The following is a 72,089-nucleotide window of genomic DNA, read 5'->3' as shown; positions in this document are numbered from 1 at the left end:
AAAAAAGTCTGTCATATAAATTTTTTTTTGTTATCATCAAGTTTGTTTTTATTAAAGAAACAGGTTTAAAGTAGTTTCACAGTATTTTTAATGTTGTTATACTAACTAACACAGTTTTTTACTTCAGACTTACATTTAAACTAATAAATAGACCCAAAAACAAGTTTATTCAAAAATTTGTAAGAAAATTAGAAAACCTGGAGAAAGTGTGCTAAAAACTGGTGGTTACCCTATTATTTTTATATTAAGAAATTAATTTTAAGTAGCTGTATGTATCTTTTCTGTGTTGTCATACTGTTTAAGTCAGTTTTTTACATTAAATTCAATTTTATACTTAGAACAAATCAAAAAACATGTCCTTTGAAAAACTTGAAAAAAATTCAGAAAACCTGAAAAAAAAAACCTTTGGCAACTTTTGGTTGAAAACTTAAACAGAACTGACTATAGTTTATTAATATTGTTGACTGAGATTTTATGTTCAATATAAAGTTCTCTAGTTTAAACTTTGTGTTTTTAAGCTAATATTTACTTACATTAAAAAAAAATCCTATTGTTTTCACATATTTTTATTAATATTGTCATGTACAGTTAATAACTGATATTTAAAAATACAACTGTATTATTAACTTGATTTTTTGAAATATGCTGAACACTTAGTATAACATCTAACTTGACTAAAAGAATGAAATTGAAAATCTTAATACTGATTATTATAAGTTATAGCATTTAAATTTTCTTATTTAAAAATTTACTAAATAAAAATGACCACTGAATCTTAGATTAGTTAGATAAGATTAAAATATACATATATATATATGTAGAAAATAAGGTGATTATTTAAACTTAATCACTTTCTACAGGGCCCACTTGAAGGGCTTTTAAATAATTTGTTAGGAAAATGTAATTTTTAAAATTCCAGAAGATATGTTTCATAAAGAGAGAACAAATTGTCTTTAACAAATTGTCTTGAATCTTCAGCTGGTTCAATTTAAAATGTATGTATATATACTATATTAGGTATTACATACATAATCACTTTAAAATATTAGCTTTTATTGAAATTTTTAATATATTTAACATCAACTTCACAGAAATAAACTTAAGTTTTTATTTAAAAAGTGCAACTTGTATTAAGCTGTAAATTGTACAATTCTTATTTTTCAGCAGAATAAAATATGTCTGATGCAGTTAAACGCAGAGCTGAGCGCAGGAGGAAAAATTTCCTTCTTGAATCTCAAAAAAAGATGCAGGAGATAGTTGGTGTCAAGGATGGCAATTCTACAACAGAAAATCTATATCTCAAGGAAAAAATTGATAAACAATTTGAAACGCCTTCTTCTGCCAATAAAAATCCAGACTTGGGATTACCAGCATCTAATCAAAGTGCTGCAAACAGCAGTTTGCCCCCACAGTTGAACAATGATCTATTTAACACAATGATGTCTCAAAACAACCCGTTTTTAAACAACACAAAACCAGTTAAATCGGCACCTAAAGCAACTGTTTCACTGACAACGTTGCTGTTTTTGGTGTTTGGCGGAGTTTTAACTGCTTTCCTTCCCTTTATTTTTGCTAATTTTTCAGCTCCAGTTCAAAATGTCAGTATAGAACTAATGTTTGCAGTAGTTGAAATTGTTGTGCTTTCAAATTTAGTTTTGCTTGAAAAGAGTAATATTTTCTATGTGCCTGAGGTGTTGAGTTTTCTCTTAAAATTCGCTGGTGTCTCAAATGAGAATGAAAAAGTGCTTGTTCAAGCTGTTAAGACTTTTGGATTAGTTCAACTTGTTTGTTCTCACTTCATTTTATTCTATTTTCCTTTTGTTCTTTGTCATTTGTTTGTTTATTAAAAACTTTTGACATAGTGTTAAGGGTATCCATAACTTCAAATAGTAAATATTGATAATAAAACACTTAAAATTTTCATTTTTTAAACCTTCTAGACAATTTTTCACAACTTAATTTTTCTATTTTAAATTGTGTAAATGTTTTCCTAGATAAGTTTATGTTCAAACTAATTTAAAAGCTTATTATATGCTACTATCAATATAATAAAATGTGTGTAGTCTCAATATTTATTTAAGTGGTTTGCAATATGTTTTTTCTTGATACTTGTAAATTTTTGCATGTTGTATTTTTTGTTTTCTTAATGCCACATAATGTTTTTTTTTTGTTAGTACAAATGTTTTTTTTAGTTAAATTGTACTAATAAATATGCCTAAAAGAAAATAAAATAGTGATTATTAATGTTTATAAATTTGTTGATAAACATATATAGTATGAGAGAAAATTAAGAAATGAAATATTTAATAGTTATGCTCATATTTACATTTTTACCATAATGTTCTTTTTAAAAATGAATACTGTTATAAAATAAAACTAAACTTTTTTTTATTTTATGGTTAATGTTGAGATTTTTTTGTAGCTTCCAAATCAAAAATAGCTATTTAAAGTTGCAGCAACTTGTATATATTGTAAAACTAAACGTTTGTCTAAAAAACCCTAATTTTGACCCACTAAGACAAATTGAACAACTTAACTTATCTTGTATTAACTTCATAAAATACGATTTCTATCAAAATTATAAAGAACTTACCCAAATTATACTGAATTTTAAAACTTTTCTCTTACCTTAAAAAAAGCAGCATTTAAACTTTAACTAGTCGCGAATGTCTTCCAAACCACAAGTGAGCGAGGACCTCGCCTCCATGCTCATGCATCTCAACCACGCCGAGCCGTCAAAATCCGGGAAAGTCCCCAACGTGTTCGCGGAACTGATGACGGTGTTCGTGCGGGAGGCGGCCACCAGGGCGGCGATGCAGGCCCACAACGAGAAGGCCGGGGTGGTCGAAGTGGAGCACGTCGAGAAGGTGCTTCCCCAGCTGCTTCTTGATTTTTGATTGGCTGTTGTTTGGTGAAGTGAGACGTTGGACAAGAGTTGAAGTAAATATTTAGATAATTTCTGAGAAATTCACATCAGTTGTATAGTTTTTGGTTTAGGCTTATTTTAAACTTTTAATATATTTGTTTCTATGTAACTGTTTGTTTAGGTTTAAAAGATGAAAAATTATTGTATTGTATGAAGTAATAAAAATTAAGCAGACGTCTTTTATATATTTATAAGTGATCTTTTTCAAGTGTATTAAAGTCTTAAGTGATTTATAATAGTTATTCAAGCTAAAAATAAGTTATGTTTAATTTTTAATTGTTGACTTGTAAAATATATAAGTAGTATATATTTTGAAAAATAATAAAAGTGTTCCTCACTATATTCACTTGATTATGAGGTTTTGTATTAAAACTTATGTAAACAGTCATGGTAGATATTTAAGAGCTGTAGTCAATACGAAAAATATATCTTCAATGTAAAAACATTCGTTTGTACTAATATTTTAGTTTATATAACTGAGTTGATTAAGTTTAAAGGTAAAAAAAAGTAGAATTTATAAAATAAAATTAGCTTTCCAATCCTCTAAACATATCTAAAAGCATTAAATAATCGCATTATAGATAACTTTTCACATAAATATCAACATGTTTGTAATTAACAAGGCATTTAATTTATACTCGGAGAAAAGCTTTTTCAGAAGAATAAATTTATTTTTATGGGTAAATGTTCAAAATCCTTTAAATGTGAAGCATAAATCAGAATCTAAAGTAGTTTAAGCGATTATTTGCTTAGAAAAACATTGTAAACTTTACTTAACAGTAAACCATGTAAGTAATTTATAAAAAAAAGCTATAGTTTTAATAACTTACAATTTGTATAATTAGCATAGAAATAACTTAAGTTTTACTTCTGACAAATTTCCATCCAAAAATCACATTTACTTAGTTTGGATGCAGTTAATATTTATTCAAGCAATTTTAATTGAAAGGTTCTTGATTTAAACAAGATTAAAAGTGGTTAGTTAACTAAATGCAGAACAAATAAGTTATGCGTATTTACTTTTAAAAGTAAACTAAATCACAGTTTTCAAATCCAGTATATTCTACTCTTTTATTTTTATTACCATTTAAGACATTTTTTACCTTAAATATACTTTAATTCTAAAAATGGGCTAACATGCTTGTATTTTAAAAAGCCTGATTATATTCAGAAAACCTTTTTGCAATCTTGTCTAGTGAACGTTTCAAATATTTTTTTAGCGGGCGGGATTCAACTTAGTTTGCTAAACATTGGCAGGCCGGTCATTTTCACTCCGCAGGCCGTACGTTGTTCACTCAAAATTTAGATCTATACTTGATTTTTTCACAACTTTTGTGTCGAGTAAAAATGTATAAGATTGCTTGATGAAATTACACAGTGGACTGAAAATGGGGTGAAGCTAAAAATATTTTTTTTTATGTTTTAGACAGTTTAACCAAGTGTAGTTCATAGTTAAGAACTGGGTTTTTGAAACAGGTTTTGTTTTATACTGCTTGAAATATTTTAAAGCTGTTGTAAGTTTACTACATCTAACCAATTTTTGCTTTTTATCAGTTCAAGTATTACTTTTAAAAAATACACAAAAATACCTGATATACTTTTTAAAACTGCTATTTTTGCTAAATATATTATACTTCCTAATGCAATAAGTAATAAAAGTTGTTTTTTTTTTTTTTGGAATATTTAAAATTTATATATTAATTTTTTCAAATGATTAGAACATAACGTTTAATATTACTTGCAAAAACTTATACAAAAGTTTTGTTCTTATAAACATAACTTTGTTAATTTTTTTTAGCCTCTTAAACATATTTACTAGTTCATAGTTAACAGGAAAATCAATTTACGCTCACCTGCCCACAGTGAATTAGAAAATTAATTTAAAGCTGTCATTATAATATTGTAAAACCCAAAAGAGCTTAACTTAGATGGTATTGAAGTTTTTTTAATAAAGTTTTTCAATTTTACCCTTCAATTTTTAATGTTTAAGACCTTCATTTATTTTTAACCATATACTTTTGCAAATTTAACACTCGTCCATTAAAAATTATTTAATTTTCTATGTGGATGTATTTTAAAAGTATATTAGTATGAGTAAGTTTTATTAGCTTGTGGTTTCTATATTTAAACTAGTGATGTACCGGACCCACAATTTCGGGTCCGGCCGGACCCGGATCCGGACTTTTTTTTCAAACTAGAATCCGGCCGGAACCAGATCCGGACTTTTTTTTTCAAATTAGAATCCGGCCGGAACCGGACCCGGACTTTTTTTTCAAATTAGAGTCCGGCCGGAACCGGATCCGGACTTTTTTTTCAAATTAGAATCCGGCCGGATCCGGATATCAGACAAAAATGGCAATATCCGGCCGGACCCGGATAGTGAGTCCGGTACATTACTAGAATAAACTAGCCTGAGTCAGAATGAGGTTTTTAAAAACTGAAAAAAAGAACTTTAATATAATAATAAATAGAACAGCTAGCCACAAGGTTTACAAATTTAGATGTTATTTACAATTAAAAATCTGAAATCAAGTTCATGAACAAATACACTAGAAAAATACAAAATATTGAAAACTGGATCAGCTCAAACTCATTCAAAATCTAAAAGAAAACTAGCCTGAGGCAGTCAAATATTTTCTAAAATTCCCAAAAATTTTCAAACTAGCAGGGTTGCCACTATTTAAGTCAATAAAACTAGCTAGAGTGAGTATAAACAAGCCTGAGTCAGAATGAGGTTTTTAAAAACTGAAAAATTACTTTAATCTAATAATCAGTAGAACAGCTAGCAAAGGTTGACAATTTAGTAGTAAAGTTGTGGACTGATTGTGGTACACTTAACTTATTAGTACTACCCATCATAATTAAATCCTACCTTATTTAATTAATATCTAACAAATACTAAATTCTAACTGAGACTACTTTCTATAATCAGACACGACAGTTTTGAGTGATGAATCTTTTATATAAAACACAACAAGAAATACTAGCATATACAAAATTATTAATTACTTTGGTAACACTTTAAAAACTGGAAGCTATTTAAATCTATATCAAAAGACTTCAAACAAAAAACTAAAAATTAAATAAAACTTTTAGTAAACAAGAAACTGTAAAATTTCAATAAACTATTAAACTATAAACCTGGCTTAAATATTTAAACAATTAAACACCTGTTGAAATATTCACTTTTAAGACAAAACACCACTTACAATAAGCATTCACAAAAACGTTTAAGATATTTTGTTGCTTCAAGCTACACACCAAACTAACTAACTGCTTACATATAAACTGCCTGTCATGTTCTGATGTTTTGTTGCATCAGTATTTAGTTTGAAACATTTCGTCATATGATTCTCATTGGCTCGTACATTCAACCGTATTAACTCTAAATATTCTCTGAGCTCGACTTTAAACAATAAATAATGCAAGTATTCATTCCAAAGTTTTCAATTTTACAACATATGTATAGAGTTGCATTTCATGAAATGTGTATTTATAGTTTAAATGTAAACAAATGTTAATTAGTCACGTGTACAAAATGAGCCAATCACGGTAGGTGTTTAATTTTAACTGACGAAAATGAATCTTATTAATTTTCACAGGGTTTGTTTTTGAAAAAATACTTTTCAGTATGCTCTTTTTTACTAACTAGATCCGGGTCCGGCCGGATCTCTGCTAGGATCCGGCCGGACCCGGATCCGGACTTTTTTTTCAAATTAGAATCCGGCCGGAACCGGACCCGGACTTTTTTTTCAAATTAGAATCCGGCCGGAACCGGATCCGGACTTTTTTTTCAAATTAGAGTCCGGCCGGATCCGGATATCAGACAAAAATGGCAATATCCGGCCGGACCCGGACCCGGATAGTGAGTCCGGTACATCACTAATTTAAACTCTTTCTACTACTAACTAAGTTTGAATAACAAGATTAAGTTAATTTTTTTTTTTTAATTCGGTAGTTAAGACTTAAGAGGTGGTTGATACTAATTAAACTTTTAACAAAAGCTAAAAAATTAAAAGTTTTAGCAGCTTAGTCAAGTTTAACAACCAAACTATTTAATACATATATAAATAGTATGTCTAAACTCTAAATTAGTTTTTCTTAAAGTATGTTTTATAAAAATTTCTTACTACTATTTAAAAAAAAAAGAAGCTTAGTTTAACTGTAAATATATTAAAAAAAATTTTTATTAAAAAAAAAACTTTTTAAAATTGTTTTTCTTAAAATCTGCATAATTATTTTGTAGAGATATACTGGGTCTCCAACTTAGAATTTGGATATTTCATTAAGTCAATATAATTTTATTAAACTTTCAAAAAACTAAATGCTAAATTATAATTCGAATATAATTTTCTTCTTGTTTGCTTATAAGTAAATATGTTATGAATTATTCAATAACTTTTAAGAAATGAGTTGCATATTTACTACAAAAAGTTTTTTGTCAAAATATCAAAAAAAGTCTTTTGGAAAAACCTTAACTTAAAAAATTATAATAAGAAAATAGAAACTGTCTCTAGAAGCAAACTTGTAGTAAAATATTATTTAAAAAGTCTAACTATTTAATCGAAAATAATGAAAAGTTCGTTTAAAAATATATATTTTAAATTTAATTGTTTTAAACATCTATTTTTAAAGCTAAAAAGTACTTTGAGGGCCACGTATTTCTATTGGCGGGACAGATTAGTCCATAGGCCGCAGTTTGCTAGATAGAAATTAAGATATGTTTTTATAGATAAAAATAAATGGTTAGACAACAAATAGCTGTTTTATTTATTTTCATTTAAATTAAGTTTGTAATAGACAACAACAAAAACTGAAAAAATGTTGGCGCAAGGACCTTTCTGACAACTTTTTTTTTAGTAACAATAACATTTTTCAAATAAGCTTTTTTTAATTGATTTAATTTTTTGTTCAAAATCCCAAACACTTGGTCAATCTCAATACCTGTATTTTGATGACTAAACATGTTTTGTAACTTAAAAGGTTAGTAAATTTTAGTGACATTTTGCTCCAGTAAGGTTTATATAAGGCTAAGTGCTTGTCATTGTACATAAGTGTCTTAAAACAGCACATTACAATATTAAAATTATGTTTGTTTATGAACTAATTTAACAAAAATTTTAATAAAAGTAAGTTAAAATTTACAAAATTTCTTCTCTGTCAAAAATAGGGAAAACTTAGAAAATATAGGTGTATAATTTTCTTTAACATAAACGTAATCTATTTTGTAAAAAAAATGTTTGAAATATGTTCGGACAACTACAACATAAAACAGTCTCATTTAAAATATTGACTTTGTACTAATAAATTTTTTTAAACAATAAAAAAGTTTGTACATGTTTGTGAAAAAAAAGAGCAACTTTAAGAGCTTTACAATAAGAAATCTTAAAGTATCTTAAGTACTTTTCTAGTTATCACTTACGTAAAGAGCCAAGAAGTGTTAGCAGGCTGCATAGCAGTTAAGCCAGTAAAAATAAATTTACACATTTTCCTGGTAACACATATGAAATAGTTGCAAGTATACATTTTTATGTAAAAAAAAAAGATAATTTTTTGATAAGTTTTAACGGTAATAAAACACAAAGATTTTGTTAGCAATGTTATATTTTATAGAGTTTCCTAAAATTCATACTATTAACTTTATTCTTAATTTTTTAAAAAGTAAGGTGATCATGTTTTTTCATTGTACTAAAACATTGGAAATTTTCGACAGTAAAATTAATATTGATTAGAAAAAGATACGGACTTTTGTTCAATATTTGTTTGTTTAAACCAAAGCAACTTTTTTTTGTTTTGTGTTGTAAATGCCAAAATTAATTATACGTTTTTTTTTTTCGACGAATACTAACTTTACACCGTTTGACGGTTAAACCTGAATGGAGAGGATGCGGGTTATTTAACAAACTTAAAAACCGCTTGTACGGATTTTCAAAAAACCGAGATTAAGTAACTGAGAAAGTTAATTTTTGTTTGGTTTTATAAATCGAGTTGGTGCCAGCAACGGCGTTGTCGAAGAAAAAAAATTACTTCACAGTTTTACACTTTTAAACTTCTTTCAATGCTTTTCGGACTAACAAGTATTACTGGGATAAACTCATTAAGACGTTAGGCGTTTTAATTTATGCTTGTATTATGAAGTATTAGTTTTCTACAATTTATTTTTTTGGAATATTAATACGCTTACTGACTTGTTAACAAATAAAGCCTTCTATCTTTGACCGAACTACTAACATTCGTTATAAAATAAACATAATTAAAACATTGGGCAAAATGAAAACAGTAATTAAGTGTTATATTAAAAGTGATTGAGATTTATTTATTATTTAATTTAAGATAGTTTATCTAAATTTAGGAATTTTCATGGACAAGATCTATTTATTTTTTTTAAGTTTAAGGGCTTAAATAATATTTTATTAGTTTAACTATAACAGTTCAAAAACTACAATAAAAACTGAAAAAATGAAGGATTATTCTAAACGTAGAGTTAATTGATAAATTAAACCCTATATATTTTTCTTTTATAACAGTTTTTATTCTGACTATTACTTACATGTATAAGACCTTAAAAAATATTTACTAAGAGTAAAAATGTAAAAACTTTAGTTACGGTAACTGCTTAGGGAATTTTATATAAATATAGATATGCTAAAAACTAAATATTTTATTTTAATGAAAAAATTTTATTTTTTATTTTTTTTTTATGGTAAAAAAACATCAGTCTCAAACTCTACCCCTTGCAACGATAAACGTTTTCTGGGGAAAAGTGAGTGTGTTACATCATATGTAATATTACCTGCCCCATTAATATTTAACTTTAACTATCCAAAAATAAAATAAACAAAAAACTATCTTTTAAACAAATAAAAAAAATCCTTGGTGACACGCCATTTGGAGAACACTCACAAGGCTAAAATCTTAACACTAAAAACCACAAAGTGTGGGAAAATCATGAAGCTTAAATCCCCAAGTAAGTGTTCACCAGCGCTACAACAAAAAAATCACACCAACAATCCAATCATGTGATCACCGCCACCATAGTGAACTCACAATCAGTTGTTGAGCAGATGCATAAAACTAGTATCATAATGAATTAAATAACTATCTTAAAGCTTGATAACTAACTAATTTACTGAAATGGTACTCAGAAAAAAATCTAAAAATTAAGCTAAATTAGTAAAAAAAAATAAAATAAATAAAAATAAAAAAATAAATAAAAACTATTAAGAAAAATGTATATTCTGAAACTTGTATTGGTGGAATTAATTTTAGTCTAATAAAAGTAAGAAGAAAAAATAAAAAAATAAAAAAACTTATATTTATGCAATAATAATTAATATATACAGCTAAAAAATAAATTTAACAAAAATATAATAAAAACTGGATAGTAGCAATTAAACAATCACGCACAACCATACAATATATTTCCCCATCAACAGACCAAAGCCAACCAATCATGATCAGAGTAGACACAAACAAAATTGACCATACATATATTAAGAGAAACAGATAGAAATAACAACCAAAAGCAATTAATCAAAATCTGCTTGGAACACAAAATACTCAACCACAGCACTCTAAACCTACTCAGTATACTGGCTCAACAAGAATTTTTTGTAACTATATTTAAACTGATCTTTTTTTAGGTTTTTAAAAATTTCTGGAACACTAGACCACAACTTAGGGCCCAAATACTTGAAGGAGTTTAGGCCAAGTTGTGTTCTAGGTCTTTCAATAACAAAATTATTATTTTTTGAATGTCTTGTATAGTGTGTATGAACCATACTTACTGGAGTAAAAGAACTGTGGTCAACTTCAAATCCTCTCAAAGTATTCAGCATAAACTTGCAAATTAAACACCTCATTAAATTTCAGAACACCAGTTTTTAAAAACAATGAATTTGTTGGAGTCAGTGCAGGTAAGCGACAAACATATCTTACAATTCTTTTTTGCATACAAACAATTGGTTTCAAATGACTACTAGCAGCACCACCCCAAACAGATATACAATACAGGATATGAGGATAAAACAAACTATAATACATCATTTTCAAAGTACTTGTATCCAAATAATATCTTAATTTTGACATCATAAAACAACTTCTTGAAAGCTTAGACTTAAGGTACTTTAAATGTGCCTTCCAATTTAAATTATTGTCTAATACCACACCTAAGTGTTTAATATTTTCACTCTGCTCAATCACAAAACCATTTACCTTAACACTGAATTCATTCTTTTTTGCAGTTCTATTAAACAGCAAAAACTTAGTCTTTAAATAATTAATAAACAATCTATTTTTACACAGCCATTCATCAATTTTCTTCAACTCCATATTTATAACAGCATTAACATGGTCAATATCACGATGTTGATAACTCAGACAAGCATCGTCTGCAAACAATCTCAATTTAATATTTGTAGCTGAAAATATGTCATTTATATATACAAGAAACAACAATGGACCAAAACAAGAACCCTGAGGTATCCCAACATTCAAAATTTCACGCTCAGAAACAACATTATTTACAACAGTAGACTGACTTCTATCTTTTAAATAACTTTCAATAAAATTTAACATTGAGCATTTTATATTATAACATTTAAGTTTTGATATTAAAATTTTATGATTAACAGTATTAAAAGCTTTAGCAAGATCCAAAAAAACAAAACAATTTACCTTTTTTTTTCAACAGCCTTAATTAGTTTCTCAACAATCTGATTTACTGCTAACTCAGTCGTACTACTTTTTCTAAACCCATATTGTTTGCAGTGCAGTAAATTATTTGACAGAAAATAACCACTCAGTCTCTCACACACCAATGACTCAAAAATTTTAGAAAAAGGAGACAAAAGAGAAATATGTCTATAATTATTTACATTGTTTTTTTTACCATTTTTATAAATCGGCATTACCTCAGCATGTTTAAGAGAATTAGGAAACACACCATACTCAACACAACTATTATACAACATAGAACGGTAGGGAGAAATTATTTTTGCACTAAGCTTCACAAAACAAATACTAGGGACATCAGAACGCACACTCTTGTTAGGGTTCATTGTTTTAATATAATTTTCAATTTTGCTCGCTGATATATTCTTAAAAACAAAACCATTTTTTAAAGAACCTATTAAAACTCATCATAATCACAAGCAACATGTGTTCTTTTTTTATTAAATCATCAGCAAATGACACAAAATTTTTATTCATAACATTACCAATTTTTTTTGGTTCAACAACAACATTACCATGCACATCAAGCACACCATTGATTTTTGAATGAGAGATAGGCTTAGTAGCAACAATATTGTTAATTATTTTCCACAACTTTTTACTGTTTGTTTTGTTTTTGTTTACAACCTGTTTAAAGTAAAGTATTTTAGATTGTTCAATAACCCGATTCAGAATATTTCTATATTTTTTGAATGTAATTGAAATTTTTTTTTGTTTTATCTTTGATGGCAGACTTAAACATTAGATTTTTCTTTTTAATTGAAACAATAATCCCCTTTGAAATCCAAGGTTTAGCTTTTAGTTTTTGATCTTTTTTATTTAAAATTTTAATTGGTGCATGACAAAACACTGTGCTACTAAACACACTCTCAAACTCATTCCAACACTCATTTATATCCTCACCTTTTGTAATACTCATTTTCAATTTACCCTAGTTCCTTCGAAGATCATTTAAAAAAACTCCAACATCAAACTTACTAAAATCTTGAACTGATTTTTGATAACACAATTCATTTTTATTCATTAGACATTTAATTTCACAAACAACAGGCATATGATCAGATATATCATAATCTACAACATTAACATTTAGCTTCTCACGCCCAAAACTAGAATAAACATGGTCAATCAAAGAACTAGAGGAGCAATCAGAAGAAAGTCTAGTTGGGGAATCAACAAATTGTTTAGCACCAGCACTAGAAACACAATTCAAATAGTCACAAGTACGCTGATCTCTATTAAATAAGTTTATATTTACATCACCACCAATTATAAAATCTTTTTTCTTTTCATTTAGTATATCTAAAACTTTAACGAAATTTTCTTTAAAAGTATTAAATGTAGAGCTTGGGTGTCTGTACACATTACCAAGTATAAGATATTTATTGTTTCCAAGTTTAATAGAGATCCACAAATCATCTACATCACACTGTCTAAATGACACACCTTCTACAACCTCATAAGAGTGACGAGCTCTTACAAAAAATGCAACACCACCAGATTGATTACTATTAGACAGTTTATTCACAAAATCATACCCATGCAGTTTACCCATAAAAGGTCTCAGACTAGTCAACCAAGTTTCACAAACACAAATTATATCAGGTAGATTTTTCACTAAATTCAAAAATTCCTCAATTTTATGTAGATTTGCATTTATGCTTCTAATATTCATGTAAACAACACTAATAGTATTTTCTTTTCCAAAATTCACACAATTTAAGTCTAAATATTGGTCAACATTTCTTCTATTAATATTCATCTTAATGGGTTTATTAAAGCAATCATAGTCAAGATCATCAACATTCTGAAATGGAAAAACAGATTCTTCACATAGATCACAATAAAATCTAAAACTATTGCTTTTAAATTGGTACAGAACATTTTTACTAGTTGTACATTCAAAATGACATTTTCTATTACATAAAAAACAAGTTTAACAATTTTCTGAGTCTTAACAAGCTAAACTACATCTATAACAAACAGACATGTTCAAATCACAATTTTTACAAAAAAAAGGTAAATCATTTTTACATATCTTATTAAGACTCTTGTTTGGTATACTGACACATTTACAATGCATCCATTTAAAACAACCTTCACAATACACACATTTATCTTTAGAAGAAAATTTTTTAAAACAATTTTTACTAAAGTCTTCACTCACAACAATGTCAAACTTAAAATTATTTGTACAATTTTTACAATAAAATAAATCAATGTTATAAGAATAGAAGTTAAAATTAAGCTTAGATAGCCCAGAACAATTGAAATGTATCCATCTTTTACGATCATCACAATATATGGATTCAAAATTTGGAGGTTTAAAATCATTTTTACAAACTCTACAAATCTCAACAAAAGCAGTTTTAACTAATTTTGTCTTATATAAGCTCATTTAAAGTACTAAGTAAAATCTCAACAAAAACTTAAATAAATAAAAAATAAATAAATACATAAAAATATTAATACTAATATTTAGAATTAAGTGATAGTTAACAATCACTTATAGAATATTTTTTTAACTCTTCTACACAATGAACTACAACAGCCTTGCTTGTTTCCTTCTCTCTCATCAAAACCACCCCACCAGACGACCAAGAGAACTTCCAGCCATTAGCCTTTTGGAACCTTCTTGTATGGTAAAGAAGGTCCCGACTAAATTGTGATAGGTTCTCATTAATGTAAATCTTCTCAATATTTTTACATATTGAGTTGAGATTAGCATTTGCCAACTTTTTCTTCTCTTTCATGATCTTAACCTTCTGCTCAAAAGATCTAAACTTAACTAAAATTGGATTAAATACTTTCTTCTTATCTTCAGCCTTTCCAGTTGGTTTCATCCTTCTAAATGAAACAACATCCTTTCTATGAATCCGTGGGTCAACTATTTTCAGTGTGTTCATCACTAAACTTTCCAGATTCTCATTTTCTGATACTGGTATCCCTCGGATTTCAGCATTTGACCTTCTAAGAAAGTTGTCCATCTGGTTAACTTTTTGGGACAACTCACCACCTTCTTTAACTTTACTAGCAATCTCAGATAATTTTACATTATCTGATTTTAGCACTTCTATCTGACTTTTCATGGCTTTGTTTTCCTTCTCCAGCTTGTCAAAACCACCACTAATAAATTTCACAGACTTTTCAAGCTCAACAACTCTATTCTTCTGGATCATTAGCTCCTGCTTCAGTTCCCTCATATCGTTTGAAAGACCCCCCATACCTTTTGCAAAGTCCGCCTTCACCTCCATGATCAACTTCTCCATCAATTTCTCCAAACTCTTCAAGGTTGTTGGTTTTTGCATTGACATTTTAATTTAATAAAATTACACCTTATTCAAATAGAATATTTTAGCCTAAATGGACAAATTTCAGGTTTTTCCAGTATTCCAGTTTTTTTTGCAACTCTGAACTTTTGAAAGTATAACAACTGTGATTTAGTTTTTTTGATTTTTAGAACTAAAAAACAACAAACTTTCGTTTTTTTCTTATAAATAGTAAGAATGAATAACCTTTTTGTATATTTATTAACTAAATTAAATTGCTACAATAAATTAAATTGCTACAATTTATCTCACAATTGTGCTATTGCATGCCATTTCTACCATTATTTAATGTTATAAAATATAGAATATTTTTTTATTGAGCACTGTTATTTGGAAATAATCTCTTATTCTAATCTACGTCACTTAAAAGTTTAATCAAGGTTAATGGCATAAGGGCCAGGATCCAAAATTTTTTAAACAAAATTAAAATTAGGCTGTATATGAAAGCTCTAATTATATAATATGAGAAACTTTTCACAGAATATTTTTTTGATATATTGTCAATTGTGTAAAAATGTTCAGATATAAATGTATGGATAAAAAAAAACTGGTGCTGATTTTTTTTGGAATTTGTTAAAATTCACTAAAAATCTATCTTCTTCGTTTTTTGATCAAATAACCTAAAATATTCAGGAAGTATTCATTAAACTGATAGAAAAGATTATATTGTAAGAATTAAAAAATAGAAGTTTAGAATTTTATTACCAACTAAAAAACTTATCCAGTATTATTTTAATAAAAAATATTTATACTCAAAATAAAAAGTTTCCTAAAACAAAAAAGTTGATTATTTATTTAAAATTAAACTGAGAAAGTTACAAAAAGGTCGCTTAAAAAATGTAGGAGAAGATAGATTTATAAAAAAATTTTGATTTTTTTTCCTTTTTACTTTTGTCCTTCTATAAATAACCTATTGAGCTTTCCAACATTGTACCTTCATATCTAAAAACTATTTTGAATTTTACAAATAGCAACTGTAAGCTATGTAAAAGATCTTTAAAATAAGATCAACTTGTAAAAAAAGTGCCTTACTTCTCTATGCCCTTAATTGTGTAAATACTATCAAATAAAGCATAAGCTCTTTTTTTGTACAGTAAAGGTGCTGTTTGGATTAAGTAACTTGAAAATTATCTGGTTATTTTTACTACTCATAATTGTTGTATAAGAACTGAAACAACATTTGTGAATGTAACTTAAAATTAATAATTCATTAGATTTTATTAAGTTACGGGAATAGGGGGGGGGGTCCACCTTGATTTTTACAAGTTGATCTTATTTAATAGAATCTTATCTGAGCTTTTAGACATTTTTAACCAAAATTTTGAAATTTTAGAAAATCTCAACTAATAATAGTAACTCAGTTTGAAACTAATATTCATCATTGAGTTTATTCATGAAAGTGAGTACTTTATGTGTTAGGCTTAAACTTTTCAGTTAAAATGTCAAAGAAATTTAAACTATTTTATATTATATATAATTAATGCTAACTAACATGATTACATAAAGTTATCCATAATTTTTTTTTATTAATCTCAACTGGTTAAAACTTTAAAGATTGAATCTTAGGAAATAGAATTTATCATAAGTGTAATGAACATCTAATCAGGGTTGCCAAAAAACCTAAAAACCTGGAAAAACCTTGAGTTTGACAATTTAGGCTAAAAAACTGAAATTTTTAACAATTTTAACATGTTCAGTAGTAAAATTTCGATTTGACAAAAAAAAACTATCATATAGATAAGATTTTTTGTCATCATCAGAATTTTTTTATAAAAAAACACATCTAAACTAGCTTTACAGCATCTTTTAAATATTTTTATAATATTTAACACAGCATTTTACCTTAAACTTTACTTAAAACTTAAAAAGTTTGTACTTTTAAAATCCTGGAGGAAATTTTGAAAACCTGGACAAAATGTTTCAAAATTATTTGGAAAGTCTATCTAAACAGAAGCATACACATACAACTTTCCTTAAGTTAATCTTGTTAAGAAGCAAAATGAACATGAGGTATAATTAGTATGCACCAGAGGCAATTATTATTTCTAAGGATTTGCAAAAAACTCAGGATGACTTGTGCAGTTTAAGACCTCACTCAGGGTAGTTTTTAGACCCAAAGAGTGGCAACTCGGTTTCTGGATAAATTGATCTCATGTTTTTATATTTTTATGTTATTTTAATTTCACTAGATAGTTTAGGGTCTGACTTACACTAAATATTCTAAGATTTAATATGAATATTAAAAAATGTCATAGGCGTAATTGATAATAGATTTAAAAAAGTATGAGTTGTAACTGTTACTGCAATGCATGAAGGTTCTATTTACAAAATTTTTAATCATTTATTTAACTACTTACCACATTTTGTGAAATATTGATAACAAATTAAGTTGATTTTTAAATTTTAAGTTGATTTTAAATATTCAAACTAGTTTTTCAGATATAGACGGTTAAAGTCAAAGAGTACAATAGATTTCTTATGGGAGGTGCAAACTGAAAAAACAAAAAAATACTATTTCACTAAAAATTTATCTTTTTATCTATGTTTTTTGAGATAAACACCTAAAATTTTTAGGAAGTGTGAAATATGTTTTAGAATCTATGGTAAAAAAAAATTATAATTAAAAATAGAAACATGAAAAAAACAATAAAAATTACCTATTTTTGTTTTGATTTTCTACAAGTGATTTTTCTTAATACTGCAAGAAACTTTTCCTGAAAATTTGAGGTGTTTCTCAAAAAGTGTAGAAAAGATAGTTTTTTAGTGAAATATTCTTTTCATTTTGCTTTTTTACTTTGCACCTCCCATAAGGAAACTGGTACTTCCCAACTCAAGGCTATTACTCAAAAATTAGTTAAAATATTAAAAACCCGTAAAAATCAACTTTTAGCTTAGTTAAAACTCTACAAAACAAGATCAATTTGTAAAATATGTTTTTCTCCCCTATGGCCCTAAACTAGGGTTTCCCAAAGTTAGCCAAGTAGCCCTCTTGGAGACCATGAGCAGTAAAGGAACCACAGGGGGCCATGGAGTTGTTGATGAAGAGCAAACAAAAACAAAAAAAGGTCTTAAGTATTTTTTATGGTAGTTTTGAAACTTACACTAAATATTCGGGAGTTGCTGATGATGAGCAAAAAAAAAAAAAGGTTTTAGGGAAACCCTGCCCTAAAGAGTTTCCGTAGTGTATGACTTGATAACAATAAACAAAATATTTTTATTTGTACACACGGTTTTTATTCCAAAATTATTGAATGCATTTTTTAGTTGCTCAAAAACAATTTTAGAACACTAAATTACAAACCCTAGAACATCTAGTATAAGTTATGAATCTCCAATAAATTGTGCCTAAGACCTTTTTTATATTTTTTAAAACAAACCCCAATATATTTAACAAATCTATTAGTTGCCACTTTACTAGTTTTTGCACACCAAGGTTTGAATCAACCTAATTTTCTTTACTCTTCTTTACCAGTCCAAGAATATTTAGTGTAAGTTTGAACTTTGAACACTTATAGTTATTGCCCTCATAATACCCAAAATTTCAAAATTACACCATTTACTAGTTATTATCCCCTGATTAATTAAAGTTGGCCATAAGTAGGGGAATATTGCTTCCTTTGGGAAACTCTTCTTGAAAGTATAATAATTTCTTAAAAATTATGTTGTCGTTTTAGGTTTTAAGCAGTATTTTGTTTTTAATATTTTTATGAACTCAGTCTAGTTTTTTTGCTTAAAGAGTGACATGCCTATACAACGTAAGAGTTGGATTAAGATGATTAATAAAAAATATATTTCATGTAGAAGTACAGTAATAATATCTTTGGAATACAGTCTCTCCTAGCAAAATATCTATACACTTGTTTGGTTACACTCTTGTTTAGTTACGCATTTTAGAACTCTCAAAAATACAAAAAAGATCTCTAATATTGTAAATTTGTCCATATATTTAGTTAAAAATATATTTAATTTACTATATATTCTAAATGGTAAATCATCATTATAATTGTTTAGACTTGGTAAAATTATGTTCCTTGATATTTACTTAAAGGTCAGTCTCTGAAAAAAAGCTGATTCATATAGTTTTTATAAAGTTTTTTTTTGAATTTTATATATACCATAATCCCTAATCTACCAAAAATTAATCAAAAGATAAAGTTAAATAATAAAAATTAAAAATAACATTTTTTTTTTGCTGACTCAGCCTTTTTAGCTCAGACTGACCTTAAAGTATACTAGCCATTGACTGTTGGATAAACATTTAATCCTGCCTCAGTGTATCAAACTCTATGGCTTTACTCTTTATTTTTTAGGTGTCTTAGCCCCTTTTGTACCTTTAAATTAAAAAAGGTACAGTATTCAATGCCTCACAATATTTATGGCATAAAGTTCCATTTGAACTCCATGAATCTCTTACTTTTAGCTAATTTATTTCTTGTCCACCTAAGATTAAACTTGTCTTACATGGTATTAGACAAGTTTAATTTTAAGTTTTCAAGGAACATAGAAAAAAAAAATATTTTGTGTACCCACTTTATGCCATACTTTTAAAATACATATACAACTTCATTGAAAACAGTTTTTGTGAACAAAAAGTGAGAAAGTTCCCAAACTAACTTAAATCAAATGCATTATAAGAAAACAGGCAACATAGTAGGTATATTTGCTACCACTCGTTTTTTAGTTCTTTTATATACTTGCGCACTTTTGCTGTGGACACAATGTGCGTAGATTCCCAAGAGGTAACTGTAATTTTATTTATAAAACCACTATTTTTATGTTAAATTAAATTTTAAACTTAAAAAACACAATAATTTAGTAATTTAGGTTTTAATAAACTTTTTATTGCTTTTAAGCATACAAGCTGAAATTTTTGTAAGCTTTTTCAAATATGGTTGTTTTTATTTATACTAATATGTTATTTATTATTTTTGAGCCTATTTTTCATAATTAGTTTTATAGTTACAGAAATTAAAAAAAAAAGTTTATAGACAACCATGTTACCAATTGATTCAGATGATATTGTATCATTGTACAATCTACGGACTGAGGATGATAAATTTAATGAGGTACTTGACTCATGCATTTTAAAAAGTAAAAATACTTTAGATTGTTTAATTGATCTTTTGAGTAGTAAAAGCAACAAGTGCTCAGCAATATGTTCCAAGTTGATTGACAGTCTGCGTGAAAGGCTTTTAAATGAAAGTAAAAAAATTCAAATAAGTGAGGAAATGAAAAGAAAAGTTTTCACTTTTTTGTGTACAGTTTCTAGGAAGGAAAGGGATTTTATTGTTGAGCTTTTCAAACTTAAAGAAGCTAGTCTCTCCTTAAAACAAGCTCAAATCGAAGTGTTTATAAATGAAAATGACTTTAAAAGTTTAAATTGTTTTATATCTCTATTTGATCTAAAACAAGAAGAAAATGTTCTGAGGTCATTTATTTTCCTAATATCAGATGAAATTGAACAGAAAGCAGAAAAAGAATTAACAGCTGGAGATAAGGCCATTAAGGGTTCCAAAATACACCTGGTGCAGAATTACATGCACGAGTGTGTGGCTGCTCAGAAAGCAATATTGAAGCAGCTCAACTCCTGGTTGGAAGATGAGATGAACAACATTGGCCAGAAGCCAGGCACCAAAAGTCTGACAGCAAGATGCAGAACTACAGAAAAACTCCTTGACAGATGGAGTAGGTTGTACCCAGAGGCTGCATGTGAGCTCACGCACCTTGAGAAATTCAAAGGGGTTTCTTATCTTTCAGAACTGTTTTATAATTATTACAAAGAGTCAAAAATATCTGCGGCTTCTTTGAATGACAAAGTTGGCAGTTTTTTCAATGAGCCAAAAATTGTTTTGATGGCTGCCAATGTGCTTGAGTATGAGTATCTTGACATTGAAAAAGCACAGAAGTTGAAAGAGATGGTTTTTGTTGGAGCAGAAAATGTCGAGTGTACAATTTGGAGTGATGAAGATTTAAACTGCCCAGGTTCACCAGTTAGTGAACAATATATAGAGCTTGACATAAAAGCTGAAAGCATATGTTTTGTAGACACAGTTGATAAATTGAAGTATTGCAAAAACTATATTTTGGAAAACTCTCAAACTAAACCAAATACAGGTGAGTCTGTGCTTGCCTTTGATGCAATTTTTAAGTACTGTGTTTCGGCTGAACCAGAATTGCAAATATTGCAAATTGCTGACAGAAGCTCTATATTTATTATTGACTATGTACATGCTCAAAGTGAAGAACAAATTTTTCATTTGAAAAAACTAATTTCTGCAGTACTGACGTCAGAAAACTTGATTGTCGGATACAATTTAAGACAGACGTTTAGGCTGCTGCACCAGCTTTTAAATGAGGAAGTACCACTTTGGCCAACAAAGTTCATAGACTTCTGCATCTCTACAAAAGGATGGAAACACGACGGATGTTATGTTAAAGAGTTTTTTAATAATCTATTTAGTTTTGACGTGGAAGAAATGAAAAAATCAAACCCAGATAAAAAATTCAGAGGAGGTCTTAACAAACTTTGCTACTACTTTTTTGATAAAGCAATAGATGAAAGAGATCGCGTTTCAAATTGGGGAAGGAGACCTTTGCGTGAGCAACAACTTATGTATGCTTGCTCAAAAGTTTACATATTCATAATGCTTTATGACAAAAACAACCAGCTTTATAAAAGCACTGACAAGTTTTTGAAAGAAAACATTCCCTTTTGTGTTCTTTGGAAAAAAACAACAGATGAGTGGGTAAACAACATTCGAATAAAAAATGAGCTCAAACGCAAAAAGGTTGCTTTTTCAAAATCGGATGTGGTCACATTTGAAGCTCACTTCAATCAGTCATACAGTGAAGATCAAAACTTTGCAGAGTTTTTAGCACAACACTTAAGCAAGCCTTCAGAATACTTTTCAGCATTTTCTGCGTCTGACAGAAGCTTTGTCAAAGACTCACTTATGAATGGTGAGGTCAAGTTTGAACTGGATAAAAATATTAGTGAGACTTGTTTTAAATTTTTGCCATGGTATAAGCTTGAAATTTCAAAGTTTTTTGTTGAAGTTTTTAAGTTAAAAGACTGTAAAGCATTAATAGAAAAAAACATAATGAACTTTATAAATCATTCTAACTCATCAAAGCAAAAAGATTTACTAAAAAACAAGTACTCAAATCTAAACAGATTTGTTATTTTGTTTGACATTCAAAATAGTCCAGTTGTTAAAAGAGAGTTTTTATCTTTATTGACTTCTGTGCTTAATCTCAACAAATGTGATTCTTTTCAGTACCAGTACAAAATTTCATTAATTGAAACATTCATGACTAATAGTTTTGATGCTCAGGAAGACTTTGTTGAAGTATTTGAAAATTGGCTAAAAACAAACCTTGAATGTGTTGATTCATCTGTTTCTTTGGAAAAGTTTCAAATTCTTTCCAAAACACTTAATAGGTGGGTTAATATGTTTGATACTAATGGTGCTTATGTAACTTTAATCAATCAGACTGATGCAGTTAAAGAAATTGATACTTTATTAGATCGTTTTTATAACAAAAGCTTGATCTCTGGTGAGGCTTTAAGTGAATGCATTTTAGGCTATTTACAAAACGATGATTACGTTTTTAAATTTTTTATATGTTTATTAAAATATCAATTTGATGATGTAGAAACAGCTGATCAACTTCTTGATGCTGTTGACAGAAAAGATAAAACAATTACAAAAAACATATGGTGCAATAAAGATATAAGTGATCTGAATAACTGTCTAGAATTGAAAATACCACAATCTAATTTGATAAGTGTTGATACATTGAAAGGATTGGAAAGTTGCTTGCAAGAACTGTTGAATAGTCCAAAAAAAGATGAAATTCTCCCGATTGGGCTAGACGCAGAATGGCATTGTGGAAAGATGGGATTGCTTCAGTTGGCTACTGACCGCAACGTGTATTTAATTGACGTTTTATACTTTACTGAAAACAGTTATCTGGAAAACTTTGTGCACTTCATAAATACTTTGTTCAGCTCACAAAACTTGATCTTACTCGGCTTTTCCCTCAAAGACGACTTCAATATGTTGGGAAAGTGCTTGGAAGGAAAACTATCAACTCCAAAAAATTTCCTGGATTTTCTGCATGCCAAAGACACAGAACTGATGATGAGGTTGGAGAGGATTATTTCTCCCGCATCAACGAAACAGAGGAATGTGAAAGGACTCAGCAAGCTGGTGCTGAAAATTCTCGGCGTGAAACTAGACAAGCGGGAACAGATATCCAACTGGTCTAACAGACCCTTGCGAAACAAGCAGATCATATATGCCGCAATAGATGCACATTGCTTGATTCTGTTGTATAACAAGTATAGAACTACATATTATTCGAAAAATTATGTTGAGACTTTCGAAACTAAACTGTGCCAACAGGGTGTTTTCAACACTTACTAGTTTTTGATTTTTAAATAAGTGTTGTAGGAAATATAAATTAGTAGTATTTTTGTACATTATTAATTGTTAACTTGGTTATTTATCTAAACTATGATTTAAGAATGTAGTTTTAAGAGTTAATTTATTTTTAGAATTTCGGATTAGATTTACTTTTATCCTTATCAATTTATTATTTTTACAATGTTAGATAATGCATACCATTCTTTTTTTAGGTTTTAATAATTCAATAGTTTTATGATGTTGTTTGTCTTGAATTTTTATATCAAATCACTTTTAGATTTTTTTGAAAATTTATTCAGACTTTTTTTTTATAATTTATATTGTACCAATTTAAGTGTTAATTTGATTTGTTTGAAATTTTGTTCTAATTTATAGTTAATCCTTAGATAATATTTTTAACTTGTTCTATCTATGAAACCATTTGTTAATTGAATACAGTTTCTATTTCAAATATAAAACTAAACAAAAAATCGAACCTTTAGTGTTCAGTATTTATATTAAATTTTATGAGTAGATGTAAAACATCTATATAGTTTGCTTTATAAGAAATATCCATTTATAGAAAAAGTACAAGGTTTAAACAGGCTTGGTGTAAGCATTTAGTTATTTTCAACATATCTCTTATAAAATACATTTGGTAATGTTTTCTAAATATCTTGAATTTTTTTGAATATTTTAAAATTAATTTTTAGTAAGAGTTACAATTGAAAATAGCCATTTACTTATACAATATGCAGATACTTGTAAAACGCCTTTTTTTGAGTATGTATCGAATGTGGGTTTCAATTTTGCAAACTAAAAAAAATAATTTATTATTACTATAATTTTTCTACGCTGTCATGCTCTAATGCAATTAATTTAGATATTTTAAATCCTTAATTTTTAAATGCTTCATATGAATAAAAAAAAACTTATTTTTTTAGCTCTTCTACAAAAGCTTTAAAAAGTCATAAATTGGAACTACATAATAGAATTTACTTTGACATTTTTTATTTCCTTAATTGGTTTGAAAAAGGACCGAATCATTAAGAAAAAAAAACTATGAAATGAAAATTTACAGATAGTCATAAGGTAAAAAGAGTGTAGTAGCTAACACTTAGATGTCTTTAATTGATTAAACCTCTACCATTTAAGTTTTTCAATTTAAAGATTTACTCTTAATTTACATGTAAACTCCCAGTTACTACTAGTACTACAAAGTCAACAAGTCTTTTTATTTAACTGATATCAAAGTGTTTAAACCAAACTGTACGGGTACTACAAGTTCCTTTGAATTTAATTTTCTAAAATATATAACGTTTTAGTTTAAAAAAAGCGAGGATTAAAATATACTGTTTTTTTTTACTCTTTAACAAATGAGCTGAAAGTGTTGTATTAATAATTATTTAATAATATTTAGGTTTTAAAGAACTAAAAATTGTAAATAGCACCATAGACGCAATTATTTTTTTGCTCAACTTACCAAGTTTCTTTTTAACTTTAAAAATTCATTACATTTATGATAGGGTTGATTATTGAAAAAACAATTAGAGGTCTCTAGTTTGTAAACATGAACAAATTTTGTTTTTTCAAACATTTATTTGTCAAGTTTATGAAAATTAGTTTGCCAAGTAAATTAGATATAAAGTATACTACATTTGAATTAAAAACTATTTTCAATTATCTTATGTGATAATAAATTAAATTCTAATTTTATATATGAATATTTAACTTTAAAAAGTGTTACGACTTTTGATTACAGGTCTTAAAAGTTTTTACATTGTGTAATTATACTTATATATCATGTTTTATCTTTAAATTTTTAATCCAAATAATAATTAAAGTGTGAAAGGTTCAAACCGTTTCAAACAAAGTAACTAAATTATTAGATTTAACATAAATCATATTCGCAGGGTGAGCTACTTATCTAAGTTTTGGTACTTAAAACAGTTTTGTAAAAGATAAACTGTTCTTTTTAAACTAACATAAGTATGAATTTCCAACATGGCTAGTAAAAGTTAAAAAAGTAATGTAGTTATTCTTTTCAATGAGTTTTGATTGTTCAATTAATCCATCAAAATCATTCCTTGGTAAAAAAGCTAAAATATATTTGCAAACCCACATTACCAAAATAAGATCAAAATCATAACTTTTAACTCTGAGGAGGTAATTGAATGGTTCAGTAATATAGATGAAAAATCCCAAAAATGTTTATTAACTTTGATTTAAAAATTTTATACCCTTCCATAAAAAAAAAAGAACACAATTTTCATTAAACTTTTAGCTGGGCTCATTCAATTATAAACTATTCAAAACCATTTTGTTTTTGTCTGATTATGTTTATGTTATCAAATAGCTCATTATTTTATGATAAAAATAATATCTCCGTGAAACAATTTAAATAACAATTTTTTTTTTTGTTAATAAAAAGTTGTAGTAACTTATACTTATAATATTTTATTTTTGTAATAGTTTTTAATCTTAACTGCTCTTTATTTTAAAAATAAACAACTTTAAACGTTTAGAAAATTAAACTTTAAAGTCATATTTTCACAAATTGCTTAGTTTTAAATTAGATAAATTTTGTCTTTATGTGATCACAAGAACAGAAAAATTAATTTTAGTAGCTTTAATTTGAAAATTTAATTCAAATTTCCTAAAACTGACTTTCTGTATCCTTGCAAGTGAAAAACCGCAAACTGATCTTTTTTATGAAGTTATCTAAATAAAAATGTAAGTAGTTTTTACACCCGGGTTCTGTAGCTGGTTGCCATGGCAACTTACGTGCCGTTGTATACCGGACCGCTGCCCCCCCCTGGGACACACCCAGTTGACATACTGAGAAGGACACTTAATGTCGCAAGTCTTACAGTGGCTCTTCACCGCCCTCCACGGCACGTAATCGTAAACACCTTTAAATTTTTCTAAGCTTCTTTTGGGTGTTTTTGTGATATCAGCTGTAAAAGTTGGAAATAACAAATGTTTAATCATTTAAAACATCGGTCTTTTCGTAAGTTATTAGTATGCATATTATTTTTTAATAACGAAAAAATATTTTTAAATGACACTTGATTTGCTTTTTTTTTGTTAGTAAAGTTAATTATAACATAGCTCAGTAGTTTTTACTAAACCCCAAATATATTTCAACAAAATTTCATCAGTGTGATACAATTGTTACAAAATAAAGAAAGTTTTAAACTTATATAGCCTTATAACTGCATCAGAAATTAGTTGATCGAGCAAAACAAAAAAAAATATTAAAATTATAAATAGACATAATTAAATATAACATTAAGAACTAATTAACCAAACAAGGATAATGACTAATCAAAGTCTTTCTGCTTACATAATTTTGGTTTATTTAAATGAATGCATATTGCTTCAATTTTGACCAGGTCAAAAATATTGTTGCAGCTTCTTAATATTTTAAAATTCGTTTCAATATAATTTTTATCACAAATGGAATTTTTAATTAAATGTTCTGATATTGAAGATCTATTCATTGCATTTGAAGTTGCTATGCTAATTGTCTTTGGCTGATTGTTAACATGTTCTCTTACACACTTTGGAATGAGCTCTTTAATTCTAGTTTCAAGATGCTTAGAGGTTTGACCAATATAACTGTTTGAACAACGGCATTAAAGCGTGTAAACCACGCAACTTTTATGTTTGTTCGATATGAGGTCCTTACCTTTAGGACTCAAAACAGAACTTCATGTAAAAGTAACACTTAGTTTAGCAGCACGATTAACTTTTTCCGTTAACTTCTTTATGTTTCTTTCAATCTAAGTTGGTTTTTCACCTGCATAAGGCAAAATCCAAAGAACTGGACATTTCTCAGGACCATAAGGTTATATGTAACTTTATCTGTTAGTTTCAGTTTTAAAAACTGTATCAATCAAAGGATTAGGTCTAATAATCAAGTACAATAGCAGACTAATGTTTAAAACTTAGTAGTTTTAACACATTATCTATATATTAAAACTTTCAAAACACAAAAAGTATAAGGTTTTCTTAGTAACGTTTTTATTTTTTTTTACCTATTAGGCACAGAATTTATGGTTGAAGGTTATTTATGGTTATTATTAAAAGGTTAAAAAACACTGATCTAAAAACATCAATTTATTTGGTTCGTAAAGTCAGTTGAAAAAGTTTCACGTAGAAAACTAAAAAAATACGGGCAAAAATAAATAACCTACCGCCAAATAAATTCAAGCTTTCCTGAAAAAAATATTCAACATAATTTCTACAAATTAAGTTACAATAAGTCCCTGATTCACAAACCCACCAAACTCTAGCCTGCCAGATAGAACCTTTGCTCGGGTCCGTCGAGATCTTGTAGTTCCTCTCTACGGGCACGCCGTCGTTGAAAAGGGTCAAGTAAGCGGATCGGTCGCGGTCGTGGTTCCCGCAACGCCGCGGACGACAAAACAGGTCGCTGCAGGTTTCGGGTTTCGATCTGCTTCAATACGCTACCTGGCTTCGAATGCTGTCTCTGTATAGTTATTGTTTATGTACGTTTTATATGTTTGATAAAAATGTATTATTGTTTAATTCTTTGAACTAATATAACTTTCTTTCTGTGATTTCTCTCTGTATAGTTATTGTACATTTAGTTGTTATTCAAAACTTAATTCAACTTTACAGGGTTTATTTTTATAGCATTTTTAGATAATATTTAAATTTAATTAAAGTTTTTCTATGAAAATTAAATTTTACTTAAAAAAAACTGTAAAGAGTATTTTGTAGATTAAAAACGACTCGTGTTTTACACTTTCATTAAAAGTTTTAAGTAACAACCAAAGTGAAAACATTAAAAAATTTAATAATTCAAACACAGAAACGTTAGACAATTACAGCAAATTTATAAAAAGTAGTATTATAAACGTAAAATAAAGTTTTTGAGAGAAATAATTTATTTTTTTAATTTATATCCTTTACCTAAACTTTTAAATAATTTAAGCAAATACTATATTTTAAACTAAAAATGACAGAGAGCTTTTAACAAAGTTGTTATCTTGTTGCCATAACTTAAATTTTTGTTAGTTTAGTGGTAGTAAATGCAATGATTTTTTTACATTTTGACCAACAATTGTTTATTTTTTACGTCTAAAGTAATATATATGTTTTTATATACTTAAGATTCGCCCTATTTACCAAAATTTCATTTCAATTTTAGCAATTAACTTTTACCCAAGTAAAAGTACACATCACCTTAGATGTGTTTATGCTTTACTTCAGCATAAATACAAGCTTGCAAAAACTTTTAGAAAGTAAATGTGTGAGACAAACTGTAAATATCGAAAAAATTCAAGAAGTGTTTTTTAATAGCTTATTAAACTAAAGAGATAAATTTACTACTTGAAAAATCGTAGGATAGTCTTGAATAAATATTTGAATTACTAAGTTTTAAGTTTGACAAGTAAGATTACTCTGATCAAGTTTATCTTAATAATCCAAAAATTTGTAAACCGCTAGATTTAACATAGTCTTGCTTTTACATATAACAAACTTGATTTTAAAACAAATTTATTTGTTTATATCTATAAAGGCAACTATGTTTGATATAGTACATGTTTTATGTATTGAATTTACAATTCAGTTATTTAAACCAAAGTGTTTTAAGAAATTTTGTCGTAAATATTGTTATTTGTAATTATAAAAAAAAGAAATCAATAAAAATTTATTTTATTACGAAATATAAAATAGTTATGAAATGAACGACCAGATTTTTTATTTTCAATTATTTAAATTTTTAAATAAAATTAGAACATTATAGTTTATAAGTTTATCAATTAAAAGTGATTGTGTAAAGTTTTATTTTAAATACATATGATTTTACATGTTTACATTTTGCTGCAACTAGCTAATAAATTTTAATTTGAAACACTAATGCAGAATTTTTAGTACTTCACGTTTGACTGTGTTTATAAACTAAATATATAATCATGGGTATAAGAAGTTTTTTAAAAGTTGAAATATATACTTTGGTTTAAAGCCTTACTAAAAACTAACAGTAATACTGATCATTTGAATACAAAAATATTTTTTTTTACATATTTAATAAGAAACGGATAAATTAAATTTGTACAAAAGTAAAGTTATATTTTAAATTAAAACTTAAAACTGTTTATAGAGCATTTATTAGATATATACGTTTATTTTGTTTGAAACAAGCTACTTAACTAGAATGTTGTTGTATAAACTGTTAATACTTGGCAGACTTTAATAACTTACAACTTTTATAGTACTAAAAAGTCATAAAGAAAAGGCAGAGGTAATGAACTTAAATATTTTGAACTCATAAAAAAGAAACCGACACTAATAAATAAATACGATCAAAATATTTGGTGTATAATTAGAGCTTAATATGAACCTACATAACAATTATTTACATAAACTACTTTAAGCTATATTTTTTAAACATTAAAAAACTATCTTAAAAGAGAGAAAAATGTACGATTAAAACAACATATACAGCACACTTAACTCAGTAATAACTTTATATTATAAAAAAAAACAGCATTTAAACTATAAATAGAGATCGGCATAAATTTAAACTTAGACAGAAGCAAAAGTTTAAACAAAAATACTTTATTTCTAACACTTTATAAAACTAAACACTTTATTTACAATTTAACAAATAGCAAAATTTTGCTAAAAACAAGACAGGAACGATGTCATCTATTCCAAAATTATGTAATCAATAATGACCGCAGTCTCAAAAATAATCTAGCTATAAAAATTCCAGAAAATTTTTACTCTTTTTTCAGTATTAATATTGTTTATTGAACGATAAAAACAGGTCAAAAAGCTTGGTCAAAGGACCTGCTGTGAGAAAACATTTCGGTTAACAAATCGCACACCACGCCACGAGTACAGTTTAATGTACTGTCCTGTCAATAAACATATATTGATTTAAAAACAAGTTTTATAATATATGTATATAGCAACAATAAATAACATAGTCAATAAAGCTATATTAAAACAAAAATATTCAAACTAAATTCGGTTTAGTGAATGTAAAAATTTAATTAAGTTCTAACTTTTGAAATGAGTTTGAATATAACACAAAAAGCTAATTTGTTTATAAAACATTAATTAGAACAAGCTGAAAAAAGATTTGTTTCTAAAGAGTTTAAACTATTTCATTATCTAAAAAACTTTAACATTTTCACAATATAGAGTAATACATTAGTGTTTGGAATATATGGGTGCAAGACTATTCAAATTCGGACAATTCAAATTGCAAAAAATCAAGTTCTTAAAAAAAAAATTGAAGGGCCACAACTAAAAGAGCAATGTATATTTTTCAAAAATAAAAATTTATAGGTTGGTCCTATTAATATCTAAAAGCCTTTTTTTTTCTTTTTGAAAATTTTAATGAGGTATGGCTTAAATAAAGTAAAAAACATAGTTGTTTTAACTAATATTACAATATCTAAAAAATGGCTTGTAGATATTTATAGGACCTACGTATGTGTTTTTTTTTCTTTTATCAAATTTATATTACTTATTGTAATATAGTCTTTCAAACATTTTTTTAAGAAATTGAATTGTCGGAATTGAGTTGTCCGAGTTTGAGTTGTCATGTAATCGGAGTTTATATTTCATAAGTTTATAAGATAAGTTAATTAGATAGGTATTTTTTATCTTGAATTAAATGTTTTGATTAAAACTAACTAAAAAAACATTTAGAAAATAGAATATTAAACTTTTTCCTACTAAAGCTGGAAGTGACCAGTTAAAGACCAAAACCTTTTGACAATAATCATAAACTACAAAATTCCAGCGCGTAACACAAATATCGGAAAAACTAACATTTGCGGTAAATGTGTGTTATGCAACCGGGTCACAACAGGGGAATGCATAAAAACGATCGCTGTGGTGGAACTTTTTTAATATTTCAAAAAGAAACGTGGTTCTATTTTCTAATGAAAAGATAAAGTTGTCAACTTCAATGAAGGAGATAATCTTTTTTCTCAAAAGTTTATTTTTCAAAGCAAGTTTCGCTCAGTTTTCCGAAAAATATGTTTATTTCCACAGAAAACAAACTGAATAAAAAATAATTGTTTCCTTAACTTTGTTTTAGTAATACAAGCTTAAGCAACGACGTTATAATTTATTTTGTTTTTGTTTCTCTAACACTTGTAAAATATATACTATATTATTTTTATTGTAAATGATAACACAATTAGTAATTTGTGTTTAGATTATAAGCAATTAGACAGATATCAGTTTTTTGTTTAAATTTCAGGTTGAAGCCAATAATTTGCATTACTATAAGATTTTTGTGATTAATTAGTGTCTAACAACTTTGTTTTATACTTAAATTATATGATTTTAAAATTTATATATTTTAAATTATATGATTATATTTTTTTTATAGATTTTTTTTTCAGTGAAAGGGTCTTCGAGGAAAACTTAGTTTGCAAAAAAAAGAAAAATTTTAATTATATAACTATTAATATAATAAAGTATTTTAATTTAGCGTAACTATAAAATGATTAAAAGTATATATATCTACTAAATTATAGAATGATAATCAGGAGTAAAGTTAGTATTAGTATTTGAATTATTTTTTACGTTTAGTCAAATTACGACTCATACTTGCAGACTAAAAATTATTATTTTTGTTAACCAAAGGATAAAGTTTATTATAAATATGAAAAAAAGTAATTCACAAAAATATTTCAACACAATGCTAAAAAACTATTATGAACATTAAATTTATACTGCGTTTTGAATTTGTTTATTTTTACATTCTGTTATGATTTTGTTGATTTAAATTGAAAAATTCAATTAGTTATAACAAGATTTTATTATCACCTGACTTCAGTAAAAGCTCAGTATATTCAAAAAAATCATTGTATAGTTAAGCCAGATAATTTGTGAAAAATTAACAATAATCACTGTCATTTAATCACTTCATTTTATTCTTCTTAAGAAACAATTGTATTAGCTAAACTTAACTAAACGTATGACTATAAGAACTAATGCGCTTAAGCTATAAAGCATTGTATTTATCAAATATAGTGTTTTTGTATAGAGAAACATCTACAAAACTAATTATGAACGTTTATTTATTTATAAACAGATATTTATATATCATTTTAGTTTAATGAGTAAAAGAAAGTACCTAAACTCAAATTTTAGTTTGTGTAACAAATCCTTTCTATTTTAAAAACATACTATTCTTTATAAAAAACTTTTAATCTCAATTGTACTAGATAATTAAAAAGTATTTATACTTTAATTGAAAAAGTTGTTTAAAAGTTTAAAAGTATAAATTTTTAAGTGTGAGCAAAAGTTTAGTCTAATATTTTGAATTAAGTAAGCAGCTAAGAAATATATTTTAATTACTAAAATGAGTTTAAGTTTAATTAGCTTTAAACAGTAGTTAATAAATACTCACGAGTCAAAATAAAGGACAAACATTGTTTTAAATTCATTCAGACTGTCTAAAAAAAATGAAAAGGAGAAACCTTGTTTTTACAATATTATTTTACGCTACATTAGAAGTTTCTAAAAGTCAGTTGGATGTAGACAAAGATCATCCGGACTTAATAAAACGTCTCCCGGGCGTTAAAACTTTCAAAGATTTCAAAATGTACTCTGGGTATTTGCATGCCAGAGAAACAAAAAAGAAATTATTCTATTGGTTATTATTTTTTTATTGAACAAATTATTTTTAATACATACCTTTGAAGACTATTCTATTAACTAGTTTAAAATAATTTCATTATAAAGCTTATTGTTTTTTTTTTTAAACCAAGAATTTGCTTTACTCTACAGAGTAAGTATGCATTTAAACTTGCTTTTCTCTAATATTATGTATTGACACATGTTTCATAATTTCAGCATGGTTTTTAAATGACAAACATCTAAAAGTGAATTAATGCTTTACAAAAACAGGTTGAACACGGCAAACACCACAGGGACTAGTTCAAGCAGGGTAGATAACAACCTGATTGTTTACCTTGGCGGAGGACCAGGTTGCAGTTCCTTAGCTAGCATGCAGGGCGGGAACCACCCACTTATTGTTAGAATTTGTTTTGTGTAAATAAGTTTTTACTAGTGTTAAATGATGACATATTAATTTGTTAAGTAGCTTTGATGGCCTAACAGCTTGATATTGTAATCATTTTATATACAAAAGGGTTGTTTGGTACTAGTGTTTTAAATTAAATTAAAATATTTTTATTTCATTTTAAATACAACGAAGAACAGAAAGCATTTTTAGCAATATAGAGCAGAAAGCGTTTTAGTATTTTAATTAGTACGTAAAGGTAAAAATAGTTTTTATACTCTTTAAAAACATGATTTATTTTTAACACTTGCAAATTTAAATACTTTTAACAAATCTTGTAAAGTAGAAAAATGTAGATAAAAAAAGTTTTATGCTTTATTGATAACAAAGCTAAACTAATTTGTTTTTTGTAGATGGGGGAAAAAGGAATAGAAACAAACAAGTATTCGTGGAACAGGTTGGGTCACACACTCTACGTTGAAATGCCGTTCGGTGTTGGATTCTCGTATCTGAACAGATCAAGAGATCATTTGTCAACGCACACTGATCACAGCGTTAGTTTTTACCAATCGAAAACTAAAGTAAAGTACTTTTGATAACTACTTGTGTTTTTAAACTTCTAAATTTGTTTTTTTTTAATAAGAAAACATTTAAACAGGCAATGAAGGATGTGAGAGAAGCTCTTGAAGATTTCATGAACCTTCATCCTAAATACAAGAGCTTCGACTTGTACCTCAGCGGTATTTCGTACGCTGGCATATACATTCCCACTTTAGCTGCCAATTTGCTTGAAAATAGTCACCCACTGGCAGAAAACTTAAAAGTTAGTAAATTTTGAAAAGTTTTAAAAACGGTTAGATAATTTATTCGTTTTTTTTTGACTGCAAGAAAAATATAAACTGTTTAAAATTGTTTTCTTTTATTTTGTTGACTCTTATTTTATTATATTATATTGTGTTAATAAAAATGCTGAGAAGTATAAATGTAGCTTTAAATATAAAAGTATAATAAAAGTTACTGTAATTTTTAAATAAATAATTCAATAAACCTTGATTTAACCTTATTTTGCAGAGTGTCATACTTATAAGTCCTCTACTGAATCACGATATTAATTTTGAAACACAAGTAGAATATGCACATGTAATGGGTATTATCGACAGAGGAACCTTAAAATTTTTTCAAGATAATCATTACTGCAGTACTAAGTATTATGATCAAATAAAAGATTTTACCGAACAATCAAAATTCTATTTTGAGTGTTTTATTGAGGTGGTATTTAGTTATTAACTGCTTGCAACTTGAGTATCAACTATATGAGTTAAAGCTTATTTTTTAGACTCATTTTTTCAACTACATTGTCAAAGCTTATAAAAACTAACAAACTTATACTTAAAATACAACCTTTAAGCAGTTTTTTTTAAATCTAAATGTTTTCATGTTTAGTAATTTAAAAAATAAAATGACAAAGTATTTTATTTTGAAATCAATTAACACAAACATCTTATTTTAAGAAAGACGGTAGTAAAACTATTTAGAATTTTTAAAACAGTGTTTTTTAACTGAAAATTTATTGATTTTATTTTATGGTTTCAATTAAATTTAGAAAAATAAATTAGCAGTGCAAACGAATTAAACATTTTTATTACAGTTTACGATTACAAGTTTTTTTTTGATACTTAAAAGTAGCTCGGACTAAAATTAATAATATTTTTTTATTTATTTGCTTCATTTCTATTGACTATATGTTCTAAAACAGAAGGAAGAATTTAAAGAAAAAATTCACACCAGTTATCTTGCTAATAATATGGGAAAAAAATGTTGGAAAAAAATAAACAAGGTAACTAACTATTATAAAAATTTGTAAGTTATAATACTATTTACACGATAAAAAAAACATATAAGCTTCGACTAAAATGAATAGTATTTTATAAAATAACGTTTATAATTTTCGGTAATAAAACAACTACACCTAAATTTGTCTCACAAAACTTCTATAGCTGTTATAATTCAAATCTTATTTGCTATAATTAAAATCAAGTGAACAAAATTTTATAGAACTCCTACGCTGATAAAGAATGCATTAACACAAAACGAGATCAACTTTATAAATATCTTAATAAAAAAAGTGTTCAAAAAGCTTTACACGTTGACAAGAACACAGTTTGGAATTCGTGCAAGTAAAGAAGTTTTTTGTTAAGCATTCAAAATTTTGCCGAAATGACAAAATTTTAATAACTTATTAAAACAGAACAACCTGGTGTTTTAGTTACTTGGACAGCAGCTAGATATGTTGTAATTTAAAAAAGCGTTACGTTAAAAATTTAAAGTTAGAACATAAAGAATTAAAATTTATTTTTTTATTTAATAAACTAATACTGACTAAATTATATAAACTAGACATGCATAATAGAGTTATTAACATTTCAAACTTTTTTCAACTTTTATAAAGTTAAACTTGAACTTATTTTGTGAAAGTTAAAAAAGTTTGAATAATTTTTTCGATGCAGAACTATCGAAATCATACAAACAGATTGATTATTTAAACATCTACTTCTAAATAGTCTTAAAAATAGTTCAAGTCTTCTTCTAAAATTTTAAAACTTTGTTTTTAATTTCAAATAAAATTGTCTAAATAATAAATTAGTGAAAATTGTAAAGCTTACCATTAAGAAATTAAGTAATGTTGACAATGGTGTTTACCGAAAAACTTACAGTAAATATTTTTCACATTCTTACAAAAATATATTTAAAGTTGGAAGATTCAAGAAACTTTTAAGTATCAGTATTTTGACATGACGAAACAACTACGCAAGATAATCCAAAAACATGTTTGTTATAAAAGTTTTAACTTTAATTAATAGTTATTTATTTTTAAACTTATTTTTTAACAGAACAGAACTGTACTTTTAATGTATGGTAATTTAGACCTTATAATAAATCCAATCGGTGCGGAAAAAACTCTCAATATTTTGAATTTTACGGTAAGTTTGACTTTATTTTTTTGTTGCTGTAAATATGTTTTGTTGTTACTAAAACTAAAAAAGAATTGTGTTATAATAAAAAATGCTTAAAATAAGGCAAATTATATCTTATATGTTTATAGTTTAGAAATTTGAATAAACATTACTTTTTACTAGTTTAGTATGTACATATTGTATATATATATATATGTGTGTATGTTATTAAGCAACATGTTTAATACTGAACACACAACTCAAACAGAAAACTTTTGAAAGAAGAGATTTTATGTATTCTAAAGCAAATAAAGAAACATTAGGAGGCTTTTATGAAACTTATGAAGCAAATAAACTAAAATGGGTTATGATTCATGTAAGGAATGCTTTTTTTCCTCATAAATTACTAGTGATTTAAAATAAAAAGTTCTTTAAAAAATTAGTTTACAACCTAAAACGTTATTTTGATTAAAATATTGAAGAAAGTAAAAACTTGTTATTATTTATAATAATAAACTTTAATAATAAAACATTATAATACTCTCTAAAAAAATAATACTTAGCAATTAGTTTAAAGTGTGTCTTTTTTTTTGTTGAAAGCTGATTTAAACTAAAACAAAACGGTGCTAATTATATTTTAAATATAGTTTAAACATTTTCATTAAAACAGTTAATAAATATTAATTAGGGAGCAGGACACTCCACTAATACAGACAGACCAGAAGCAGTTTTCAAAGTTGTGAATGAATGGATTAATGGGGAAAGTTACTAAAACACAATTCTTAAAGTTTTGACACCTGACTGATAAAAATGTTCGTAAAAGAAGTTTTGCAACTAAAGCCAAGATTTGTGTATCAGTTTTAAAAAGCTTAGTAAAAAATTTTTTAAAACGAAAGTAACGTTTAGGATAAAAACTTTGGTTATAAATAATTTTTGAAACTTTTTAAATTAGCATGTAAGCAACAGTTATTACTCGTGTTTTAATTTTTTTTACCTTTAACATTGAAAACGACTTAAATCATTTTTAATTATCTAAACTTGTAAACAAAATTAGAACATTATAGTTTATCAATAAGTGATTGTATAAAGTTTTATTTTAAATACATATGATTTTACATGTTTTTTATTTTGCTGCAACTAGCTAATAAATTTTAATTTGAAACACTAATACAGACTTTTTAGTACTTCACGTTTGACTGTGTTTATAAATTAAATATATAATCAGGGGTATAAGTAGTTTTTTGAGAGTTAGAAAAATATACTTTGGTTTAAAACCTTACTAAAAATTAACAGTAGTACTGATCATTTCAATAAAAGTCTAAATTTTTTAAATATATTTATTAAGAAACGGATAATTTAGCTTTGTACAAAATTATAGAGCATTTTCTATATATAAACGTTTATTTTGTTTGAAACTAGCCACTGAAATAGAACGTTGTTTTATAGACTTTTATTACTTGGCGAAATTTAATAACTTACAACTTTTATAATACTAAAAAAGTCATAAAGAAAAGGCAGAGGTAATATATTTAAACATTTTTAAACAAAAAAGAAACCGACGCTCATAAATAAATACTATCAAAATATTTTGTGTATAGTTAGAGCTTTCGGTCATGAACCTACATAACAATTATTTACATAAACTACTTTGAGCTTTAAAGTATTTTTTAAACATTAAAAAAATTATTTCAAAGGAGAGAAAAACGTACGATAAAAATAACAGCACACTTAACTCAGTCATAACTTTATACACTAAAAAACAGCATTTAAACTTTAAACAGAGACCGGTTAAAAATTTAAACTTAGACAGAAACACAAACTTAAACTTTCATTTTAGAAAAACACTTCATTTCTAACATTTTATAAAACTAAAAACTTTATTCACAATTTAACACATAGCAAAACTTTGCTACAATCGAGACCGGAACAATGTCATTTATTCCAAAACTATGTAATCAATAATGGCCGCAACAATTCTCCAAAAACATTAAAAATTACAACTTAATCATACTTAATTATAGTTAATTTCTTCGATTGGGTTTTTAGTAAAACAACACTCGGTATTTCAGACAACAGCATACTACCTTGATAAAACTAGAGACATTTGTGTTATTTTGTTATTAAATTTTTGTAAGAAGTGGATTATTTAGCTAGCTGTTGTTGATTATTTAACACTTTATCAATAATTTACAAATAAAAGTTAAATTTAAAAATAATTTTAATATTATAAACAAAAATTTTAGCTCATGCTTCAATAACTTTTTAACATTTATAGTTTTTGTTTTTTTTTAGGCTTCTAGCACTTCCACCATACTTTTTATAATGAATAAATTTAAAAGTTTTATTATAAAAAACATTTAATGTATAAACTCTAGCGCTTTAACTACATTACCCCAACACAAAAATTATGCCTGTGCTCATGAAAAGTAAATTAAATATTAAATATCTTTAATTTTCATCTAAAAATTAACTAAAACATCAATTGTGTTTAATAGTTTAGTTGTTAAACTTTCGACAAGTTGTGACTAGTTGACATATTATAAGTTATTACAGCCAAAAACTTATAACTATTTAAACTTTTTATTCTTGAACTATCTATTTTGATCACTAAAATTATGTTTTTTTTTAAAGATTATTTCCACTGGATGAAAAAGCATACTTCTAGTTTTACTAATATTAAACTTAAGCTTGTTAATTATATGAAAATATATAACCTTATAAATTTATAAATTTAGCGTTGTAAGCTAACAATGTTTTGATACGACTGTATGTACTTTATTTTTGTTATTAGTTGCTCAGATGTTTTACCGATGAACATGATTAGAAAATGTTTGAATTTAAGAAAACAAATTTAATAGAAATGTATGGTTATACGTTTTCTATTTATATCATTTTTAAAAGTGTTTCAGTTACAAACAGAATAAATTTTAATTTTACAAGACGCTAAAATGTATCCGTGGTGTGCGACTTGATAACCGAAAGGTTCTTCGTGCACCAGGTCCTTGGACCAAATATTTTGAGTATTTTTTTGTCGTTCATTAAACAATAATTACAAAGGTGGTATATTAACAAAAGCATATGAATAAAGTTAACTTGCTTAATATAAAATAAAACTATACTTCGCCTCATTTTATAGAACTAAACAGAGCAGTTTTGTTTATTTTTATAGACTGAACTGCAAAGCTTATGCAATATTCTTTGTAATTGTTAACTGTTTTTTTAATGTCAAATTCCGCATAAACTTCTGTTTTGAAACGTTACTGACTATTAACAACACAATAAGAAAAACAAAATATACAACTTAGTAAATTAGTTATGTTTTGATCTTTTCTCATCAGTAGAACACAAATCTAACATGATATAATATTTCTAAACTTAAATTAAAACAAAGAAATCATAAAATGATTAAAATAGCAATAAAATACAACAGCAATTAGCAAAAAACTACATAAAATATATGACTGTAAATTGAATCAATTTTAAATAAGTTAAAAAATGTAATAATACTTTCAATTTAATTAAACTGGAAGCTATTTCTCCTTTACCAAGCCTGTTTTATGTAAGCAAAAAGGTTTTAATAAAACTGTTTCTTTATTTTTGAAATAAATTATATTTTGTAAGTCGTGTTATTGTATAAGTGTTTAGTTTTACTATAGGTTAATGTTTTTGTAAAAAAAAACTAATTGGTTTTGAATGTTGCTAATTGTCTTTGTCTTTTATTACTCTTTTGATAACTTTATGATTTCTTTGTTTCTGTATAAGTTTGAAATCTTGTCTCCTATTTGTTCTGTGTTTTGCTGATGAGAATTGTTTAAGATATGTTAAGTTTATTAAATTGTGTGACCTGCTTTTTAGTTATCAAAGTGTTTTATAAGTTATCAAACTTTTATTCAAATACTTAAAAGGAGGTAAAATGTTCAGTTATAATTAATACTGTACGAAATATGTAGTTATTAACCGTAAATACTTAATAAAAATTTTTTTGTTAACTTAAAATGTCATGTTTGAGTACTTTTTGTTAATCAAATGAATTAACTTTTTTTTTTTAGTTTCAAGGGCATCTCTTGAGATTTTTTTGTTGTTTGATTAATCTTTAAATGTTTGATTAAAAAGATCAAAGTTTTAGTGCTTTAGGTAAAAATAAGAACTAAGTTCTAATTAAATTTGTTTATGGACTTAAATGACATAAATTTTATCGAATAATCACGAAAATGTTTTACATATACATACTTTCAGTTTTGTATGTAGTTAAAGACTTTTTTTTATAGTTTTCATACGAATTTATTATAAAAAAGTATAGGTTTTCTAAAATAAATCCAACTGTTATGAGGTTTAAATAATGTCCTTCAAAACTACTTTATTTTATATGAAAATAAGCAAGTATTTTGTGAAGTTTGTAAGCAACGTTAAATTTTACTGCAAACGAAGAATTAGACATCAACAAAATGTTTAGTATGCAATAATACATAATAAGCACAACAACTGCTAATTTGCACATCAGATGATTTTACTTAAGGTTTCTCACACAAATAAAAACAAATTGTGAAATAGTAAAACAACACCGTATTAGGATGCAGTTGACTGTATTTATAACAGCTGTTACTTGAAAAATGTTAATACTTATAAGTGTTTTGCAGATGAAGTTAATATCTTAAAACTTTTTAAACTTATATTTTAAGTCATTTCAAGTTTTAATCGCTTTCTAACTCAAGATAAATGTTCAACAGTTTTTTATTATTTCTAGTAAGCTACAGACAGAAACTTTTTTTTTTTAATGTAAAATATAAGTCTATACATGTAATGAATATTTCGAAAGCAGACTTGCTATGGCCTTTATCTGTTTAGAATCAATTTTTATTTTAATATGAAACTTAAATAAGTAGTTATTAAAATATAGAAGAAGTATAAAATTATTAATGGTAGTAGTAGGTAGCTAAGAAAAAATAAATAAATATAATGTTTTAAGTGTTATTTAAAATCTACAATGATTAAACAAGTGTGTACTTAAATTTATATGATCTATCATTTGTTTAAAGTTTGTATTAATTATAAAAAAGTTTCTAATTTCACTAAAATTCAAAATATTTTAAAGTATTTTAACAGTTTAGGTATTCTTAGCTATATATTAGTTGAGTAAAAATTTTAATATAAATAGCTCTTACAAATGCTATATAAGTATTTTCCAAACAGTATTTAATTTTAACCGTACAGTGTACTTATTAAATATGACAAAGGTTGCTTGGTTCATAGTCCAATCTATGATGCTGCTTCTTCTATGCAAACAAGCTCATGGAGATGTGCCATTAAAAAGTAATAATATTGAGTAATTTATACACTGAGGAGTTTCAAATACTTTCTACTTTTCTCTAAGACAGTTTTAAAATTTGTATTCATTAAAACTAAGCTTTGATAAAACTAAGTTTTAACACTTATCACTTGTATCTATATTGAAGTATTTTTATTTTGTGCACTTTTTAATGATTTTACTATTGTTCTTACGAAACTTCGCAGACCGTATACGCACAAGATTCGCTTTGTGGCGGTGGGTGAAGTACTGCGAACCGGTACGAAACTGTCCGGTGGAGATCACCATGCGTTCGAACCTGACCGCTGCGTGGTGCTCCAAAGAACAACTGGATCCAATGAAACAATGCTGTAGAGATATGGTTGGTGTTATAATATAGAAATAAATAGTAGCAGAAAACTACAGGTATTTTTTAAATCAGTCTTTGTTTTGGAAAAAGTGACAAGCTTTCAGTTCAAATTTCAGCATTTTCTAAGTAGAGTTTTAAGTTGCGTTTTTTTTAACAAGCATTTGGCTTCTGAAGGCAAAATGTCAGAACAAATACTTAAATTTTCTGATTATCTAAAATGAATTTTAAATTAATTTTCACCTGAGTAGGTTATACTAGTATGTGAATTTGTTTATAAAAAAACTTAAGTTTTAAAAGGTTAAATGTTTGTTTGCAAAGAGGTCAGTATATTTATCAGTGAGAGTGAACCATCATAAAGTGAATGAATCAGTATTGAACTCAAGCTTCTATGATATTTTTGGAGAACATATTTATTAAATAAATTACAAGTGAAGGATAAAAAATGTATTACGAAGCTTTATTATTAATAAGCTAGGCAAATACAATTTATCTAATAGGTTATGTCGTTTCATCTGGTTATAAAATCAACTGGGCGACGACCAACAAAGGTTAGAGCAGGGTTTTCCAAAATCATTTTCATAAACCCCCCATGGAAAAAATTAAAAAAATTGCACCACATTCTAGATATAGCTCAATTACTAGTTTACAACCAATTTACTTTTTCTCGGACTTACTAATTATTACCCCCTGATATTCAAAATTACCCCTAAAAGGCAATATTGTCCACTTTGAAAAAACGTCATTCTATATTAAGAATTATCAAACTAAATTTGAAAGATTTTCGCACGAGCCCTGCACTAATCTGTTTAAAAACATATTTGAAAAATAGCAGAAAAAAACTTATTTTTCTAAGTTTTCAGCTTTTTAAAATCAGTAATCATTTATAAACACTAAACATATAACTATTAAGTAAGTCATAGAAATTGTAGTATTTTTACAGATAGAAATGCCAGACGAGCACGTGAACTTCCAGAAAATGCTGAGATTGTGCAAGTGGCAGCTCAAGCGCAACTATGACGACTTCCTCAAACTAAAAGTGCACTATGGGCTCGCGAAAATGCCCAAGTGTAAGTTGCTGCTAAACAAAATTGTTTTATTTGTGTGAAAACTTTACGAAATTAAAAAAAACAACTTTGTTTTTAATTAGTGATAGTACTATCGTCGTGTGAAAACTAAATAAACATATTAAGGGTTTTTTTAAGTTCTGTTAAAATATAATACTTTTTTGTATAACAGATAAACACATACAACTCATAATGTTCGTATAACTTTAAATCAAAATAAAGCGAGTAATGCAAAAGTGAAAAAAGTTTAATTTCAATTAAACCTAAGAACTTTTTACCGATAACAATACTATGGAAATTTGATTTACACAACCTCTTTAAAATTCACTAGTTATCCTTAAAAGTTTTCTTATTCCGCGTGAAGTATTATACTGTATATTTAAGATTGAAAAATAAGCGCTGAAAAAGTTTGGTCTAAGGACCTGGCGTACGAAGCAACCTTTCGGTTATCGAGTCGTACACCACGAGTAGTAATGATAATGTTTTATTCTCCAAGACCAAACCGCTGTATTTATGCTAAGTACTTTTATGCTTACAACAAACACAGCACCTTACCCCACTGGAAATGACTGTCAGACGAGGCACATGAAGCCGATAATGTACGACTATTGTTGTGGTGTTTGGAGCTGTGACTTGTGGGAAACAAGTTAGTTGACTTTTTTGTTTGAAAAAAAAAATAAAAAAAAACATTTCAAGTAAAAATTTTTAAAACAAGTTAATATTCTACAAGGCAGAGAGCTCTACTGGAAAGGAGCAAACAAACATTAAAAATGAGACAACTATTAAAAAAACATTTCAAACGTTAGAAAAAAAAAATCTTAGCTGGAAGTTAGAGTTTATTTAATGTGATCATTACCTAAGCGTATGAAACAAAAAAGAGTTTATTGCTTAACACAGTGTTTCATACGCTTAGGTAATGATCACATTAAATAAATTCTAACTTCCAACTAAGAATTTTTTTTCAAACGTTTGAAATCTTTTTTTTTTGCTGTTGAACCCTCTTTTAAACGGCGACATAGAAGTCGTAATAAAATACTTTGAATTCATCAACAATTTTTTTACAAAGAACTTGCATTCATTTCGCAGCATTCAGACAAGGGAGGTGTCGAGAGTGTAGAGCCTGGTGCCACGAGGTTTCCTGCTCGTACCGCAGCAGATACAACGAGGGATAACGTTTTGTTGAAGACTATTTTTCATGCCCATGTATTGATAATTTTTTTGGTATTGCGAATTATAATTTGTAAATTAAATATTTTATTTTGCTAAAAACTGTTTTTCTTATTTATACTAATCAGTTTTTTGGTGGTGCAAAAATTAAAAAATTTTAACTTCATGCATTAGAAAATTCCTCAAATAATGGTTTGTGGTTTTCTTTCAAAATTTTGTATCAGTTTGAAGCTGTTGTTCTTCTCTGCATGCTCGCATTTCAGAAAATAGATAATTTTAAATCAAGTAGTAAATATATATATCTTAACCATTGATCTATTAGGCTTATGAAAAGTTTTGATGGCAAAATAAAAAAAAGACAACTATTATCGTCAAAATAAGAAAAAGTTGTTAGCCTACATATATTATTTTCTAATAATTCTGTCTCTAATTTATTTAACTGCAAAACAGAATGGTGCTTATTTTATTGAACTTGTCTTAAAAACTTGGTTTTTCTCATGTAATAACTAAAAAAACAACTCAATGATTTCTTTATTTTATAAAGCAATGGGTAACCTATTATATGCAACAACAAATAATGCTCCAAAAAGAAACATTAAAAAAACTTATCTATATGTTTCATTAGAATTAATTAGCAACAAAAACAAGACTGCAATTCATTCTATTGATTCTTAAATTTAGTTGATGTACTTTAATTCCAAAATATTTCGATTAAATATATATATTTAACTTGAATTAAAAAACTATTTATTTTATCAAACATAAAAGCTTCATTAACGCGAAATAAATTTGTAATAAAATGTGATTATTTTGATAAAAAAAGTAAAAGTCATTTTAAAATCTAACTGACAACAGTATACAAAGTAAAATAATTTGATTTGAAAATTTACTTTACATTTTTAATAATTTTTACTAAACTATTGAAAATTTAAAACAATAGTTTCACGCATTTATGTGTACGATCGAATCAAACAAAAATCCAAACATTGCTAGAACAACTAAAGTTATGATATGATTGAAAACAACTTCAAAAAGAGCTGGACCCAGAAGACTCGACGTATTCGAACTCAGGTTCCGGGTCGCTCTCAGTTCCAAGTTGCGAATTGAAGTTTGCTTCAGTTGAAAGATGACAGTCGTCGTTTGAAAGTACGAGCAGCGGGTTGTCACCAAGTTTATTATTGCTTTCTACGAGCAGGTGTGACGGAAGTTGCTCGCCTCTTTCGTTTGGTTTCGCTAATCGCTTCTGAAGTTTATTTTAAACCAGTTATTTTTAAAAAAATTTCAAAATATTAAAACGGCGAATAAATAAAAAAATAATAAACTCTTGTTAAAAACGCTTAATAAAACTGAACCATCTGTTAAACAGGGTGGCTACTGGGTTTTTAAACATTATTTTTCTTGGTTTTTAAAAGTTCAAGTTTTATTGTCTTTTTCTAATTTAAAATTAAACTTAAGATTATTAAATTATGTTATTTAATTAATCGAATAATGCTGTTAATGTTTTTTATAATAAATAAAACTCCGAAGTTATTTTTTACGTGATCTAATTTTTATTTTTTTATACATAATAGCTGTTTAAAATTCTTGCCTCAGCGTAGATGTAAAAAAAAAACATACAAATAAAAAGAGAAAAATAAAACTTTTAAATCAAATCACCCTAAATATAGTTGCAATTATAAACAATTATATACTCTATAACATATCTAAACAACGTTTTCTATATTTTTATATATCTTTTTTAATCTACAACTTTTTTATTTAAACTCAGTTTAATTTTAGAAGCTGTGTAAAAATTACAACTTGTGTAAAAGGTTGACCCAAGCCCAATTCTGAGTAGACCTAATTATGATGATGGCAAACCTTACAACCAATAATTTAGTTAGACAGTAGCGAAGCAAAGACATTTTTAATACAAATTGAATTTAAAAACATTGTGATGTCAAAAACTTTAGATTTTATTATATTAAAATATTTTTCTAGTTTCCAGGAAAAAAATTAAATCAATATTACTTTGATTGAAACTAACCATAGTATGTTTTTTAAAGTTTCAAAAAGCTAATTTAAAAAAAATTCCAGATATTTGAAATGCATGTAAATAATTAATCATCTACATTATTAGTTTTCATTTGGATGGTGTCAAGAACTAGAGATAACTTTATATAAACTTTAAAACTAAATAATTAATGATATGTAAAAACTAATAAAGCACTCATATATCTCATAACGGCGTACAAAATTTGCACAAGCGTACAAAATTTCACGAGGGGACAAAATTCCACGAGGGCACAAAACTGCACGAAGACACTTTTGCACGGGTTGAATTTAATTTTTTTATATCACTGTTAGCCCTAACCCTTGGTCGGTAACTTATTTTTCTTTTAGTTTTTTTTCTCTATATTTTTTTACTGTTGTGCAAAAATGACTTTCCGTGCAATTTTGACCCGTTCCCTTCTTAACAGTCTTATAAAGCCAAAAATGCTCTTTACATATGACAAAGTTTATAAAAAACTCCCCGTCGGGGAATCGAAACCCGGTCGCCCGCGTGACAGGCGGGAATACTCACCACTATACTAACGAGGAAAGATATGTGGCCAGTACGGGGATCGAACCCGCGACATTCGCATTATTAGCACGACGCTCTAACAAACTGAGCTAACCGGCCACACATCTGCATGCACATTCTTTAGTTTATAAACGTAATTCTTATGGTGTAGATGCTACGTATGTAAAGTGTTTTTTTATCTAACTGATTAGTTATGCTTTTAAGTTTTACCTTTGCATTAAAAGTTTTCCTAAAGGCTTTACAACAAAATTTACAAAAACATTTGATTTTTAAGAGATAATTAGTGTCAGAACTTAAAGAATAATATTCTATTTGAATAAGATTTATTTAAGCACTGACGAGGTCTTTGACCGAAACTTAGTTTGTAACATAAATTTTTGAAAGAATAAATATATTACTTCTCCTCCAGCAGTTGAGATCTCTCTATTTGTTTTCTTAAAACCAAAACATATAATAAAACTTAAAGAATATAGGGTAGTTATATATAATTAAATTATAAAATATAACTTTTCATTTATCTATGAAATATTTCTTATTTATTCTTTAACTTATAGTTAAATTTTAAGGTCTAATTATAAAAGAAAATTTAAATGTTTTAAATGTAATACTTAAAATTTTAAATGACAACTTTAAAAAGAGAAGTAACTTTTTAAATAACGTTATTTGCTTAGTCACTAGATTTAATCGCATTTTACACTTTCTTATTTTTGTTAGAAACTCCAGCTATAGTACAAAAATAGCAAAAAATTATAATACAAAGATATACTTAGAAGCTTAGATGATGTGTTGTTTTATCAAATTTTGTTTCTTGTGCTCTACATTTGAAAGTAGAGCAACATGTATTTACAATATAAACAAAACATAGGTAAAGTATTGTTTTGTTTATAACATTTATACATTTTGGAGCTTATCGTTTTGATTTCCTCCAAAAACTATAGAAATTATTCTAATAATAATTGTTACTACTTTTTAAAAAAATTAAGTTTTTTAATTTTGAAAATGGAGGATTCCTTGGTTGTGTTTTGTATAATTTTATCTCCAATCGACTTAAACTTTTTTTTCATCTGTAAATAATTTTACCAATGTTTTACTTCTAATACATATCAGTTATTTATTTTTGCAAGTTTATGATATTTATAGAATTCTAAATTTAAAGCATGATATAAACTTAAACAAAAACTAATTTTACTTAAGTTTTTTTAGCTTCACCCAAACCTTTTTATCAAAACTAATATAAATTAAGTTTTTGTTAGTAAATTGTAAGTTGTAGTTATAATTTAAAACATTGTAATACGCACCTTTGATTACCTTTATTAGCATGAGCTGCTAACAAAACTATATTTTGTTATTTAAGTTCAGTTGAATAAAAGTTAAACATTTATACTCATTTTATTAATTATGACTAAACTTTTTCTACTTATAAAATATGATACAAAAACTCATAAACTTTTTCCTTATAAAGATTAAACTAAGTTCAATACGGCTATTTTATTCATACTAACAAGCTTTACTTTTTTACGGAAAAACTATTAAACAATATACGTGTATTTAATTAGTGTAACAAAACAATAACTAAAACCACACACTTAATATAATAATCTAGACGTATTATACTGAATAAAAATACCTCATAACTGGTGCAGCTGTTAAAAGTTCTCAGTGGTAAGGCATCTTCAGAATCACCATCAAAACGAACCCCCGTTTTGGCGGAAAAGTTGAAGGATTCCCCCATCATGCAACTCTTACCTACTGCTCGCTTTTGTTTCAAACTGAAAACTTTTCTGTCCAAACTCGACTCCCCTTTACTCTGATCTCTGCATAGCAAGTTTCTTGGACTCGCTTTACTATGTGACGTATTGGACTGTTTTTCATACAACAATTCACTGGGCGCAAGCATTTCAAGTTCGTCTGACCGATTTGTTATTGTGAGTGGGAATATTTGCTTCTTGCTTTTCAACTTCAAGTGGGATCCGTCGCAGTAGGGAAACTGTAAATTAGCAGGGAAAAATTGAAATAATATTACAATGTATAACTTTTAAACCTCTAAATAAGAAAAATTATTTAACTTAAATATAAAATAGTAAAAATTGCATTAATTTTATGTATATAAAATATGAAAAAGTATTTTATATAATAAGGAAACTAAAAAGATTTATTCAAACATAACCTGACTACTGTTTTATTTAGTGTTTTTTTACAGTTTCTACATACTTACTTGACTTAAAGATGAAGTAGGTGTTATTTAAATAAGCAATAGATTAATTTCAACTAGATATTTCATTTTTTTGAAATAAAACAACTTAATTATTTTAAAATACTTACTTGTTTAATTTTTTAAAAATAAACATCTCTGAATATTTTTTTCTGTATATTTATTAAAACAAACTAATCATAATAGATTATTTTCCTAGTCTGAATTAGGAAAATTATTATAAAAATTTACTAGCCAAACAATTTTAAAGTATTTTAAGTACATAAAAACCATTACTAATAACCTCTTTTGATGCTAAACACCTACAAAATTTGGTTCCAGAAGGCAAATCGTTGAAATCTACAGCAGTTTTGTTGCTCAGTTCAAACTCACTGCTTCTGTCGTCAATCGCAAGTTTTTGTTGTTTTACTTCACTCTTATGTCGCAAAGAAGCAATTAACTTGTAAACGAGGCTTCCGCTGACAAATCCAAAGCAAGAAACACGCACAACATCAGCCCCTTAAGTTGTACACAGTTAGGTTTGTATGGTTATTTATGAATAACTCCTTAACTAAGTTGGTTTAGCTTTTTTTAATTTAAATAATTAGTTTAGGTTGATATATAAACAAAATATATTGCCTTAAACAACAAGGAATTTTTGTTTAATTAACATATATGCTCACAACGTGCTTGAAAACAGAAAAATAAAACTTTTATAACTAAGTGTTAGAATATTTCTTAGTTTTAACTTTTTTAATTACTTTATGTGACAAAATATGTAATTTCAAATTAAAAATTGTTATACTATTTTTTAATATAAGTTAAACAAGTTGGACAATTAACTCACAGGACAATTTAAGTGCATCATCAATAGTTGCTGGTATGGGAGTAGCTCTAAACAAGCGAGGAAGAAAATTTCTGATTAAACGAGCGAAGTAAGTCACAGGAAGTTCAGATAACTCATCTAAGTGTTGAACCAACTCAGCAGCACAACAAAACATGTAGCTTTCCTGTTCGTATATTTAATAAACTCAAGTCTTACATAATTTTATATTTCAGTAGCAAATAAGTATTCTATTTAGTTTATAAAATTTAAAAATAAAATATTTGTCAAGTAACATCAGATTTTGATACGAAAAAAGTTACTTATATTATTTTTTAAATTCAGTCTTAGAGTATTTCACTACTGGTGTCAAAAAAAAAACACCTAGTTTTCGAGAACAAATGTAACTTATACATACATCATGGTTATTAATTCATGTTATACACGGTATATTAAATAATTATATTTTTATATAGATCTACTAACTTTATTTAAAAATAATTAATTATGAAAAAAAAAATAAACGAACTCACTTTTTTGTTGTCCAACGACATAAAGTTAATTAAGTGTTAAACTAATATTCTTTTAAGTTTGCTTGTAATAGAAAACAATAATTTTAAGATTTATATGGTAAAAATATCTATGTTGAAATAATACTTACTGTTTTGAAATAGTTTTACATATATTCATTTAGGTAGCTTTAAATGAAAAGAAAACTTAAGCATGAACTAATTTAAGTAATTTACTTGTTAAGTTCTTTCTGTTTACAGAAGTTTATTGTATTAAGTTAAATCAAATTTTTAGCGCGTAACGTAAATCTTTTTTTTTCAAATAAACTTATCTATTTAGAAACTTAATCAACAAAAAAACAGTGCAAGTCAGTCTAATAACATCTTCACAATGTCAACTTTCATTTTCACTCAAAAATCTGCAACCGACCCTCCATTCAGCCATTACCATCCAACTTCGAACTTGTAAATTTAACCAAATATAAAGCTAAAGTCCTCGTTGCTCCCACTGGCTTCAACATCTTCGTTTCTTCCACCCTCAACGCTCCCGGGAGTCTCAGACTTGCCGCAGTCTTTGCTGTCGAAAACTCCCCGCAGATCTTCTATCTTGGCGCGGGTGGCGGCGAGCCTTGCCTCGAGGCTGTCGAAACCGCACGAGCCGTCTTGCTGCTGGTGCTTCGCCGAGCACGGCATGCAGTTCGGCTCGGTGTTGTTGTGGTTCAAGTCGCGGAACAATCGGTACAGGTGGTCGACTCGGCGCGAGAAATCGTCGAGGTCTTCGTCCTCGCATTGTGGCTCCTGGAGTTTGAAGTTGTTGAAGTTGAAATTAAAAGTGTTAGTTTTGAGGAGGATATAGAAAGTTTTCAAAATATCAGTTAAATTAATTTCAAGTGTTAAGAATACTGAAAGTTGGAAGTTAAGTAGTCTATGCGAAAAAAAACGTATTGAAAGTTTTCGAAATAAACCTAACTTTGCTTGATAAAATAGCTATAAAAGTGTCAACTGTGTACAAAAGTCAACAAGAATTTTTTTATTTTATTTAGGACTTAAGTTATTGTCAATTAAATTGTATAAAATCATTCGATAAAAAAGATTTGCGAAACGTGAAGAACAAATCTCATTCTAAACAAAAACTATCAACAAATGACTCACATAATAACTACCACAGCTACTGTCTTCAGAACAGTATGGAGATTGGCAATAGCCAACTTCTTCACAACTCACTGCTTCAAACGGAAATTTAAACGGATTTTCGACACTGGTGTACTGCGGCAACTGAAATGAGGAGCTACTAGGAGCTTCTGGGAACTAAAATGTTTATGAAAGTAAGAAAAATGTTTTGGTAAAAATGGTCTTGAATTTAGTATATTCCAAACGCTAATTAATATACATTATAATGTTTGAAGTATATATAATTGAATCAGTAAATAGTTATAAAATAGTAATAATGCTCATGAAAATTTTACAAAACATGAACTCATCCTTTTATAAATTTATTGAATATGAAGTATTACATCAATCACATCTTACAACTACGTCTTATCAAAGTATTACAATTGTAATATAAAAAAAAAACATTTGCAAAAGCACAGCACATATAATAAAATTAAAGTGACCACGTATAAAAGGGTAAACTTGTTTTTAAATAATTTAATCATAAAAATAAATAGTTATAACTTTACATACTTAACTTATATCTGGGTTGCCACTCAATTTTTCAAATTTTTTTCTAGGCTTTCCAAATTTCTTCCAGGTTTTTAAAAGTACACATTTTGGGTCTATTTTTAGTTTAAAGTTAAATTTAAGGTAAGATACTGTGTTAAATAGTACAAAAAAATTGAAAAAATACTGTAAAGCTACTTTAAATATGTTTAAAAAAAAAAATTGATGATGACAAAATTTGTTTATTTATATGATAGATTTTTAGAGTCAAATCGAAATTTTTTTACTGAAAATGAGAAAATTGTTAAAATTCCAAGTTTTTCCAGGTTTTTTTAGTGATTTTGTACAAAATTCCAGTTTTTTTTTAAATTTCCCAAATTCAACGTTTTTCCAAATTTTTTTGCCTAAGTTGTCAAATTCCAGGTTTTTCAAGGTAAAGTGGCAACCCTGTTATGTTTATTTAAAAATTATCAAGTTTATGAATTTGTAGAGTTGTGATAAAATTAAAGTAACTATATTATAAATAGAATCGATTAAACTTTAATTAGTATTTTTTAAATTGTTTTCAAAATATTTAAATTTCTAACGTAGTGACTAGTTCCAGTAAATTAAAATTATGTATTCATGCACAAACTGGTTTGAAAACCTATTGTTGTCTGATAATAGTTTAAGTGTTTACTTAATATATTGCTCACTTGATTTTGACAGTTTAATTTTGTATTGTATAGTTCATATAAATATAATAATAAATGAGCTAATAAACTATTTTATTTATCATCCGGTTTCAGTGGGAAAACATTCGATATTTTCAAATGTTAATATATTAGTAAATTGCACTGAGCAATTATTGTCTATGAAAGAAAATTAAAACTAAACATGCATGAAAATGTAAACAAAATTATGGAGTTGCATAAAATTATTTATTAAAAAAAATTAATGAATAAATGGGTAAACATGTGCTAGTTAAAAATTAAATTAATGCAACATTTCAAAAGTTAAATAATAAGTTATTGAAAAAAAAATGTTAATCAAGTATCAACAAAACATCAACAAGCATTTAAAAACGCTCTTTATTTTACAGTAAATTAAGAACTATTTTTAGTAAATACAAATAATTAAAGTTAATTAATGGTGAACGTGTTAACAAAAAATTAATTTATTAGTGCTATTAAAGAGATATTGTATATTAATAAAATCAAAAGGTGATTTTAAATTTACAAAAACGTGGAGACGCCGGGGATCGAACCCGGGGCCTCAAACATGCAAAGCTTGCGCTCTACCACTGAGCTACGTCCCCACTTGTTAGCATCAGTAAATTACTGTATATAAACTTAAATACCTTTGTGAAACTTTCACTATAACTTCGTTGTTGACTATTGTTACATGCATTTTTTAGTAACTAACATTTCAATTTCTTATTTCAATGTTTCTACTCAATCACATAATTTTTTTTAATAGGTATTACTGAGCATTAAATATTTTTGTCATATTAACTGATAACTTCAAAAACAAAATTGTGATCCAATTTAACCTACGTAAAAATGTTTATACTTTGATTGAAAAATAAGTTCATTGTTTTAAATAAAATAACATATGTCGTTTAAACATTACCAACATATTGTAAAAATATTTAGTTGTAAATCAAGAAATATAAAATTTACTCATTTAAAAAGTACGCCCAACGTGGGGCTCGAACCCACGACCGTTGGATTAAGAGTCCAACGCTCTACCGACTGAGCTAGCCGGGCGCTTGTCCGTCCGCCAATATACACGTTTATATACTACTCAGTAATGTGCTTGAAATTATCATCTTCAATTTTAAATAATAACAACTTAAGGTTTAACAACTATTTTTGTATTTTTTCAACTACTTTCTGTTTTAACGAATTTTATTGATTGATTTATTCAACAAAATAGTCTTTAAAGTATGTATTTTAAAGTTATTCAAATTAGAAGTTTTAAGATTAAAATAAGCTTGCATAAGTACAAAACTGGTTTGTAAATTTTATTCTATTGACACAACACATTGGCCAAAATACATTAACTTTAGAATACAACTTTAAACATACCGAGTTAAATTTTGCAAATTACCATTTAAGTTTTTAAAAACATAAAAACTGTAACAATTGTACGAAGTAAGCATCTAAAATTATAAAATAGCGAACAAATAGATTAGAAAAATGTTACTGTCCAAATTAAATTTTAGAATCATACAGAATAACTACATAACTAGCATATACTTATTCTAAAAATTTTATACAAAACTAAACAACTAGTCAAAATTGCAAAGTGTGTGGGTAAATACCCGACTTAATTTATTGCTTATTTAAAAATATATTTTACTGCTTGATCAACTTTAATTTATTAATAGTTGTTGTTATTTATATTGTTGTTTTAAAAATCATTCATGCATGGAAATCTAAACAAAAAACTTAAGTGTTAAATTCAAGCTTATCAGTGTATAATTAGGTAAAATTAGAACTAATTTTCAAACGAATTGTATTAGATTAATATTATGAGTCAAAAAGGTTAACTGGATTAAGATCTTTTTTTTAAAAAGTTTAAAGAGTATAAGTTAAGTCTAAAATATAATTATGGTTTAAAGTGTGGTTGTACACTACACTATAACCACACAAGTTTAATATTTAAGTAACCTACATGAGGGTTACAATTGGCGTCCTCCAAGTAAAGAATCACCAGTATTTTAGGTAGCGGTTAAATAAGACCAAAAAAGTGTTTTACCCAAATAAATTTTGCTAGTATATTACCTTTTATTTTTAAGGCAGCATTTATCACATTATTATATTTTTGTCATTTTTTTATATAGTGCATTTTATTTAACAGTAGGTTTAGAGAAATTTTACTATAAAGCTTGCATTTAATTTTTAAGAAGCATCTACCCATTTAAAATTCTTTGATTTTTTACCCGTAACCAGAAAGAATAAGGAAAACCAAAAGGCAATAGGGGTCATGTTGAACAAAGTATCATAGAGGGATTAAGTAATAAGTAATTATGGTATCATTAACAGAACTTAAGTCATAATAAGTCACAAAAAGTTGGTGACAACGTTTAAATCAAAGTATACCTCAAAGGTTATTGTCCCAATTAACTCCATTAAAAAACAAACTGTTGGCAAACTATAAGCCTAAATCACAAAAGTATTGGCAAACTATAGTCCAAATCACAAAATGTTGGCAAATTATAGTCCAAATCACAAAAGTATTGGCAAACTACAGTCCAAATCACAAAATGTTGGCAAACTATAGTCCAAATCACAAAATGTTGGCAAACTATAGTCCAAGCACAAAAATTTTGGCAAAATATAGTCAAATTACAAAATGTTGGCAAAATATAAGCCTAAATCACAAAATGTTGGCAAAATATAAGTCAGAGAAAGTTGGTAACAAAGTTTAGTCCACAATGTCACAATAAACTGACAAAATTTAGTCCACAAAGTCAAAATAGAACTGACAAAATTTATTCCATAAAGTCACAGTATAAACTGATTAAGTAATAATATAAATAAGACACAAAAAGTGGTGACTAATATAAAGTCACAGTGAGTCATGTTTAAATTTCATGTAAGGCTCTTAACTCTTAATAGCATAATAGAAAAAGACAATATTTATTAATAACCAAGACAGAAAAGGCCAGTAACATGCGGAAAGTTTTTATGAATTTGTATCAAAGGGGTTTGCATAGACGTGACATTTGAGTGTTTTTTTTATAGTTGGTTTTATCATTTATCTGTTTTTAAAAGGCTGCAATCTTTATAGTAGTTTGTAACACAAGTGTAAAATTATTTTTGAAGTTGAAGTAAATTGATAAAGTTCTGGTAGAAACGTTGAAATATTGGACTATGAAAAATAAAAAGCTTTTTAGAACTAAAAGACAATTTAAAAAAAAGCTTAGTTATTTTATTTTATAAGTTACCTTATTTTTTTTTGAAAAACAGTAATAATAGTTTTGAGACCAATTTCAATTCTGATATGTGTTTTTTTTTTCTTGTTTATTAAAGAAAGGCAGTGAGAGCGATATTTTTAGTTAAAAAGTTGTTTTAATTTTAATGTTGGTGTTACTTTTTTGCCTAGTTGTTGAAAATCTTTGCAATTATATATTGTCAAATTTTTTTTAGAGAATTTTGAGTACTAGAGATATCTTTTTAGTTTTGAGCCTTAAAACCATTTTTTAGATTTTGTTTTTTCTTATTCCTATATACTTAAATATTTCCTTTTTAATTATTTTTAAAACAAATTCAATTTTTTATATGGTTTAAGTTTTTTGTATTGTACATGGTTCTTTATATTTGGTAGTGTTTGTAATTGTTCGTTATATAAAATATGTTCATTCATGTCATGCCTAGTTTTATATAAAGTAGCCCTAAGTATTATTTAGTATCAGTATTAGTTAGTTTAATGTTATTATTTATTTATTTATTATGGTTATAGTGTAGGTTTAATATACATTATAACCATACCTACAATTCTATGTAAGTTACAACAGCTGAACTGATCATTATCGATGTAAATAAAATAAATTATAATATTAAATAAGAATATTGAAATATGTTAAAAGTTAAGAAGAATAAAACAAAGCAAGAATGTCCTACTTTTTCTTTGAGCTTTAGTACCGACCCAATAAACCCGAACTCAAAAAGAAAACATAATCCCCTTAAATCATTTTAAATTAAATAACTAATTTTTTAATTATTTAAGCGTTTTCTATTAATAAATTAAAGTTGATCAAGCAGTAAAATATATTTTTAAATAAGCAATAAATTAAGTCGGGTATTTACCCACACACTTTGCAATTTTGACTAGTTGTTTAGTTTTGTATAAAATTTTTAGAATAAGTATATGCTAGTTATGTAGTTATTCTGTATGATTCTAAAATTTAATTTGGACTGTAACATTTTTCTAATCTATTTGTTCGCTATTTTATAATTTTAGATGCTTACTTCGTACAATTGTTACAGTTTTTAAAAACTTAAATGGTAATTTGCAAAATTTAACTCGGTATGTTTAAAGTTGTATTCTAAAGTTAATGTATCTTTGCCAATGTGTTGTGTCAATAGAATAAAATTTACAAACCAGTTTTGTACTTATGCAAGCTTATTTTAATCTTAAAACTTCTAAATTGATAACTTTAAAATACATACTTTAAAGACTATTTTGTTGAATAAATCAATCAATGAAATTCGTTAAAACAGAAAGTAGTTGAAAAAATACAAAAATAGTTGTTAAACCTTAAGTTGTTATTATTTAAAATTTAAGTTGATAATTTCAAGCACATTACTGAGTACTATATAAACGTGTATATTGGCGGACGGACAAGCGCCCGGCTAGCTCAGTCGGTAGAGCGTTGGACTCTTAATCCAACGGTCGTGGGCTCGAGCCCCACGTTGGGCGTACTTTTTAAATGAGTAGATTTTATATTTCTTGATTTATAACTAAATATTTTTACAATATGTTGGTAATGTTTAAACGACATATGTTATTTTATTTAAAACAATGAACTTAGTTTTTAATAAAAGTATAAACATTTTTACGTAGGTTAAATTGGATCACAATTTTGTTTTTGAAGTTATCAGTTAATATGACAAAAATATTTAATGCTCAGTAATACCTATTAAAAAAAATTATGTGATTGAGTAGAAACATTGAAATAAGAAATTGAAATGTTAGTTACTAAAAAATGCATGTAACAATAGTCAACAACGAAGTTATAGTGAAAGTTTCACAAAGGTATTTAAGTTTATATACAGTAATTTACTGATGCTAACAAGTGGGGACGTAGCTCAGTGGTAGAGCGCAAGCTTTGCATGTTTGAGGCCCCGGGTTCGATCCCCGGCGTCTCCACGGTTTTGTAAATTCAAAATCACCTTTTGATTTTATTAATACACAATATCTCTTTAATAGCACTAATAAATTAATTTTTTGTTAACACGTTCACCATTAATTAACTTTAATTATTTGTATTTACTAAAAATAGTTCTTAATTTACTGTAAAATAAAGAGCTTTTTTAAATACTTGTTGATGTTTTGTTGATACTTGATTAACATTTTTTTTTCAATAACTTATTATTCAACTTTTGAAATGTTGCATTAATTTAATTTTTAACTAGCACATGTTTACCCATTTATTCATTAAATTTTTTTTTTTTTGATTATGCAACGCCATAATTTTGTTTACATTTTCATGCATGTTTAGTTTTAATTTTCTTTCATAGACAATAATTGCTCAGTGCAATTTACTAATATATTAACATTTGAAAAAGTCGAATGTTTTCCCACTAAAACCGGAAAATAAATAAAATAGTTTATTAGCTCATTTATTATTATGTTTATATGAACTATACAATACAAAATTGAACTGTCAAAACCAAGTAAGCAATATATTAAGTAAACAGTTATACTATTATCAGACAACAATAAGTTTTCAAACTAGTTTTTAATTTACTGGAATTAGTCACTACGTTGGAAATTTAAGTCAACTGTGTAAAGTTATAACTATTTATTTTTATGATTAAATTATTTAAAAACAAATTTACCCTTTTATACGTGGTCACTTTAATTTTATTATATGTGCTGTGCATTAGAAATGTTTTTCAACTTTTACAATATTAATACTTTTATAAGATACAAAAATATCGATTTAATAACACCTTTAAATAAACCCTATTTTTTATGTATACTTTTATTACGTGCAGTAAAAAAAGACCATAGTGCATAAACAAATGTTTTTCATTTTCAATCTAATTGAAGTTTAGAATTTGTATGACAATTTCTAACATCAAAATTCAATAAACGAATTCAGTTATAAAAGTAATAGGGTTTAAACAGAAAAAATATTTCGCTCCACTACTGACCAACATCAGTGGTTCAGTTATAAGTTGTACTTTGAATATAAAAAGTTAAACAAGGTAGCTATACTGGAAAAACCAGGAATTTTAAACATTTTTTTAGTATGTAAAACAATTAAGTTTCGATTAAACACGAAAAGCCTATCATATATAATTTTTTTGTATCATTTAGTTTTTATTTTTATTTTAAAACACATTTAAAGTTGCACTTAATAGTATCTTTTAAATATTTGTATTCTATTTAAGAATTTTTATTTTTATTTATACTACAAATGAACAAAAAAGGTATTTTGTAATCCTTTTTCAAACAGTTATTTTTTTAATATTTTTTTTCAAAGTGTCTGAACTAGTCAATAAAGCTCAGATTATGCAAACTTTTTCAAATATTTTTAAGTTATTTCCTAACAACAACATATATACACACATAACAAAATTTTAATACTTAGGCTTTAAAATTCCAAGTTTTTTTTTCTTTATTCTGTGTCTGATTTTTTTTTCGTACTAAAATCGATAACTTTAGTTTCATTTATGATCAAAAACAAGTTTTAAAATAAAGCTATTGAGTACGTCTCTGCATTAAGTAGTAGTTTTAAAGTTGAATCAGTGATGATTTGTTTTTAAACTATATTTTACTAATCAAGAATTTTATTACAATTAATTAAACGTTCGTTATTTATTTATTTCTTTTTCTTAAATTAAAAAGATTAATATAAAATTATAGATTAATAATCTGAAAAACTCAAAAAAAAACATTTTTTAAATCTGTTGTTTTTCACTAAGTTGTTATTAACTTTCTAGAGTAGTGTGCAGCACAGGAGAGTTCATAAAGAGTAATTTACTATGCACAGAAACTTTAAAAGAACACAGATTTTTTAAATGTAAACACATTCTACCTATTTAAAATCTGAAGCTTTTTTTTTCGATAGTTTTTAACATATTTGATTATACTTTATATTTAACATTTATAAAACAAATAAAGAGATCTCAACTACTATAGAAGAATAACTATTTTCCATGACTGTTACATATCTTTTTAGATTTTCTATATAAGCACTGACGAGGTCTTTGAGCGAAAATTAGTTTGCATTATAAAGTCTTGAAATAATAAATATATTTGATTATATGTTTGCTATTGACTTCTAACAACAGTATTGTAACAATGTATTATACAAAATATGCATAGTGGGACCTTCTTTTTTTTTTTGAAGATTTGGTTTGCTATTTAGAAACAACCATGCTGGAAAACAAAAATTAGGGACAGTTTAAAATTTATGATTACTATTTTTTGAATTAATGTGTTTTTCTGTACTCGTCAGCTTTGAACTTACCAACTTATATATTTGCTCTGTGCATATTAAAAACGTTGCTAAATTAAATACTTAAACTAAACTAACCATGTTATGAAACTATTACAATCTGTTTTCTAATGTTCTTTGTATTTGTCGGTCAGTAACTAAGTTAACTTTTTGTGCAAATTATAACAAAACAATGAATAGTAAACTATTCTTTAAATACTAATCGTAATAAACAATAAACAATCAAACTTCGAAATGTATACTTTGCCAACTTTTTTTTTTATCTACTCACCAAACTAGTTAAAAAAGAAAATTCCGACTAACATTTTTGAGCAAGCGATGAGAAACTACAAGGGGCTGGATTTCGCCGTCACAAGTTCCAGTGAAAACATTGTGAGAGCCATCGCAGTAGGGGAACTAATAACATGAATTAAATTACTTGTTCTAGTATTATAATTGCTTTTTTAAATGCTCATTAATATTTAGTTATTTTTTATTTAACTATTTTAAGTGCTGTTGTTAGCAAAAAAAAATTAAAATAATTGAGTTCATTCTTAACGACATTCGTCAAATATTATATAGTTCTCGAAAAAATTGAAATAGTAACTAACGAGAAACTTTCTTATAAGTAAATGGGTAAATGAATAAACGCTATAACACGTTATGATTACTTTACAAAGATTTTAACCAGTATTTATTACGGCCATCATCAACAGAGTTGAGATGTTTAGCGCCATCAATATTAGTTATTAATGAACTTTACCGCAAGATCAACAACAACAGCATCCGAGACATCCTTAGACCGGTTTTTCCTAATTAGGACTCATCAGGAAGGCATAGTCGCGAGAAACCGCTGTTGTGAATTAGGGCGAAATCGGTCGTAGGATGTCTCGGATGCTGTTGTTGTTGATCTTGCGGAAAAATTCATTAACAATTATTATTTATAACGATTATCAGGCAAACAAAGTGGAGTAGTTTCTTAAACATATCCAAACAAATATTTTTAACGAATATATTAAATGTTACGAAAGAAATAATTCAAAAACTAAAACAGACATCTTTGGACTTCAGACAGCGGCAAAACTTGGTCCCGGGAGCAATGTCGCGAGTGTTAATGACCTGACACTTGATTTGGGAGAAGCTGAAGGCACGTTTCACTTGTTTTCGCAGGTCAGTTTTGTTCCTTTGAAAGCAAGACGCAATGACTCGGTAAGCAGCCGTGCTGCACACAACGGAAAACGTCAGCAACTTCATCCAATCGCTTGCTGTGTAAAGATCGGCTGATTGAACAGTAGTAGAAAGTTTTATTCTAAATAGCCATAAAGTTTCTTGAACATTTCAACTAAACTAGATGTAATAAAATATATGAAAAAAGCAAACTAACGCGCCAGCAAGCCGAATTCGCAGCATCTCCTCGGCAGTGGAACGCGTCTCAAGCAATGGGGCAAAAGTTGTTTCACTATAAAGGCGTAAATAAAAAACGGCATAATTCGTACTGCTAACCAGAACACTTACAAGTTAGGATTAACAGGCTTTTTACTTAATCAACAAGTCAAATTCCTAAAAAATCGTCAAAATAAACATGTGCGTTTGAATAATAAAAAACAATTGTTTATCAACTTTTTTATATAAGTTCATTAGAACTAACGAGGTACACAAAATAAATCTGTTTCGATAGGTTAATAATAAAAGTTACACAAAACATTTTAATTGAAATAGTTTTGAAACAGTAAGCTGCTCGGTTTGTATCAACACAAGAAAATATTTTTTTTTTGGGTCGACTTCATTTAAACACTTCTATGCAACTTTCAATAATCAAGTTCAATTAATTTAGAAATCGGTGTTTTCTTCTTCCAACTCCTCACACTCAGTTGCAGTGAAATCAGTGGTGAACGGCTGCCTCGACTGATCGCCGCAACCCGTGTCGCAGCCAGTATAACATATTTCTTTGTCCTGTGCGAAATATTGTAAGGTGCGTTGGTATTTTCTCATATAAATGAACTACTACGAACGCCAGCAGTCATAAAACCATTAAAATAACAGCGTCTGCTTTTCGATCCAAGTATGTAATTTAAAATTCAACATTTTACAAGCCTATCAAAATACACATTTTTCCTGTTTTTGTTGCTTAATTACAAACACACAAGTACTCTTTGAACAACAAAACAAAGTTTATAAAACAAACAAAAAAGTTTGTAAACTTACCGGACATTGACGGTCGTCGCAATCGTTTTCGGCGTCTTGGAAGAACGGATAATCGAGTCGTCTGGATATCACCAACGGGTGGATGTCGAACCTCGAACCGTCGTTGAAGGCGTTGTGCGAACCGTCGCAGTAGGGAAACTGCAAAAAGTAAAATATTTGTGCATAAAGTTTAAGCTATTTGAAACTGTTTTGGGTATGACGATATAAGTTTAAACTAATAAATAAATTGAACATACTATTTACAACATGACATAAACAAATATAAACTACTAGTTTTTTTTTTCACAAACGTTTTCGAAATAAAACCATTTTATCATATATATATATATATAAAATATAGTTTTATTTCGAAGACGTTCGTGAAAATAAAACATTTAAAAAAGAAAATGAGCAACTTAAACTTATATATGTTGTGTTGCAAACGGTGCATTATAAATTACAATAGTGAACAAACTAAACCTTTTTTGACTTGAGGCAGCGGCAGAACTTGACTCCGTACTCCAAATCCTTGGTGAAGATGACGACGTTGGACTCCTTGCAGAACTGATGCCTGGCGGTGCCCACGATGTTCCTGAAATCGGGTTTACGGTGGTCGGAAGCGCCGTCCTTGATGAGCAGGAACACGGTGCCGCAGGCCGTGACGAACGTCAGGATGTGCATGAAGTCGAACGCTGTGTGATGAATAAAAAGACTTGAAAGTAGTTTATTTAAATAATAGCAAACGTTATGTTAACTTTATTTGTGACCGGTTTAAAAATCTGACCTCATCAAACATTTAACAAAATAGTCAACTACGCTTTTTTAATAAACAAGCTGTGTAGTAGGTAAACTGAGCAATATTTTTTAGTCAACACAAACAATTGTATAAGATTTAGTTTAAAACGCATTGAAATTTTAGCTATGCTTGTAATTAGTGTTTATACCTTATCAATTTTGTTTTTTCAATAACAATTGGGGTTTTATGTAACTAACTTTTAAAGGCTTTGTACAAAATTAGCTTTCATTTACTTAAATTTAAGTAACAAAACTTTTATTTCTGCTAAAATCATTTAGAAGAAGCTTTCAAAAGTAATAAATCCATTATTTTTTAAATGCATAATAGTAGTTAGTTTTTACAAAAATCCACTAAATAAAAGATGCATTAGTTATTTATCATGCTTGAAAGTAGAAACATTGGTAAAGTTAGTGTAACAATTAGAAATAAACAATAACTTTTACGTTTTAAACAATACTTATCACAACTTATTGTTCTTTTAAAACTGTTAGCAAATTTTAAAACTTACGATGAAGCATAATAAGATCACATAGACTTTTAGGAATCGGAACATTTCTAAACCGAAATGGCAAAAAACTTCTTATAATGTACCCATAAAATGCAAACGCCATTCTTGATCTGGTATTAAGATTACTTTTTATTGTTAATACATAAAAACATGAAAGTATACCAAATAAAATTTTCCGATAGCAGCTTTGTGAACTCGTACCGCGTATAATACTGTTAATATCAGTATCAGATTGGCCTAATAAATCTTTTTTCTGAAAGATCGCTATATTATTGTGAAGTTTTGGTTAAAAGTATTTCAATTTATGCATATATCTGCCATACTACAACTTAACTTGCAATTTAATGCCTTAAACTTTAAAAAACGATTTGGTTTCTTAGCATAATAAATTTAAAATTAACTGTTAAAAAATTTGATATAAAACAAACTTACTTTTTTACAGTTAGACGGTGGAATGTTTTTGTTGTTGGAACTTACAATCAACAGATATGTTCTCACATACACAAACGAAAATACATGTAATTAGGCCAATATCGATTTTACGTTGATTTCATTTTAAATAGATTCTAAAATATCAAAAAAAAATTGAAATAGTTTTGAATCAAATATTCAAGTCAAAAAAACATGGATAAAATTTTCAATTGATTAAAAAACCAACAAAAAACTAATTGATACATAAAATTTTAAACTAATGTTTTAAATTACAAAAAACAGTTTATAATATATTAATATTTAAGTAAAGAATTTTAAAACATATCTTTTTAATACATGTAAAAGACAAAAACTCTATTTGAAAAAGAAAGAAAAAATAAATAAAAATAATCCAGTATAAATACTAAGGATGTCAGTTAGATTGCTCGCAAAAAAAAAACAAAGACAGCAAAAGAGCTAGATGAAACGACAAAACTCAATCTCACAAAAAGAAAAAAAGGCAGTTTTCTAAATCAATTAATTGAAATTAAATCAAAACACCAAATAGTCATGTACTGCATAAGTGCATCTTTATACTCTATAGCAGGAACGTGGCTTAAACTCTTTAAAAATAACATTTAAGTATTTTTATTTTCAATTTAAATAGATTTTTCTGTTATTTTTAGATAGCTGATATTTTATTTTAAAAAATGTTTTAAAGAAAGTAAAGCGCTGTATGCCCGTTCAAGCTACGTCCCTGCTCTATAATTTTTTCATTCGTCGAGTTCATCGTCGCCACAAGTCCCCTCCTCGTCGTAACCATCAGTGATGTCTGTCACCTGTGCCACCTCTGCCACGTCCGAGCTGTCCGAATCGCCCTCGTACCCCTGCTGCCCCTGCGCCTGCTGCGGCACCTGGTGGCAAAAAGGACGTGGTTGAATATTATGTGTTTTTCAAAAACTTGCTACGGGCTTATTACTTTTGAAAGCTTCTAAAAACGATTTCAAAAAAAAAAGATGTATTGTTTCAATTAAAATAACAATAAAGCTTATTGTAAAAAACATTAAAAACTCAGATGCATTAGCTGTTGAATTTTCACTTAAAACAAAATAGAGAAAACATACAAGTACAATCATCGTGGCAATACTTCAATAATAATCACCTGGTGGCAGTTGCGGGGCTTCATGAAGTTGACGGTGGCGGTGTCGCCGTGGCACTGCTGCTGGTGGTCGTGCGGGATGAGCGACATGGTGTTCTGGTTGTACAGGATGAGGGGGAGGATGTTGTCGCAGTTGTCCGCGTTGTACTGCAGGTGGCTGTTGTCGCAGAAGGGAAACTGTGTTGTTTGGTGAGGAAAAGTTGTATATTGTTTATCAGGGTTGTCAAGAGTACAGTAATGAGTTGATAGAACATTGAAAAAAGTTTTAGCGTTTTTATTACAAATTAATACAGAAGCATAAATATGTGTAAAGTTAAAACAGAAGGGAAACTGAAATGTTTGACTTTGATTCGATGAGGAAAAATTACAATTTAACAAAAGAAAATTTTATCTGGAATAACTACTTACAAGGAATTTTATTTTACCTAGCCATAACACTTTCATTAAACTGTTTTGAAAAACTATTGGTCTATTTTGCAGATCATAACAAAACTAGCTAAATATTGTTTAGAGAAACTGAAACGTTGTTCTGACTCTTGATGAGGAAAGAATTATGCTTTATATGTTATTTATCAAGATTTCAACTCGTGCTTTGCATTCAATTTGCAATGGTTTGCTTTAAAAACAGTTATTCATGAAATAAAATGGCTATAAATTTATATCTTGGAGAACTGTATTTACAATGAAAAATTGTTGATTGAATGAAAAGCATTAGTTAAAGTTTTGATTAATAAATAATTTTGCTAAATTTCTTTTATAAGTGTTGATTACTTTAATATATTAAAAATTTTTAATATAATGTGGTATTAAAACAATAAAATAATTTAATCAAGCTAAATGTGATATGGTTTGTTCATTATTAAGTTAAAATATTAAATCAATGCAGAAGTTCCAGTTGTAAATAAAAGGGTTTGTTTGAGCTGAGTGTGATGATTTTTTGAAAAATAAAGAAGCTATTTACATGGGGCTGGCTTCAATGATACTGTTTTCGACCTTAGTATGTAATATTATTTAATTCTTTTATAAAAACTTAATTTATGTAAATGAAAAACATTACTAATACAACAATAACATTTAAACTCCTACTCCTAACCCATTAAACCCTTTTTTTTTTTTACTTTTGATTGATTAAAACTGACTAAAAAAATTCAAATTCTACCCAATAATCTGAACAGTATTATTGCAAGCAAAAGTTACATGTGCTTTAATTATTTATTCAACTTATGATTAAAAAAAATATATATATCTAAAATGAATATTTTCTAAGAATATTATTTTACTACCTAAACTGCGAAACTTTTATGAATTTATTTTCAAAAATTATTTATACATTTTCCAGAACATAACAAAAATAGCCAAATATTATATAAAATTATGTTGACTTTTATATTACCTTGTAATAAAAACGTTGAAACCTATTTTTTGTCAACTCAGTACTCTACTATAACTTTTATAAATAGAATACAAATTTTAAATATTTAATTAATCAAAAACAAGAAAATTTAAACATTTTACCAAGTGTTACAAAACTTGTACTAGAAAACATTATTTCTTATATGTACAACAAAATGAAGTACAATATTCTTACTTGATTATTTAAGTTAAAGAAATGATCACTAAATGGTATTTTAATTTAAAATTTTCGTTATCTTTTTTTGTCCATTATTTAAACTTAGTTATTTGAGTTACACTTGTATACTGAGGTAAATTGTTACACTGAAGTCTTTAAACTAAAAAAATATCGTAAACAATAACTATCCAATAAAACTATTCAATAATTAAAAGTTTCAAATTTAAAGAAACAGCACTAAAGAGAAACTAAAACAAGAAGACCTCAAAATACCGATAAATATACTATATGGGAAAACCATTATACTGTATTGAAAACAAATGAGATTAGACAATCACTCATAAAATATGTTGAAGACTTTAAAGTCAACAATACAACAATCAATGTGGGTAATACTTTAGTAATAAGGAAAAAACCACCTCATGAGCTAAACGACATTATATTCTACGAAAATAAATACAGCTGATTTAAATCGATATAAAAATTAAAAGTAAAAACATTTAGGAGGGAAAAAAAGTGTATAGAACCACATTATTAAATATTATAAATACTAAAACGTAAAAGAAGCATCTCACAATTTATAAATATTTCAAAGCTGTAAAAACAAATTTCAAATTTCTACTAATAAAATTATTTTATTAAAAAGTTTAATCTAATTTAAAAGAAAAAACAGTTAAAAAGAAAACTAGCTTTTATTTAAGAGACTTTTTGACTAGTTAATTATTATACTTTTTTACCTATTATTTTATATTTGTATTTCATGTTTTACTAAATTTTTATTGGAATATGTTAGAATCAAAACAATAACAATATATTTAATTTTGATGTTAATTTTAGCTAGGATTAATACAAGTTTAAACTCATTGATTCTGGCAAACAAAAGCTAAATTGTTTTATTCACTTTCATAAATTACAAAAAGCATTGTATTTGTTTTTAAAATGGCATCTAAATGCTGTTATACATCCACTAGTTTTCTAAAACATGTAAAAAAAAATTTTTGTACAGAAATACTTTATTAGACTGACAGTATTTTGATGCTCTTAAAAAGTAAAAAACTCTACAGAGTCTGTAAAGATCAACGCTAGTAAGAAAAAAAACTTTAAAAGTCCTGTAAAACTGTTCATATTTAACGGGTACAGTAACCTCTCGCATCTTTACGCACTCATGACGTTACGCATTTTAGAATTTTAAGATACTCAATTTTTTTTTTTGCACAAATTAGGTTTATTGTATATTTTTAATTTAAAATATGTTTTTAAATGTCTTTTATACCTTTTGAAGATTTTCAATTCCTCAAATTCTTATGGCATGAAATTTCATTCCTACTCAAAGTATCCATTAATATATCTTTTAATACAATGCAAGACAAGTTTATCCTTATGTTGGCAAAGGTCAAATTAAAAAAAATTGTAGTAACATAAACAATTTTTTTTATTAAACATTTTCTTATATTTTATATATTTTTGTTAATCCATTACAGCACTAAATGCATATTTTAGTAAAATGCTATAGAAACAAATTTTAATATAGACACCACACCATTTCTTAATTGTAAACAAATGCTAATTATAAATTGAATTTGCTAAGTAGAACAGAATATAAATATTAAGTACCAAATAAGTCACATATAAATAAAGATGAAATCTACTTATTATTAAAATTAGTAAAATTCTTTTACAAGTATTATTAATTTATATAATTTTTTTTTTTATGTTAAGTTTTATCTTTTGTTTTCGTATTTATATTTAAAGTAAACAAATTGTTAAAAGTAGAAAAGTCCTCAAAGTCCCCAGTCTGCTTTTAAGTAAAAGCAGTATAAAAAACAGCCATTATAGTAAGTATATTTGATACCTCTCGTATCTTTACGATCTCTTATATCTTTACGCATTTTTGCTGTGGACACAATGTGCGTAAATAAGCGAGAGGTTACTGTACTTGAATTTTCAGTCAAAAATGATTTGTGTACGACATCTTATTTTTTAAACAAAACTTTTATGTTTGCTTTTTTATGATTTGACGCTTTTTTATGGATATATAATATAACTAGTATTTATATGTTTTGGTATTAAGAAAACAAATAGAGAGATCTCAACTACTGGGTTAATCAATCTTAAAATTAAAATTTGATTTGTTTAGTTCTTTAAGAAAAAATTTGAGAAAAAGTTTGGTTTTATTTTAATTTAATTGTTTAAATGCTATTTTCCATGACTGTAACATATCTTTTTAGATTTATTTAAGCACTGACGAGGTCTTTGACCGAAACTTAGTTTGTAAAATAAATTCTTGAAAGAACAAATTCATAACTAGTATTTTTTTGAATGTTTATCAAAAACTTAATTTATGTTAAAAATATTTTTCAATTAGTAATTAAAATATTACAAAAGATTTTGATTTGCTTAGTATAACCTAAGTATAAAAACTACTTTAAAATACTTTAAATATAAATTTAAAGAATTGTAAAGCTTACAAAACACAAATAACTAACCTTTTTTGATCTCAAGCAACGACAAAACTTAGTGCAGCGGCCAATGTCATCAGCATCAACAGCTTGGTTTCCGTTCTCATGGAAGTCAAACAACTCATTCACAGCTTCTTCCGTGTAAGGTTTCGCCATCAAGTAGATGAAATAACCGAACGCTGCGGAGAAACCGATCATATGTAGCAAATCTCCAACTGTCACAGATATTTGCTTAAAATGTAAATGTATTTAATAGACCTTTATCTAAGTTACATTATTATTTCTATTTCATCATTTTCATTCTTTAAACTCATAAGGTAGCTAGATATGCTAAAAACTTCTATACTAGAAAGCAGCTTTATAATAAAAATTGGTAAAAACTTTGAAAAATTTTTTTGATCTGAAAAGGTTTTATAGTATTATTGAACTTCAAATGTTCTTCTCTGAGAACTGTAAATGATGATTTTTTTGTTTCGAGACAAAATAGCAATTTAGAGACTAGACGGACACATAAATCTACCCTATAATGTATTAATAGCTTAAAATTACTTATGCAAAAACAAATAAAAGTGATAAATTTTAAAATAAAAACTTTTAAATGTGCTCTTAATTTTATTTTCAGTACTTGATAACTATTTCATGACAATGCTGTTTTAAGAGACTTGCGTTTAGATTTTTTTAAGAAGCTTAGCTTGTAATAGATTTTTTGATAAATATGGTCCATCAGTTAAAAAATTGCTTTCCCCAATTAAGTTGACTTCAAAGTTAACTAGTAGAATGGCGTTTGAATGAAGAAGGTAAAGATTAAAGATTGCAAAAGTACTAATTAGGAAAAATAAAACAAAAAACTAGTCTAAAGTATTTATTGTTTCAACATAAAAAGTTTTAGTAGGCAACAACATTCTAATAGAGCAGAATTTTTATACATTATATAACATTATATAAACAATGGCTTTTATATTTACTAACAAAAATAACACAAGTACTTAGTTATAATTGAAAATAAATTAAATTCTCAATTAATTGTTTTACCTGATAATTAATGCGTAATAAATTATAAGTTTCTAGTAGTGATCTACCGAATCCAAAAACTTTGGATTCAGCCGAATCCGAGTCTTAATTTCAATTCAGCATTCGGCCAATTCCAAATCCGAATCTCAATTTTAAAACTTGGATTCGGCGGAATCCGAATATTATAATAATTGGAATCCAAATGATTTAATTTGCTTGTTATATAAATACAATTTAAGTTTATAAACAATAATTACATAATATACTATCACTTATTTCGTAAAAAATTTTTGAATATAATTTATGTTTATAAATATATTTTTATTTTAGAATAATTTATCTTAAAAGCGAGCAAAAAAACCAATTTCTTGCTGGATTACAAATTAAGCTACATACACAAAACTTAGTTTCAATATTTTGGAAGCATGCAAGCAATGCAAGCAACACTAACAATTAAGTTGTACTTTTGTTATACATAATAAACAAATTATAGACTTTAATAAATGCTTAAAGCAGAAAACAAACTACAAAAACAGTTAAAACTTTTTACGTTTAACTTAAGAGTTAGTTTTTATTGTGACCATAAACGAGTTAGAACATAAACTTTTGCAAAAGTTCATATCTAAAAAACAAAGTGCAATTGAAAAAAGATGGAGCCGTAATAAATTGAAATATAATACTAACTGTAGTAAAGGCTTAAAAAGGAATAGAAATTACAATTGTCATAAAAAGTTTTTAAATTCAACTTAGGATTACATTTTTACCATTACAAAAAAGAAACATAGATCAACTTAAGCAACTGTTTTAAAATATAAAACAAACTACAATAGCAAAAGATGTCTCTGTTATACTACAAAAGACTATTCTTGTTTTTTCAAGTTGTGTTGGAGAAATAAAAGGTTTTCGCCGGTCTTTAGAAGCAATCGATTGCGCTTTTGCTCGTACAAATTCCCAACTTCAGAAAATAATCTTTCAGAATACACAGAAGATGATGGTGCAGTAAGATATTTCCTAGCAAAACGAGCAAGATGTGGGTATTTTGTCTCTTTCAAGTTCCACCAGTTTAAGACTTCATCCTCGTCAGTTTCTTCATTCAAATTTTCTGTAGCAAAAAAGTTCTTTGTTTCTGCTTTAATTTTTTTATCAATAAAATCCTGTTGCTCGTCCTCCTGTGTAGCTGTGTTTGACTCTATTTGAAACAAGGAATAATAAGTTAAAAAATTCTTCGGTAAAAAAATTTACAGTGTTGTGGTTTTGGTTTCTCTGATGGCAATATAGGAGAATCACCACCTTCATAACATTTAATTTTAGTAAATTTCTAAAATTTAAAACTACCATGCGTTTCCTTGAGTACCCTGAGTGTTTAGCAATCCTTATATGCTATAATTAATAAAAGCTAACAAACAAGTTATTTAAAATTATAAGGTTTTTGTAAACTATACTTCCGCACTAAAAACAGTACAAAATTAGCCAAATTTAAAACCAATTTTTTAAAGCTGATGTCTTTAAAGATATATAACAAATAAAGGTCTCCAATCTACACTTATGCTAAAGACAGGGTTGCTAAATGTTTATGGCAAATTTTCTCCAGGTTTTTAAAAATATACATTTTTGGGTCCATTTTAGTTTAAAGTTTAGCTTAAGTTAGAAAATGTTTAAATTGTATAAAAACATTGAAAAGTTACTGTAAAGCTACTCTAAAAATATTTTTTAATAATAAAAAATTGTGATGATGAATAAAAAAGTCTTATCTTTATGATAGATTTTACTACTTAACATGTAAAAAAAACTTTTCAATTCCAGGTTTTTTATTTTGTTCT

General features: G+C 26.9%; 4 protein-coding genes and 4 non-coding genes across 8 annotated transcripts; 5 read left to right on the top strand and 3 right to left on the bottom strand.

Moving 5' to 3' along the window:
- Window positions 1–2,197: 2,197 nt before the first annotated feature.
- LOC145829813 (centromere protein X-like) lies at window positions 2,198–3,098 on the top strand. Its single transcript, XM_082937681.1, has one exon. The coding sequence runs from the start codon at window positions 2,667–2,669 to the stop codon at window positions 2,895–2,897; it is 231 nt and encodes a 76-aa protein (XP_082793807.1). The 5' UTR covers window positions 2,198–2,666; the 3' UTR covers window positions 2,898–3,098.
- An 11,056-nt stretch (window positions 3,099–14,154) lies between these two features.
- LOC145828675 (uncharacterized) lies at window positions 14,155–14,973 on the bottom strand. The gene has a single exon (XM_082936430.1). The coding sequence runs from the start codon at window positions 14,971–14,973 to the stop codon at window positions 14,155–14,157; it is 819 nt and encodes a 272-aa protein (XP_082792556.1).
- A 5,009-nt stretch (window positions 14,974–19,982) lies between these two features.
- Window positions 19,983–23,417, top strand: LOC145828674 (uncharacterized). Its single transcript, XM_082936429.1, has one exon. It carries the CDS (start codon window positions 19,983–19,985, stop codon window positions 23,415–23,417), a length of 3,435 nt encoding a protein of 1,144 aa, XP_082792555.1.
- Window positions 23,418–32,866: 9,449 nt separating this feature from the next.
- On the top strand, window positions 32,867–35,607 carry LOC145828673 (lysosomal protective protein-like). Its single transcript, XM_082936428.1, has 5 exons — window positions 32,867–33,015; window positions 33,312–33,438; window positions 33,840–33,980; window positions 34,085–34,249; window positions 35,482–35,607. The coding sequence occupies exons 1-5, from the start codon at window positions 32,867–32,869 to the stop codon at window positions 35,605–35,607; spliced, it is 708 nt and encodes a 235-aa protein (XP_082792554.1).
- Window positions 35,608–53,238: 17,631 nt separating this feature from the next.
- Trnaa-ugc (transfer RNA alanine (anticodon UGC)) lies at window positions 53,239–53,310 on the bottom strand. Its single transcript has one exon. It is a non-coding gene; the product is annotated as a tRNA-Ala (tRNA).
- A 378-nt stretch (window positions 53,311–53,688) lies between these two features.
- On the bottom strand, window positions 53,689–53,761 carry Trnak-cuu (transfer RNA lysine (anticodon CUU)). The gene has a single exon. It is a non-coding gene; the product is annotated as a tRNA-Lys (tRNA).
- A 3,588-nt stretch (window positions 53,762–57,349) lies between these two features.
- On the top strand, window positions 57,350–57,422 carry Trnak-cuu (transfer RNA lysine (anticodon CUU)). Its single transcript has one exon. It is a non-coding gene; the product is annotated as a tRNA-Lys (tRNA).
- A 378-nt stretch (window positions 57,423–57,800) lies between these two features.
- Window positions 57,801–57,872, top strand: Trnaa-ugc (transfer RNA alanine (anticodon UGC)). Its single transcript has one exon. It is a non-coding gene; the product is annotated as a tRNA-Ala (tRNA).
- The last annotated feature ends 14,217 nt before the right edge of the window (window positions 57,873–72,089 follow it).

This window comes from Thalia democratica, chromosome 2, assembly GCF_965202585.1.
Source record: "Thalia democratica chromosome 2, ktThaDemo2.hap1.1, whole genome shotgun sequence".
NCBI lineage: Eukaryota > Metazoa > Chordata > Thaliacea > Salpida > Salpidae > Thalia > Thalia democratica.
The sequence above is the reverse complement of the archived record's forward strand: the minus strand, read 5'-3'. Positions and strand labels throughout refer to the sequence as shown.

Bases quoted from the DNA above. Each gene is read 5' to 3' on its own strand.
- LOC145829813 (XM_082937681.1), top strand. From the start codon at position 2,667: ATGTCTTCCAAACCACAAGTGAGCGAGGACCTCGCCTCCATGCTCATG.
- LOC145828675 (XM_082936430.1), bottom strand. From the start codon at position 14,973: ATGTCAATGCAAAAACCAACAACCTTGAAGAGTTTGGAGAAATTGATG.
- LOC145828674 (XM_082936429.1), top strand. From the start codon at position 19,983: ATGTTACCAATTGATTCAGATGATATTGTATCATTGTACAATCTACGG.
- LOC145828673 (XM_082936428.1), top strand. From the start codon at position 32,867: ATGAAAAGGAGAAACCTTGTTTTTACAATATTATTTTACGCTACATTA. The intron at 33,016-33,311 runs GTATTTGCATGC...TTACAAAAACAG, and splicing joins GATTTCAAAATGTACTCTGG to GTTGAACACGGCAAACACCA. The intron at 33,981-34,084 runs GTTAGTTTTTAC...ACATTTAAACAG, and splicing joins CAACGCACACTGATCACAGC to GCAATGAAGGATGTGAGAGA.